This window comes from Beta vulgaris, chromosome 2 (assembly GCF_026745355.1).
Source record: "Beta vulgaris subsp. vulgaris cultivar EL10 chromosome 2, EL10.2, whole genome shotgun sequence".
Classification (NCBI taxonomy): Eukaryota; Viridiplantae; Streptophyta; class Magnoliopsida; order Caryophyllales; family Amaranthaceae; genus Beta; species Beta vulgaris.
In genome coordinates, this window is record NC_079203.1 from 52468168 (window position 1) to 52539432 (window position 71265).

Sequence of the window (71265 nt, forward strand, 5' to 3'; positions counted from 1 at the left end):
TTGTCTGTAGAGTATTATTTACTTATGTTATTATTTATTCCTACAAGTTATGTTTGTAGTATCATGCTTAGGATTATTTGTGTCTGATATGTAGTACTCAGCTTTGCTGATTACGTGCTTGTTTGTGTGTGTGATCATGGCTTTGCCTATTGATCCTGTGATGATCCTTCTGGTGAGCAGAGTCAGTATTGCATTGACATTACAGGTTCAGATGCATTGCATTGGGAATCTGGAATGGAGAGGCTTATACTTAGTATAGTTGAAGTTGTTTTCGTAGGGACATCTTTACTTAAGTTTGAGGTTTTTAGTTGGTGTGCTTTAGTTTCAAAACAGTTGTCATTTATTTCACAAGTTAATAGAAACGTTATCACACGGGCGATAATGCCTGGGTAATTCTCTAAATTTGTTATAAAAGTATTTTCTAGAAAGAGAGAATTATCGGGGTGTTACAAAACTAGGAGATCGAAACTAAATAATGATAATATATTAAAAAAGGTTGAACCAAACAAGAACAAATGAAATAAATGTTTGATTTCGTTTCTTAGAACCAAGAAATATTAACTCAAACTAATGCTCTAAACAAGTAACATCAAAATGTTACCAAATGACTTTCTTACTAGATACTCTAAACAAGTAACAAATGTTCCTCTTTGTAAATTGTACATATGTGATCATTCGAATGCCATATCATCATTAGTTATTATATATCTATATGATTCAGACTGAGTCATACAAATTGATGTGTGGGGTGAAAATATGATGAGTTATAATTATAATACATAATGAGAATCGGATGGACTAATAATAGAAATAATAAATATAATCATATATTCAACCGAGGTTCATTTTTTTTTTTCCCATTCTCGGCAGAGAAGTCCCTATCTTTGTCCAAGGATTTCAGTACCATTATTCTTACAAATCATATATTCCTACATGAACTAGTCATATACTCATATGGGATTAATAATTGAACCCCATTAATCCATTCACTTTATATTGACATTACTGCATTAATATGTTTTATCTGTGAAATATTATTCCCTAATTTTCTTTCCTGTTAAAACCTCTATTTGTTCCAAAATGTAATACTCATAATTATGCATTAGTAAAAATAATAATAAAAATTATCTTTTTAAAGATACAAATTCTGACAAGATTGAAGAGTAATAGTAGCTGATAATATATCATCATATGTATAAACTAACTACCAAATTTGCTCAAAATTTTATAAAGCTCGCCATATAAAATAGTATGTCTGACCGTGTGTATGTACTTTATGAAAGTAAAGGAATATATTCGCCAAAAATAAATGGAGTATATCAATATACTAATCAATGTGTATTTTAAAAATTAAACACCCCTAAAAAGATATACTTACAAAACACATGCAAAGTAGCAAACCCTACGTATCACTAAGAGTCGACACATACATATATCAATAACCATGCAATATCAATAACTCGATCGATTTGACTTATAGAGGCCTTGTTTGGTAACTTGTTCTTCTACTAATTTTATTAGCTTTTTCATATGACTAAACTAATAAACACAATGTTTCAAAAATGGCGATTGTCAACCAAGAATGAAATTGCTTGTTTGAGTAGCTTTTAAAAGTGATTGACAAAGAATTATCCAAAACTATGGTATATTGGTATTTCACTTAATCACAAGTACTAAACAACAACTACTTTAGCAAACTTATTCTACAAATAAACTACAAAAATTGTTGGTTAAACAAACTACCAAATAGTGGACTATCAAACAAGACCATGGAGCGTTTGTTTGGAGGAAAATGGGGGTTCCGGTACCAAAAAGAATGAGAGTTCTCGTTTTTTTTTTTGAATGTTTGTTTCGTAGGATGGGAAATGCGAGGTGACATTGGGCTATCTATTGTCATGAGTCACGATTGTATTTTTTTTTTATAGAGAAATTTTATTACGAAGGTCAAATGACATTTACAATAGATATTAAACAAGGTCAAATTAAATTCATCTTCGAAGAAATTATAATGAATCAGATCGAGCAATACAACGCAACCCCCTTGTATTTGCTGAATCAAACAACTATTGATGAGGAAGTATATCATTCTGACATAGTTTGGAAAGAGCATTCTTGATCGAGTCATGTTAACCGCATCCAAGATTTCAATACCTTTATGTAGAGACTAAAAAGACCCATAACAAACCAAGTAAGTGTTGGCCCAGTGGTGATGAGAACTGTCTTTTGTAGGACGGACCGACAGACCCGTGTTCGAATCCCCGCAACACCCTTGGGAAGGAATGGAACCTATCCGAACTTGGCCTCGATCCGGATGTAGCCCGAAGGGTGAATCGAGTATAAACACCAAAAAAAATCCATAATAAGATTTGAAGAAATCTCATAAAATAATACTAATTTATTTTATCATAGTCACGATTGTATTACCTAGGGAGACAAATGACAACATCGCCGTTAATGAAAGCAAAAAAAAAATATCTAGTAAGTGTAGCTTTGTTATTTGTTTACACTAGACATAAAACAACAACGCAATGACAACACTAGAACTATATCTCAAAATATCTAGTAAGTGTAGCTTTGTTATTTGTTTACACTAGACATAAAACAACAACGCAATGACAACACTAGAACTATATCTCCCAAAAAAATACACCGATTATTACTCAAGTCCCAATTATGTATAACAAAGACCACATAAAAGTCAATATTGTCTATCTTAAAAACAAATGGCAAAATTAAAAAAGAAAGGGCCGGGAATAGGGATTATAATTATATTGGTAATGAGAGGGGAAATAAAAAATAATTTTGAAGGGAAAAGAAAATTTCATTAGCTGAAAGCAAATCTATACCAATATTAAAGAAGAACAAAATACAATATGACGTGATCAAATAAAGTTCTTCTACACAATATATCATAGCTCTTGTTTGTTCGCTGAATCATGCAACCTTTTGTGAGAGTGTCTAGCATTCTGACATAGTTTTAAGAATAAATCTCTTTATTAAACTGTGTAACTAATAGCGTGCGAAAATCCAATACTGATTACAAATTTCTACCATAAACCATCAATGAACTGTATCTTTGTAATAAACGACAAAAACAAAATTAAATCCACAAGAGGATACTGATAAATCAAACTTCAAATTCTCACTAGCGAAGAGAAAGAACCCAATAATTGGACAAAAATTATCCAATAAAGAGAGAAAAGAGGATTCAGTCCTGTTTGGCAAAACTAGCGGTTCTAGTAGTTGTTAGATGTTGCATTAGTTGTAACTGTTAGTTGTTGCATTAGCGGTAGCTGTTAGCTGTTGCATTAGATGTAGCTGTTAGCTGTTGCATTTAGTTCTAGTTGTCGGGGAGCTGCTAGTTGTCTACTAGTAGCGGTTAGAGATTAGCGTTTAAAGTAATTGTTTAATTAGGAGTGTTTTGCAAAATAGTTGTTGAGATTGTAAAATACAATAAATGACATTAATTATATAGTGCTTATTCACTATCCGCTACCTATAAATATCAAACGTTATTCGTATTAACGTTCTACATCGGCTACCCGCTAATATAACAATACCTCATCAAACACTCACAATTTTCTTAAGTAGCATTTTGACCTTGTCCAATCGCTAATCGCTACCTAAAATGCTATTGCCAAACAGGGCTGAAAACTATATAAACAAGTGCATAAAAGTAGAAATTGGAGCTTACAAAAAATGGTGGTAGTTGAACAGTGTGATATTTCACACTACATAAATCCTTAACCCTTAGTCTTCTTAATAAGACTACATAATGTTCTTCTAATTTATGGCCAAGACCAGGTATACAAGTAGTGATTTCAAATTAATAGGTTAATCGTATTTTGACAAATTTGCATAAGATGGAGTGTGTTTTTTTTTTGTTGAGGTGATAATACCTAAAGAAAAATTAAAGTTTTTAGACGGATAATAATTTATGTTGTTTGTTTTACAAATTGCTTTAGAGAGTACAATTTAAAGATTTTACCTATGTACCAAAATATGTACCCAAAAAATGTGAAATTTTCCACTAACAAAGGCAGTAGTATATTGCTAGAAATGTTGGATTTCAATTCATAGGCATAGCATATAAAAGCTGAAAAGTGAAGCTAAGAACCATAAAAAACAGACAAAATAATAAAATACAGAGGAATTCTTAAATCTATCAATCCTACAAAAAACACCTTGATTTTCCTTCACACTCTACTCAAATCATATCAATCAAAAAACATTGACCCTTATTTTGACACTGATTGAGGAAAAAAGAATCCCCAACTCAACTTTTTTACCTTAAAATTTTTACAACTCTATTCAATCTGTAAAAAAATCCAGCAAAAATACTACTTCTACTTGCTCTGCTTTTCTACCAGTTACCAGTTTACCATTACTCTTGAATTCCAATCATAATCATACATTAACATTCAACCCCCCCATTGTCGCCGTCATCACAAATATCCTTTCTTTCTCTCTCCTCTCTTTCTCTCTCTAAAACTAAAAGCTGACTTCCCCCCTTCAACGTTCAAAAACCCCACATCATCAAAAGATTCCCCTTTTTTTTTCCCTGGATTGATTGAGCTCATCTTCTACAATCTTAACTATATCTGCTTCTTCCATTTTTACCTTCATTTTTTTCTGGGTTCTTCATTTTAAGCTCAGATTTTATCTGGGTCATCAATTTTTAGCTGAATTTTTTTGTGGGCAATTGTCAATTTTTTCTGGGTCATCTTAGTCAAGCTCAAATTTTTCTGGGTCATCGATTTTGAGCTCAAGTTTTTCTGGGTCATCGATTTTGAGCTCAAGTTTTTTCTGGGTCATCGATTTTGAGCTCAAAATTTTCTGGTTCATCGATTTTGAGCTCAAGTTTTTTCTGGGTCATCGATATTAAGCAGGATTTTTCTGGGTTGTCGGCAATTTTTTCCGGGTAATCGAATTCAAGCTCGAATTTTTCTGGGTAGTCCATAAATTTTTCTGGGTCATCGGAAAAATTTCTGGGTAATCGGAAAGTTTAATCCTTTTTAGATATGTTTGGGGGGAAGAAGTGAGTAACACAGAGGATAATCTGATGAGAGAGAGAGAAAATGGGGGGAGTGACATCATCAATTGCTGCTAAATTCGCGTTTTTTCCTCCAACTCCTCCGTCGTACACGGTGGTCACCGACGAAAATTCCGGCGATGAAAAATTGTTGATGCCGGAAGTTCCGAGGAGGGATGGTGTTGATATTGTGAAGCTTCGAAATCGGAGGGGAAACGACGTCGTTGCTGTGTATGTGAAGCATCCTAAAGCATCAGCTACTTTGCTGTATTCTCATGGCAATGCTGCTGATTTAGGTCAAATGTTTGAGCTTTTTGTGGAGCTCAGCAGTCGCCTTCGTGTTAATCTTATGGGGTAAATTAGTAATCTTTGATTTTGTTTTTATATTTATTGGTGTTTTTAGATGAAAGTATGTTTGCATTATAAGTATGAAATTTGATAATCTTAGGGTATATAAGATGATGATTGGACAGTTTATATTATAATTGGATGATGTTTAGAGTTTAGGGTTTTGGTTATTTTGGGTTATAAATGTATAATAGATGCTTTGATAGAGAAAAAGGTATTTGGAACTTGTGATTTTTACAATTTGGGGGTTTAGATTATTGTGTAGTGTATATTGAATTCGAAGTATGATATTTGATAATCTTAGGGTATATAAGATGATGATTGGACAGTTTTGTTATAATTGAATGATGTTTAGAGTTTAGGGTTTTGGTTATTTTGGGTTATAAATTTATAATAGATGCTTTGATAGAGAAAAAGGTATCTGGAACTTAATGTGTAGTGTATATTGAATTTGTTCCTTCAACAGAAAGTTTGAGGTGTGAAAAGGAAAGACAAGCTATGAACAGAAGTTGGGAACTAAATTGGTAAAGAAAGGATTAGGAGAGCTTAAGAATCTGAAACGAGATGATATAACTTTTGAAAACTAAATGTTCATTATACCGAGCCTTTTGAAGGAAATCGACTGCATATAGAAGGTCAATTGTGATTAGATAGAGGAAGGAACTACTTATGTGTGGTTTGAACCTGATGCATTATGTGTTAGAAGATTATGGGTGGACACAATGGTGGAGTTTAGCTTGTGGAGAGTACTTAATAATGCATAAATGGAAATGATTTTGTTTTCTGTTGGGTGCTATTATGGTAAAGATGCATTAAACTCTTCCAATTTGGATATTGATGATGGGATTCAATTTATAGATAGTGGTTATCATTTTCTTTTTGTTATCAGCCGAATCTGTAATTATATCTTGTTGTAGAAAATATTCTGCTTTGATTTATAAGTAGCTGGAATTAGAAATTGTAATCAAATCTTAGATAGCCAAACCAAGGAATGAGATCCTCTATCCTATTATATGTCTCATTATCCAGTGTCCCTCGTCTTTCCATTTTATCATCTAGCTGAAATTCACCATTTCAAATTGAAAATATTGATCATTCGAGGTGGCGATTTGGCAAAATAGAAGTAGTGGGACACAAGATGAAACATAGTGAAATAGACAAATAGTGGATCTTTATTGCGCATTTCCATGTATGTCTGTGTAAATTGGACTACTTAGGGTGCGTTCTTTTCAACTTAAAAAATTAAGTTTCAGGTCCAATAAGTTCAGATAATCGTATGTATGTTGTTAGCTCATAATGTGTATGTTGTGTGGTGTTCACAAACCTAGCATCAATTCACAAGTTTCTCTACTTCCTAATACTGTAATGTTTTCTTCTGAAAGTTTGCGTTTCTGATACCGGTTATGGTTTCTTTTAGGTATGATTACTCTGGATATGGACAGTCAACTGGAAAGGTAGTGCGTCATTTTTGTTGCTTGCTAGCAATGGAACATTCTATATTACTTCAGTGTATTACTAGTCAGTTGGATGATGTGTGTCCCTGTATTCTAGAGTCTTCTTTTGGGGCATTGCTTTGCACAAAATCTTCGTGTTAAATGTTAATGACTTCCACATACCAGGTCGCAATGACAGAAAAAGGCCTTTGTAATTAGCATAAACTAACATCCACCTCACCTAAGGGCCAAAAAGTACCTTATGCTATGTGTTTTCTCATATTGGTTGTGGTCCACTGAAATATCTATCTATCTACGTACCTGGACCTCGATTTATCTATCAATTATATAGCCCATCTTCCACTGAAATATGTGTATAGATATACATAAGTTACATTCAAAGACCTTGGGAAACTTGGAAGTTAGATTCTCTAATATTAAGTTGTCATATAGTGCTTACATACATTACACATAGCCTTCTTCAGGGGACAGGAATTTCATAACTTCTGAAGAACTGAATATTATGGTGTTTGCTATTTGAGTTTCAATATTGATTTGTATTCAAGTCTCAAAGACGAAGTAGATTGTCAAGTATACACTTTAAGCTAAAATGAACTTTAATGAATGTGTTACCATATATGGAGGTTCGTTTATGGTTTGGTAAGTAAAAAGTGCCTTATAGTTGCTAGTAGCTATAACTTCTGAATATTATGATGTTTGCTATTTGAGTTTCAGTATTGATTTGTATTCAAGTCTCAAAGACGAAGTAGATTGTCAAGTATACACTTTAAGCTAAAATGAACTTTAATGAATGTGTTACCATATATGGAGGTTCGTTTATGGTTTGGTAAGTAAAAAGTGCCTTATAGTTGCTAGTAGCTATCTGGTCATGTAAATTGAAATTACCAAATTAACACGAAGAACAATTTAGCTTCACATACCACTTTCTATAAAGTTCATAGTTTGAGTGTTCGTGTAAATTAATCATCATAATTAGCACATGTTTGTGGTCAACCTTCATAAAGTGGGTAATGGCTTGATTTGTTTAGGTTCTTGTCTTGTAAAGAATAGATCTATTATTCAACGTATGATGTTTCTCATGAAATAACTGTCATAACATCCATTTTTTTCCTTGGAACAGCCTAGTGAATCTAATACATACGCCGACATTGATGCAGCATATAAATGCCTCAAGGAGCAGTATGGGGTGAAAGATGAGCAATTAATATTGTATGGTCAGTCTGTCGGTAGTGGTCCTACGGTTGATCTAGCTGCACGTACCCCTAACCTGAGAGGGGTGGTTCTGCATAGCCCTATCCTCTCTGGAGTGAGGGTGCTCTATCCTGTCAAAAGGACATATTGGTTTGATATCTACAAGGTAAAAGGATGAAAGTTTTTTTTCTTTGTCTTTTTCTGAAACCAACATGATACAAGAAGTTAGATATTTTATCGTACGAAACCAATGGAGCTTACTTTTCTGCTTCATTTTGTCTCAGAATGTTGACAAAATTGCTCAGGTGAATTGCCCTGTCTTAGTGATCCATGTAAGTGCCATTTTTTTTCTTCTATATTTTGTCTTTTTATGTGCCTCTGAACTTCTTCAGTTTCTATCAATGAGAATTTGATGTCCTTTGCAAATTCATTTAGATACCCCAGTTAAAGAAGTGATTAGATATATGAGAGACTAAACGTTTCTAACCTGTTTTTTTAACAAAAGTTTTCTTGAGCAAATTTGTGGTCTTTGCATTGCAGTGCCCACTTTGTAGACATGTCCTGTCTAGCCGAATTGAACCACATGATTATAAAAAAAATATCTGCTCTAAAACATTTGTGGTCTCTGCAAGTCCCCTGTGGCACATTCGTCTGATAGTCAGAATTGAACTGCTTGATACGATTAGAGAAGAAACATATTTGACAAAGTCATTGCAATTCAAAATGCAATTGAGCAAATTCTTTGCTAGTGCTCCTGCCAAATATTCACAAGTTTTTTACTTGGTAGTCTTATGTGATAAGCTCAGTCTAAGGTGTAAGTTTGTTTAGTCAGATAATGCACTTAGAAATGCTGCTAACTGAACATTGTAATTTCATCGACTTCTATCAGGGGACATCCGATGAAGTTGTTGATTCTTCCCATGGAAAGCAGCTTTATGAGCTCTGTAAGGAAAAGTATGAACCTTTGTGGCTCAGTGGCGGTGGGCATTGTAATCTTGAGCTCTATCCCGAATACATCAGACATTTAAAGAAGTACGTATCATTTCTTAACAAATTGAAAGCAAGCTCCAATGGGACCAAAGATCCTACCGAAGAATCCTCATCAAACGGGTCCTCAAAAGAATCAACAGTTGAATTAAGTTCAGACAATCAAAGCAAGGCTTCAGACAATCAAAGCATAGTATCCACAACATCAAATTCAGACACATTTGAGTTGAAACCTGATCTTCCAGAAGTCTCTAGGAACAGCTTAGATAGCCGGCTCGAGAAATCCAAGAAGACTAGCAAGCCCGAGAAATCACGAATGAGCACTGATCAAGTTGACAGGTTTAGGCGAAAAAAGGGCTTATTATGGTGATGAAGAGTTTGAGCATCTATACTACATGACACTCTTAGCTTCACGAGAGGTGATTTTTATTTCTTACACCTGCTTCTGTAACAATATGTATGAACTCCAAAAGTATAAATTTGAGTGTATTATTAATTTTTGAGTTGTTTTGAGTCAATACCTCCGAACGGCAAATGCCATAACAGAGAACACCTACTTCCCCCTTCTATTCTCCCTGTACTTCATGTGTGTATAATTCAGAGTTTTAGCAAGTAATTTTTTTTATACTGAAGTTGCATGTTTTTCTATAAGCTTGTTATAGTGTGACTAGTTGATCGCAGGATGCACCAAGAATGGTACAACTACTTTTAATATTATACCCCATAACAGTAGCAATAACTTATTTTCAGTTCGATTTAGTTCCTAAATGATAATCATTACTATTAGTTATAATTTAATTTTATTTAGTTCAGTTCATTTCAATTCAGTTGTTTTATGCCGAAGAAAACAGACCCTTAATCTCAAAAGATGGGATTGGTTGCATGAACCCAAAGATATTATTTATGGTATGTAATAGACAAAAACACATCAAATTTACATGAAGGGAATCAATACAGAAAGCCCTGTTAAGAAGCCTAAAAAACAATAATGTTGGTTGTAATTCTTAGTATCTAAAAGAAATACTTCCTCCGTTTCACAATATAAGGCACGCACGAGGTTCGAGGTCGAACTTTGACCATTAATTACTCTCAATTTATGATGATAAAAAAAATTTAAAAAATAATATTATTATAGTATTTTCAAGACAAATCCAACGATATAATTTTTATAATTTTTATTTATCGTATTTGAAAAATATTTGTGGTCAAAGCAAATTTTCGTAAAGTGTGAATGCCTTATATTTTGTAACAGAGGGAGTAATACCTTATTATAAACAAACACTACAAGATTAAGAGTTCGATAAAATGAAAAAAGCTGCTTACCAGCTTACAGCTTACTTGAGCTCGGCAAGAGAAGCAAGAATTATGCATTCTTGCCAGACAATACTAAACATTTTCCAGGGAATGTTGATTAGTATTTTTGAAGTATGTATTCTACATCCAATGAAATTGTATTCAAAGAACAAAACATTATACTCTTTTAGTTTTAGCAGCATGGTATTATTGAAGGTATTAAAAATAGAATTTTGATTCCAAATACAATAAGAGTTTGGACAATTACCTTATATACGTCTTGTTAATTGTTAAACTAATAACTAAAAACTAGTAGCAGTTTTTTTTTTTTTTTTTCAGATGTTAACATTCATAACACCGGTGATTAGAGAAAATGTACAAGTATACACAACACTGAGATCTTCAAGGCACTCCAAATTGAAGAAAGAAACATGAACTTAGTGCAGATTATTCGTCGCATCATTGAAGAAGAAGAAGAATCTATCATATGATACAATTTCACATGTTTAAACTTGGATGGCTTCATCTGCTAAAAGAATGACTGAACCGTTTTTGCTGCGCCTGTTTATTAGATCATCCTGCAAAAGTATCCATTTAAATAACAAAGAAGCAGATATATCAAAGTTGATAAAAACATCAAGATTTGAAGTTAGAAGATGAGTTACCAGTTTGACCTTCAGATCTGCAATTTCCATATTCCTTTGATATGCAAAAAATCTAAGGGACTGACAGGAAAGAACACGAAACAGATATATCAGTCCTAAGTATGTTGGACCAAAAGAAATTCAGACTAAAATGCAAGTTTTCAGAGCTCTATATACTCACTCCAAGTCTTTGCATTTCAAGAGACCGTTTCAGTGCTTTCCTTTTATCAAGGAGATTTTCACCAAAATGTACAGGACGCTTGTAGTTTTTCCCACGGTAGATAATTATCGCATGGCCTTTCTTTAACTTCTCAATGCATACTAATATTCCATCACTCTCTCTTTCCAGTGTTTTAGCAGTGCAAAGAACCTGTAAAAATGTTTTCTGCATTGAGATAACTTTCACTACTTCTCTGTGCTTCCAGTGCTGGTGTAGGCCTTCTATCACTCCATCAAAGACCCCTCGCCTCCCTGAAAACAACAAAGATAAACCTTAGCTAGATATTACACATGCCATTGACTAAACAGGGGACAAATCCACAAAACATTTTCAAATATATAAGTAGAATCAAAATTCTGACCATGTATATGCACTAATATGTAGAGATTTGCAGTCATGTGGGATCCTGTTGATTTAAAATATCTACTTTGTACTAATACTTATTTTAATCAATAAGTTATTAAAGATATTAATGGTCAAAATAGTAATTCTATATTGAAGACTGTAAAAGCCGAATTTTTGCAATTAATATGCGATAGAGGGAGTAGCTGCATAGCAAAGGACATCAAGGTCATATCATTCCTCACCTAACTCTAGAACTCTGTTCATCTTCAAGCCTATTTTCCTGAAACACTCTCTTTCCTCCTCAGTTATCAATTCTTGATCAGGCTCTTGTTCAGAAGGATTCAAGGCTGAATTTAATTTCCATAGTTCTCGTTCTGCTTTCGCAATTTTGATTTTGAGCTGCAAATTCAACACAAATATTTTAAGATAAATTAACCAAAGGGAAAAGAAAGTGGAACCGAGATGACAAGTAGGACTCTTACGATGGCGAGCTTATGCTCCTGCCTTCCTAATTCCTTCTCTAGTTTTTCTTTCTCAGCTTCTAACTTTACTTCAGCCTCATCACGATTGATGTGTGCATTCCTGCAAATTGTTTTTATATTTTGAAATTCTGAAAATGTTCCAACAACACTTTTATCTGCTGATGTTTCATCATTAGTATTAAGAATCTCGGCTGCTTTAAGGCGTGCTTCTTCTTCATGGAGTTGCCATTGCTGGAGCTCTAAGTCTCTCTCAACTACCGCATCTGCAACATTGCATGGTAAAAAGTCCTTGCCTCTGTATAGAACGATGAAGAACTTGTTACGCAGTAAGAGAACTCCTCCTGTAAGCCGCTGCAGATAATAAACTATTATATAATTCTATCACATATATCCGAAGTATCACTCAGACTTCTACCCTTCATGGAGTAATGATTACAACATATTGGAATTGACATCACAAAAACAGAAGCCTCCAAATGAAGTTTCATAAAAGTTACAAAGCTATATAAGATGTTACTTAGAAATTCACGAGTCAAGTGAGCTAATGGGATTGGTTAGAGTCAAAACAACATAAAGCTGTCTCATTATGCATACTCGAACGAGGGACTCAAAAGTTCACATAGCTCTCTGTTCCCAAGACACCCCTTTTTTTTCCCTCTTGTTTACCAAAAACTCCCGGTCATGCCCAAAATCTCTTTATAACAGCTAGCTAATGGGAACACCTCTCACTCGATCAAGCATCTAAAAAGCTTTTGATTGCGCAAAGAGATGATAAATTATCAATGCAAAGAGCAAGCATCTAGCAAACAAAAGACCTATTGGAGCAGCTGCTGCATCTGGAACCTGAACAGACAAAAAAACTATCATACTTTTATGAGATAAAACTTGCCTTAAGCTCGGAGGCCATGAGTTCATTGTTGGTATTTGGAACACCCCATTTCACAGCAATTTTGGCAATTACACTCTTCTCCCACAATTTCAAGATAGCAGCAGCAAGGCCTTGAAGTTTAGAGTTCCTGCCTAAAGAACCAGAATGACAATGAAAACAGGTCATTACGAATGAGGTAAGAGCTGAAAATGCATAGCTCTATTTTTATCTTAGTTTCATCGAAAATCCAATAGTTCATAAATAAGCTAAATTATGCAAACAAGCATACTTCTTAATTCATCAAAATTGAGGCCATGTCAAGCCACGTGTCTCCTCGTGCTCTCTCTTACTGTTGGAACTACTTCTGTCTGCTTATCTTAATACACCACTATAGATATGCTGGTAAAAAAAGAGAGTTTATCAAGTTGTGATTGTGTTTATCTATTTACTCCCATTTAGTCCACTTAAGTGGGGGATCTAAAATACTAAATAAGACATTAGGCATTAGACATTAGGCATTAGGATGTTAGCCTCGGATCCACCAAAACCATACCAAGGACAAAGTGTACTGGCAATGGGCGAGCGACTTTCCTCAGGTATGTTAGGTCATCATCAGTCAATTGGGACCGAACACGAGGAGGACAAAGCCTAAATGGAGGCTTGAAACCAGGAACAACCTCCGGTAGCAGGTCTCCATCCACTGGCAAGGGCTTTGGATACCACCAGTCAATGAATCGAGGTCCCAAACCGTCCAATAATCTGTCACCTTCCCTCTCATACAGTGGCCTATCAGTTGGTTTAGTGCCCAGGTTCTTATCCATCAATAGCCCAAATGGTCGAGAATCGTTTTCTTGGACCATATTTCTGCGTTCATAGCCTTGTTTAGAAGAATATCTTTGTCCTCCAGCTACAGGTCCAACATAAGTCTTTCGAGAACATCTCCTTAAACGATAATCGGACCCTCTGTATGCAACAAGGCTGTCTTTCTTACTCCACACAACTAATCCTCCTGTTTTAAACTGAATAACAGAAACAATTACAAAATCAAACTCAATATACATTACATGGATCATAGAATCATAACCAGAACATCTGCCAATGTTACAATAATTTGTTGGCTCTGTTTGGCATTACTAGCTGAAAATAAACTGAAACTGATAAGTTAACTGAAACTGATAAGATAATGCTGAAACTGATAAGGTGCTGAAACTGATAAGGTAACTGATTAGTTTAATTGTTTGGCAAAATTAGTTGATTAAGTTGATAAATTATTTTAGCAAAATTAGTTGTTGTCAAAATTTTGGAAAGATTTTCCAAAATTTCAGTCACCTGATTGTGAAAAGCTAAATTTTTTAACTTATTATTTAAGTCATTTTAGCCACCTGAAATTTTATTTTAGGTGCTCCCCAAACACTGCTAATCATTTTAGCACCTAAAATATGTTAGCACCTTATCATTTAAGGTAGTTAAAATGCTTCCCCAAACAGAGCCGTTGTCCCAGAGAATATCATCAGTTATCTAGTAAATTAAACAACTAAAAACAAGTTATTGTAGTGTTCTATGAGTTGAAATAAGTACTATCAAGTAAAAAAAAATGCTCAGTTGAATAGAACACACCCTAAATAGAGTATGATCCTAAACAAAAATCACTCCACCAATTCTCCAATTAACAACCTACAAACTTGCTTACATAATCACAAACTAAAAAGAATCATCATTTGTCACATGATATTGGCAAGAAATTCAACATATGCATCTTATTATATTGAAGCAAACAAAAGAAATAATATCTTGAGTAAATTAGCAACAAACCTCAACAATTTCCCGTGCTCTATCCATATTTCTACACAAAGGCAGATCAAACTTAAGCATAACTAGCTCATTATTAGCCCAAATTGAATGAACCTCATCAACAACAGTTTGAGTAACACCAGCTTTCATCACCTTAACCCACTTCCTCATCTTTGAGGCTTCTTTCCTCAATCTCTTCAACAACTCCTCATCAAGACCCAATTCAGCAGCTGTCACCACTTTCTCTCTCTTCATCCGCCTAAAAACCAACTTTTCATCCTTCTCCCACGGCATTTTGCGCCCCAATCTTGACTCCCCACCATCACCCACCAAAAACCCACCTCCAAATTCATCCCAATTTTTTTGGGTATCACCCCAATTTTTCTGGGCACCAACCCAATTTTTCTGGGCACCAACCCAATTTTTCTGGGTATCAACCAAATCACTGCCAAGTTGAAGCCTTTCAATTTTCTGAACAATTTTACTTACCACTTTTTTACCCTTTCTTCCACTAATTTTCTCAGTAAGTGACCTATCAGATTTATGGGATTGAAAATTAGAGGTTTTATTTCTCGTTTCATTGGATTTGGAAAGGTCCAGAATTTCATCAGATGGAAGAAAAAGAGGAGCTTTCATCCATGGAGCAGTGGGCATTTTGACCTTATTATTATCTGAATTTGTAGCTTCATTACAATATTCACCATTTTCATCATCCTCAATTTTATCATTGTTTTTTGAAGAAAAGGAGTGATTTTGGAGGAAGAAGGAAGTGGCATTGGAGGAAAGAGAATTAAGGGGTTTTTGGGTTTTGAGTATATGGGGTTTAGATGTGGAGGGAAGATTAAATGAAGGAAATTTTTCAGAAAATGGGGTTGAAATTAATTGAAAGTTTGAAGGAGAAATGAAGAAGTTTGCAGTCATTGAGTTTGATGATGCTAAGATTGGTAGCAGAATTGAAATGAAAGGAGAAGAGAGGCTTTTTTTTCTTTTTACTTTGGTCTTTATTGGGCCTCTACACTCTTTGGTCATTATTGTTCTGATCCATAAAATTGAAACCCTCTATCCTAGTATTTTACACCTAAACAAGGCCCAACTCAAGGTATGAGTAGTTGGAAGATGATGTGGATGTAGCTAAGAATGTTAGTGGGTAATATAATACACCATACCCGAATCCCTAGATCTAGAGCCATTTTTTATCGGACATGGATCCTCAAATTTTGGATTTGATGTATCCGAGTAAGATCCGGATCCTAATATATAAAAACGAAACTGGACCAGGTACTAATTTATTACCTGGTCCCAATCGTTTGTTCGTTTTTTAATAGTTATTTTAAGATATATAACTAAATGGGTAAAACTTAACATTAAACTTTTATTGTTATTTATGCTTGGATTTGTTGTATTACAGTTGGATGTTTAATTACTTCAACATCGACAAATGAAGATGTTATATGGCGTTATTTTGTTCTTTGAAATATTTAATTATTGTGAATATTAAGGTTGTTTGAAGAAAATGCGTGAGGATATGTTTGGACCCTGACCCGTAGGTAGGGTTGATTAACAGGTCAGGTCGTATCGTGTTCAGGTATGGGTTAATAATAAACGAATTAAACATCTCCCAACCCAAATCGAACCCGTTTATTGAACAGGTTGAAAAACTCAACTTTGACCCGATCGGTTTATTAAACGGGTTGGCCATATAACCTATTTAACCCATTTACATATTTATTACTATTAATTTTTTATTAAAATTTATTATTAGTTTTCAACAATACATTCACATAAAATTATGATTAGTACTTTTAATTTAAAATTTTCACCAACTTTAACACAGTTCTTTAGAATATTTATATTTTAATGAGTCAAACAGGTGAAAGCAGGTTAACTTTTAGTTGAAAATGTCAACCTTAACCTAACTCATTTGATTAAATGGGTAACTCATGTCAACCCATTTACTTAAATGGGTCAAAAATCTCAACCCAAACCCGCTTATTTCAAGTCAGGTTCGAAAATGGGTTGGGTTAGTTTTACACAGCCCTACCCGTAGGATCTGTTGGATTTGGATCCTCAATTTTATCACCCAACATATCCGAGTCGGATCTAGATCCATGCCTGAAAATGGATTTGGATTTTGGAGGATTTGGTCTAGATCCTATCAGTTGAGATCTTAGAGCATGCCCATTGGTTGATCCAAAAGTTGGGATCATCAATTACTTTATTAATTTCTCACTCTTCCACCTCATTTATGATCCACAATTGATTTTAATGATCTCTTCACCCCCAATGGATGATCTATTTAATTTTAGATCTTCACCTTCTCTTTCCTACTTTTTACTATACCCCACCATATATTCTCTCTCCTCAATCTCCTTTCCATCCCATCTTTTTTATTTATTGTGGATTATTTAAGAATCAATTAATGATTATTGAATGTAAATAATTTTTATGTTTGTGATTAAAAACTATTAGTAAAAATTAATTTCGTTAATATTGTACATAATTAGATACGGTAATTAACTTAATCAGAAAAATATAATAATAATAAAATATTGCATTAAACAATAGAAATAACACATACATATAGAATTACATAACATAAAAAAAAAATTAAACAACGTTAACAATTACAAATAATCCTAGCCGTTAGATTAGAGAAATAAGAGCTTTTGGATGTCTGCTATGCAACAACAGTGGGACTCACTCCTTTTTTTTTTCTTCCTCTCCCCTTCCGCCATGTGGCAATGATCCACTCTCCCCTTGGATCGTTGCAATGCTCAGTCCATCACCTTCTCTCCTCTTTTTTTTTCTCTCTCCTATTTCTTTATTGCCATTTAATCTCTCTCTCCTCATGATCCAACTTTTGGATCTACCAATGGGCATGATCTAATGTCAACTAACTTAATTTGCACATTTTAGGAGGATGAAGGATAGTTAATTGAGCATCTCTCCAAGTTCCAACAGGTTTTGTGTGGGCGACGCATGGAATTAACAGTTGGAATAAGGTGTGAATGTTGTGGGAGAGTGTGGTGTCCATGCTCAACACGTGGCGAAGAACAAATTGAGTTGTTGCTGGTGGTAATGGTGGTATTTTGGCCTTAGCCATGGTGAAGACTGGAAAGGGAGCTTCAATTGTCTGGAATGGTGTAGCGGCGCATGTTGTGCAAAGATTTCGTGGTAGTTCGTAGTAGTGTAGTTGTGTGGTGATGGTATGGAGCAAAATGGGGGTTTGTGGCAGTGATGGTGGTGGGAGTGGAAGTAGGGTGTTATTGGGTGGTGGGGTGTGTTTAAGGGTTAGTTTTGGTTATTTTAATTAAAATTGATTAATTAGATTAGAGCAAAACACATGTTCAATTAATCATTTAACCTATCCTAATAGCCACTAACCTGTTTTAACTTTCAACTAGTTATTAGGCCCGGGCTATGCCCCGGGTAAGAAAAAATTTCATTTATTAATATAATACTTTGTGATAATAATAATAAATACAACTTAATTAGCCTAGTGTTTAAGACTTTAGTATATGTACTTGAGGTCTCGGGATCAAACCATATTCTACGCAATTTCTAAATTTTTTAATTGTACATAGATTATATGAACTAAAACTCCCTATGGGTAGTATTGTAGTGGTCAACACTGTACCATGCATACATAATTAATTTTAATGAACATGTAAATTTATTTATTTTTAAGGATGTAATGGAGATGTTTATTAGCATTAACTAATTGCAACACATATTTTTAATTTTGTGGAAACATGGATCACTAAGAGATGTTAGATGAGATGGTGATTCTTTGAAAACCCTTACATAAGGTCAGGGGTTCGAGCTCAGGCTTCAGCATATTTATTTTTTAAATAATGACCACTTGACTTTGTTGGTTAACTGACACGTGGCAAAATTCTGGTGGCGGGAGGAGAGTGCCACGTGGCGCATCGACGTTGTTACGCACGCCTTTTAATATATATGTATAGATAAGTCACGATTTAATATGAGGATTATGCTAAAAGATTATATTATAAAAAAATAATAACAAGGTGGGATTAATTTGAGCGAATAGCTCCTACTTGCTTCAAATTGTACGTTATGACAATATATCGTTCAAATTGTACGTTATGACTATAATTGAAGCAAGTAGGATTTCCTAGCTCAAACAAACCGGCAACTCAATATCTGCATCAGTTAATCATTCAATAAGCATGCAAATACTTCATAATGATGGCAACTCATTATGTTGGTATATTGACAGTCAGGTGCAACGATGAACCTACCAGTAAATATAGACTACCACCACTCCACCAGATGTATGATGTATATGGTAGCAATGATAATCTATTAATAAAGATGACTTATAAATTGGTATAATGGTTGTAATTATGACTTGAACTCAAAGTAATGTATGATGGTATGATGGATGTGGAGTGACATGAATGTAATCATTCTTAGAGAACTTGAGGAGCTCCCACTTAAACCACCCATGTAATTATGATTTATGGATGGTATTGATGCTACCCTCCGTTTATTTTAGGAAAAATTGTGAAATAGTACCTTTTATAGCACTGGCTTTGTGAACTAGTACCTTTATTGTTTTTTTTTGTCAACTAGTACCTTTAAGTTGTGAAATCTTTTATTTGCAGTACCTTTACTAAATTTTCCGAGCAAAACAGTCAACATTCCGACGTTGACTCCTGATTTCCCACCAAATTTTGCGCGTGAGTTACACATCTAATCTTTAAACCCCTCTCTCCCACTCGCCTAAAATATTACTCCCATTTAACTCAATCTTTTTCTCCAAAAACAGAAACCTTGACCACTATACTCAAAACTCTCCCATTCTTACCCTAAATTTCACCTTGTCAAAGAGAATTCAACTATTGGGAATTGAATTTCAGTTTCAGTCTTCTGCAATTTCAAAGGTATGTTAATTAATTCCTTTTCCTTTTATTTTCGGAAAATTAGGGCTAATTTTTTGTTTTTTTAATCTTATAGAAGAATGTCTTCTTCAAAGTCTGGATCTTCCTCAGCCAAACGTACTAGGAAGTGTGGATGTGGAGTCCCAGTTGCTGAAAAAAGATCATGGACTGTTGATAATCCAGGGAGGAAATTTATAGTATGCAAATTTTATGACAAGGAGAGTGGGCACAGGGGATGTGAGCTTTTTGATTGGGTGGACCAAGGTTCGACTGAATGGCAGAAGGACACCATCAATCAATTGGTGTTGGAGAAGCAAATTCTGAAATCTCAAAATACACTACTGAAGAGACAGAGAGGAGAGAGAATGTGATAAGAGAGAGAGAATTTACTGAAAATGAATAGAGGTTGGTGAGAAAGTAAAGATGGGAGATGAAAGAGTGAGAAATTGGGGGGAAAATGGAGTTAAAAGAGGAGAGTGAGAACACGCTCCTTCAGAAGCAAAAAAAGGCCAACTTTGGTGGGAAATTAGGAGTCAACGTCGGAATGTTGACCGTTTTGCCCGGAAAATTTAGTAAAGGTACTGCAAATAAAAGATTTCACAACTTAAAGGTACTAGTTGACAAAAAAAAACAATAAAGGTACTAGTTCACAAAACCAGTGCTATAAAAGGTACTATTTAACAATTTTTCCTTTATTTTATCATAAGAAATAACATCGAATGAAAATAAGATGAAACACTAACTTTAATCATATTCTTATAATCAACCACATAAAAAATAGCATTGACATAAATCTATACAAATATATTAAAAGGCGTGTGTGACAATGTATACACGTCACGTGGCACATCTGTTACTCCACTAGAATTGTCCAATGTGTACGTAAGTCGTGTCAATTAACAAAAGTAAAATTAGTTTACAACAAGATTTGAACCCGTGACCTATATACATGACAAAATAACCATCTCAATCAACTTTTAATAATGCTTTAAGTATCTGCATTATTATATTTGTACCTTTTAAAGGTTGAGTTTTTTTAATATATTTGAGTGAAAATGGGAAAAAAAACATAATAAGTCCGAAAACACAATACTAACCCGGGGCAACGCCTAGGCCCAAATACTAGTAATACAATACAAAAGTCGACCGGATCTAAGAAATATCAGACCAACATACAATCCATGAAATATACATCAACGAATTAATTGCTTAAATCAAATAATATGTGAGGTTTAAGGTAATTTTCGAAGCATAAGGGCATGAAGAAATTAAACTAAGGCTAAAATTACAAATTTCTAGTATTTAATCTTAATTAGTACTAACCCTAAAATGATGGCACTTCTCAATGGCCAAGAATAATTTACATTGATGCAATGGGGAGATGCACAATAAGGACTCAACCCCATATATGAATGAAGTTCTTTATATGGAAAATGTAGCAATATCGTTCCAACGTTAATAAACCTTCTTAGGCTCATCGCTATCGAGTGTAGGCTCTAAGAGGGTACCAAACATCCAATCCATTAACAACGTATAATGACCATAATTATGTCGATACGTGGTGTGGTGGATCGTATGGTAGCCGGCGCCCATTACCGGCCATACTTTGCCGTGGATGCAATCATGAATATTTGCCGTCCACAAGCCTTCCACAAAGATGAGGGCTATGTGAGTGGTAAAGTGGACAGGCACAACAAATAGTGAAATAAAATGGGGTACGGCCTGAAGAATGCCATCAAGGGGGTGGAATGCAAGACCTACAAATTAGCAAAACACCATAAATTGGATTAGACTCGCTTTCTTACAATAAGTAATAATGTGACGGGTTGTATACTCGTACTGATATGTTACAATAAGTAATAATGTGTTATTGTAAGTTCACTTCATAAAATACATTTATCACATATATCAAGCAATCATATATTACTAATCAAGAAAAGCATATACCATTTATATGGATGACAAAAACAGACCAAAACCTAGGATTTTCCCTCTCCCCCTAGTTATTGTTCGGAACAACTACTTTCGGATTGTAATATGTTTCTTAAAAAAAAACAGACCACAACGTGCAATTTTTTTGCTATGGTACAAAATGTGGTGCCATGAGAAATTGTACCACAGGTAAGTAGGTAACAACAAAGTTGTAAGTCACGCAAGACCTACCTTGCATTATTAGAATGAGGTGAAATGACAAATTTAATGCGGTTAAAAATTTCTTGATTAGATTTGTGTAGGGCTCACATTTTTCTTGTCTCATGTTTAGCTAACTAAATTTTAGTTTTATATACTTTTTGTAGCTTATAAAGCAATGCAATGATATCTATTCTAGGCTATGTTCCATTTTCACATAAGTGAATCAAGGTGATAATGAATAAGTTTTGTTTCTTTTGTGCTCTTTGTTGTATGCACTTATTAATTTTTTTTCTTAAGATAACATTTGCTATATGCTACTTGATGCTGAAATTTAACTGACTAAAACTAAAAATTATGTTAATGGAAATAAATTTTACTAAAACTATTACAATGTGATTAAAACATGCCCACTACAGAGAATTTCAGTAATAATCTTTATTCAACACTAGATTGTAGAATCATGATTTACTCTATATATTCAAACTAGTATTATGGTTATCCGATTTATTTTTTACTAATATGGAGTATGAAAAAAGTATTGTTGTGTGATGCATTTTTAGATTAGTCTTGATTCATAAGCATTTTATAAAGCTTAACTTTGATGCCGCATCTATACAAATATATTAAAAGGCGTTCTCAAGCAAGTATACGCGCCACATGGCACTCTCCCTTTAGTTGTTTCGTTCTATTTCATCAACATACATTAAAAAATTAGAAACATGTTTCGTACAAGATTCAACTACGTGACCTCAAGTTATTATAGTAAAGTTCTAACCAATGAACTTTCCAACATTAGATGATCCTTTTTGACATGAAAATTTTAATAACCAGGGACATTGCGCTGACCTAATAACTAGTTTCATAAACAAATGTAGGACGTTTGTAAATTTTTTTGGATTGCTATGATCAAATAGATGGGAGATGCACATATAAAAATGATAAATTTTTTTAGCATATTATAAGAAGTTAGGACACCCTTCGTTCGAGAAAAAAATGATAAGAACATACCTGCAAAAGGAGAGAGAGTATTTTGCTTGTTGTAGATGTGATGTGTTGCATGGAGATATTTGTATAAAGGTTTTATGTCATGTAATTCTCGGTGCATCCAATAAATTCCAAACTCCACAATCAAGAGGTAAACTAGTAGGTACGCAAAATAGGCTAGGAGACCCACATCACTTATGCGAGGAAAACATTTAGTCCAACCATTTTCAATCACATATTCTGAACATGTTGGAAGAAGGGTATACCATGGCATGGCCTTCATCGCGACGTATATTTGCATTACCATGGCGCCTTTTGTGGGAATACAGTCTATAAAGGTGGATTTAACATATGCCAAAACAACAAACAATAAATTAGTGTCAATGTCCAAAAACCATAGATATACCCAATAAATTAGAGGTGATCATGGGCCGGGTCAAGCCGCGTGTTAAAAAATATGCACATTGATCGGGTCGCGCCGGCCGGGTCGGGCCAACATATTGTTCCCAAAACCTGCTATTTCGGGCCAGGATTAGCGGGTTTTTCAGGTCAAAATCGGGCCGGGTCAAAAAATAGACTAAAAAGTCATTTTTGGCTTGCCCAAAGCGGAAAAAAAATCATGCTAGACCACATCGATCGCGGGCCAAAAAATCTGTCCAGAATAGGGTCGGGCCAAAATGATCAGATCTACAATAAATACTAGGTAAAAGCATAAACTCCTAAGCCTTTTAAAATGCAATTTTACAATTATATGAACACGACATTGGTTTTTATAAAAAAATTATTGATTTATCGCAGAATTTTTCGACTTTCAAGAACATGTATATAAAAGATAAACCTAATTAAAGGAAAATGGCTAAAAGTTTAAAGAAAAATTTGAGGCAAAATTAGAAGTTTGAACTTATATTAGAGGATTTGACTAGTCAATTTTCTAATTTAAGGGGTGTTTGGTTGAGAGAATTTTAGGGTAAAAAGAGGTTTGAGATAAATAGAGAGGTTTGACTAGTTGAAACCTCGAGTTGGAGTGATTGCTTGAGAGAGGATTGAAAGAGAGGTTTAATCTCAAAAAGCTAATTTTGAAAAAGCTACTAGTAGAAGCTTTTTGAAAGAGGGGTTTCTAAATACTAGTTGTTTAAAAACTAATTTATTCTAAAGTTCGTCAAATTTACTATCTTTACCAAAGAAAACACCACCAATAAAATATTTCAATATCCTTATTGGTCATTTCACCTAATAAAGCACCACGAAACACTTTCCTACAAACAACTTGCTGCCAAACTGGCAATTTCAATCAGCTAACCGCTAACCTCTAATTGCCAAATAGAACTTAAGTTGGTAAATAGAAGTTTCAATTAGCTGATTGGGCCCAAAAAAATATTTTTGAAAAAAATTGGGGGATGAGTTTATAATTATTGAAATGAGTAGGCCAATTACATTTTTGTCCAAAAATTATTGAAAATTACATTGTTAAACAATAAAAAGTATAATAATGGATTATGCACACTTTCTAATTGGTTATTTACACAATTATGCAGTGATCATCTATCAACTACTCACCAAACACCTTTACACAAACAACTAATATAACCAACTAATACAATCAACTAACCGTTATTTGCTAATTGCCTAATAGGGCCTAACCCTTGGTCACGAATAATACAATGTAAATCTGTTTAATATAGTAAGTTTTTTTTAAAGGGTTTAATATAGTAAGATAAATCCTGGGTATCCTAAAGATCTTATTTACACTAGCAATTAGCAAAAAATATCAAGGCAAAGAGAAGGTGTGTTTAAAAGTGGGTCACTATTTTTTGCTGAAATCTTTTGTTCCACTCTCTTGTATTATTGCATTCAATATTATTGGTTTACATTATTAGATTTAAACAAACTTCTTTTAAAAATAAGAAAAAGAATAGTTGACATCAACTAATAAAATTGTGTGGCACAAATAAGGCTATGCTCTTTTGGACTGAACTAAACTTAAATTATTTGAACTGAAGGAAACATAATTTGTCTGAACTGAACTAAACTTAATTAGTCCGAATTAAACTAACTTGAGCTGATTTGTGTTAAAACTGTGAGAAAAAACTAACTGAAATTAATTGAACTGAACTGAATTTCTCTGAACTGAACTAAATTTTCATTAATTCGATCCAAAAGAAAAAGTTGGATACAAAAATCTATTTTCTTGGGAGATAGTGTAAAATTATATAGGCCCAACGAGTGGATTAAGGCATTATGGAAAGGAAACAAACATTTCCATAGAGAATAATATATAAGTAGGAAGATACCTTTGGAAACAGCTTAGACTTAGGTTTTGTTTTTTTTTGGACGAATTAATGAAAATTTAGTTTAATTGAGTCGGATTTAGTTCAATTAGACAAATTTAATTAATTTTCTCTCACATTTTTAATTCTGTTCAATTCGGATTAAGTTTAGTTGAGTTTGGACAAAATAAGTTAAGTTCAAAATAACAGAGTCATAAATGAAAATAATAACTTTAGAAAACAGAAGGAGTATATACTTCATTTGACAAAAAAGTTGGTTTTTTTTCTAGATTTTAGTAAACTTCTTTCAATTAAAAAAAAAAAAACAATAATAGATCTTTTCCTTAAGACAAAATATTGTATGAAAAACAGTTAAAAGTAAAATTAGAACTTAGGACATTTATCATGATGATTTTGAGTTAGAGGTCATGAAGGTCCATTCAAGCTTGTTTTCGAGCAAATAATCAAAGTTGAAGAGTAATTGTTAGTTTGTTTTCTTAACCTACAAACATAATGTCCAATAAAATATATGCATACGTAAGTTTCAATAAAATCTTATTGTTCCTAGTGGTGGATCTAGGATTTTTATATAAGGTGGGGCGAACTTATTGATTAATTTCTTTGAAAACCACTTGCTCCACTATACCTATTTGCATTATTATCCCAAATAGGTTACTTATAATTATTTTGGATCATCGGGTGGGAGGTAGGCCACCCCCGACTGTCCCCATAAAACCTAGTTGTATAATTCTCAACAATAAGTTTTAATAATTTCTAAATAAATATAATTGAAATAAGTTCACCAACACTCGGAGAAAAGAACACATGACAGGTGACCTAAAAAGCTATAACAATCCGTGTCATGTACACAAACTTGAGCTCCTATATCTACAAGAGAAATTCCCTTTTTTATGTGATCCTGAACTAAGCTAAGTGTCCGATTTAAGTATTAACCATTTGTCTCACTTGACCAAAACATACAAGTGTTCCATATTAATGCTATCTAGGTTTTTTGCTATTTGCTAACCATGTAATCCCTCTGTTTCAAAATATAAGACACGTATGATGTTCGAGATCGAATTTTGACCGTTAATTACTTTAAATATATGTTGATAGAAAATTTTAAAAAATAAAGTTATTATAGTATTATTCAAGATGAATCCAATTATAATTTTTATTTGTCATACTATCATAGTAAATTATCGTAAAACATGAATGTTTTATATTTTGAAATGCGAGGAGTAGTCTTTTTAAGTAAACTTTGACACATTATGTACAATTGTACATGTCCTTTACTCAGATATATCTCCTGGTTGAACCAACTCTTGGAACTTGTAGCCAGAGAGGAGTAATTTTGTTTCTAGACGTGTCCACAATAAATCTCTCGCATGAGCTGTCCTTCATGTTGCAGGACAATACCAAAGCCATCAATGGCTTATTGTTTTTGCTGGACTAGTTTGATTTCTTTTGTTTCTATTTTGAGAGTCAAATTTTAAAATATTTAATCAAATATTCTCATTAATATATACAAGAAAATATATTCATGGCGGGTCTTGTTAGATTCATCTCAGCGTGTATATTCATAATATTAATTTTTAATTTTTTTACTAATGTGAAATAGAAGATATAATAGGTTAAAGGTACGTCTTGTAGACTGTACAAAAAGAAACATGAACTATATTATGGGACGGATGGAGTATTAAGGCTATGTTCAGTTCACCTGAAATTTTCTGATCTGAACTTATCTGATCTGATCTGAATTTTTTTTTCTGATATGATCTGAACTTATTTTTTCTGAACTGATCTGATTACAAGATCTTATCTTTTAGATTTCTCTCAATATATAAGAAAAATATAGTCATGTGGGATCTTGTTTGATTCGTCTCAATGAGTACTTTATTAATATTCAATTATTATAATTTTTACTAATATGTAATGAAAGATATTTAATAGTAAAAATAAGTTTTAAAACTGACAGATCTGATCTGAACTTATTTTTTCTGATCTGATCTGATCTGATTAGATCTGAAATAAGCAAAAATAAGGTGAACTGAACATAGCCTAAATTAGATCGTCTCTTTTAATAATTTGCTAAAACCCAAATTTCATATTAATTGTTTTACATTTCATCTGTTCTGTTGTAAATGAAACATATGAATTTAACAAGTGGATTTAAAAGAGGAGAGAAATAGAGAAAATTAAATACCAAACAAAATAAAGTTTTGTTTATTTTAAAACGGCCTACTATGATAAGTGTTTCGTTTATTTTATAATGAAGTACATATTTTTACGATCTCCAATATACATTAACTTATATTATGCATTTTGGTAAATTTGTCAAAAAAATTGATATTCTAAACTACTTCTCGGAAACGATGTTAAGTTTCATTTCTTGAACTTTAAGGTGTGGCCTGATTCAAATACTACATCCGTTTAATATTATTTGCAACGATTTGACACAAAATATAAACAAAAAATATCTAATCGTTGCAAATAATATTAAACAGAGGTAAATACATATTTCAAATCAACTTGACCTTTGGCCACACGAATCAGACTCGACCCATGATCCTCTCTAACTTTCTAATGAAATAACAATTTATCTTGTGGTCAAAATGTTGTGTGCTGAGTTGATATAGCTTGGTTTCATTCAATTAAAATATTCACCAAGAATACTTGCTTGTAAGTTGTAACTAAATTATCTAATCCCAGGCATCTTAAGTACGACTTTGTCATGGAATATATATAAAGCTCCACAAAATTATTTTTATATTCGTTAAACAAACCCAAAAGAATAACAAAAAGAACCTTTAACTCGCCCATAGAAACTTCTATAGTCCACATAAATTAATGATGCAATTAGCGAAAGTGCGAAACATATATACTCTCGAAACTGCCGAAACATATAAACCCTCGAAACCGCCGAAACGCACAAAACATAATATTATGACATATCTGGAACATTCAAGCATATACTTCCTCCGTTTCTTTTTACTTGCATCACTTTCCTTTTAAGGAAATGTCACAATACTTGCAACCAAGCCTAAAATAGAAACTACTTTATAATAAAATGACACATATACCCTTACTTAGCAAATTAATCCTAACAATTTATCACTCATAACCCACCCCCAACCTAAGTTCCTACTCTCTCTCCTCAACCCCCCCCCCAAACCGTGACAACTCCCATTCCCAACCACCAACATCACCACCACCCCTCACAAACACCACCACCATCATGCCTAATTTTCCGGCAACTACCCCCTCCTTTTTTCGACTCTCTATTTTTCGGCGGCTCAAGATGTCCGATAACTGTAAGCATTAATGGTGGAAATTCATCAAAGCTCCAGATCTGGAACTTTCATGGTGAAGTCCAGCCATGAAAGCTCCATGGATACCGATAATCTTTCTCTCCTCCCTCCTCTAGTCCTCTCCCACCATCACTGATGAATTTACATATTTTGGAAAACTTCGACCGTTCGACGGCAATATTGCAGCCTTAGATCGATGAAACATTTTTTTTTTCTAAATTTTTCCACGATCTATTTCGTTTTCTTGCAAGATCTACTGTGAAAATATGTTTTTCTCTCTTTCGCCTCTTTTTTTATTTGTATTTTGATGTTGATTTTATTGAAAAATATATTGTGGTGGTGGTTATTGTGGTGGTGGTTATTGTGGTTGGGATCGAGGGCGGTGGTCAGGTGGTGGTGGTGACTAGGTTGGGTGTGGGTGGCGGGTGTAGGTGAGGGTGAGGGTGGAATTCGTGGGGATAGGAAACGGGAAAGTAAGTCAAGGAAAAAAAATGTAATTATTGGTGGTGGTGACGGTGTTATGGTGGTGGTGGTGGTGGTGGTGGTGGTGACAACAGTGCTCCATTATTTCTGGTGATGGTAGTGGTGGTTTATTTATTGGTAGGGATGAGATTAAAGTTTGGGACAAGTAATTAACTTGATTAAGTAAGGGACCACATGTCCCTATTACTTTCTCTCTCCTGTTTCTTAAATACCGTGCAAACCCTTTGGTTGCAAGTATAAAGAAACGGAGGAAGTATGTATTTAATGATATAATATTATATAGACATGTCGTGACAATATTGATACCTTGTCTAACTTAACAACCAATCTTTCAAATTCAACCTAAAATTTTATTTTTTTTCCGATTGGATTATATCTAAATTTTTTAAATTTTAGATGGATAAGACAATCGCTGAATGACAATGTCGTGTTCGATAGCAATAACTAGAAAGCTTGTATGATCAAAGTTATTTCAGATAATATTTTGCAAGGGCTAAGTAAATAAAATAATATTTCCTCCGTTTCATGATATAATGTATTTTCTTTACATGGTTTCCTCCAAAACGTAATTTTGACCTTTGATATTTTCAATTCGGTATTAATAAAAAAATTTAAAAAGTTGATATTATAAAAGTACACGTTGAGACGAATTTAACAAGATCATAGGTTTTTTTTTTATATGATAATAAGAATATTTGGTCAAAGATTTTAAAATTTGACCAACCAAAAATGAAGTAGGCACTACAGTATGATACGGATGGAGTAATGTATAGTTTTGAAGACAAAACATACTTTTTCAAAAAGTTCATCATACACCCAGGTATATCGAGACATGGTACACGCAAGGTTATCCTTCTGCTCGTCGCTCTTTTGATATCATCCAAATGAGTAAAATGTACTAAAAAAAACAGAGTTTCAAATGAACAAAAATTACTCTTGGATATACCATGCACATGAATACATGATACATCCGAGTATATTATGAAAGAACTCATACTTTTAAATCCGTCCCAAAAAAATTTATTTTTACATTTGTCGGATACATTGTGACAAATCCAACAATCGGAGCAATTTTTTAGTAGCCGCAAAAAGGCTCCCGGAGCTGCTGGTCGCGGGGTTATCATTAGAGACCACATGGGTAATTTTATTTTTGCACTCACTACCGATTTCGAGCATTGCTTTGCCTTTAAAGCAGAGGTAATGCTAATCAAAAAAAAAAAAAAAAGCAGAGGTAATGACCCTCAACAGGGGTCTTGAATTGACTCGGGACCTACAAATTGAAAGGCTTGAAGTGCAGTTGGATAGTCTAACCTCTGTTCAATCACTCATGACCAAAAACGACTCTACTAGTGCTTGTGCTCATGATCAGCGGTACTGTCATGCAGTTGAAAATGAACCTAATTCACGTTTATCGTGAAGGTAATCGAGCGACTAATTGGTTAGCTAATCAAGCCGCTTCTCAGCTTAGTAGCTCTAATATTTTAGATAATATCCTTTTAGAAATTAGTAGAACTTTAGAATGAGGATGTTCGTGGTGTGGCTTTCTCACGCTTAGTTCCTCCTTAGATTTTGATTTTGTTCGTTTCGTATCTTCGTAAATCGTAAGTTACTTATTTCTCTTACGAATTAAAAAAAAGTATTCGTGTGTACATTACACAAACAATATATGGTTTCCGAAATCACGCTTCTACTTCTTAATTCTCCTCTAAAACTCGTTAAACCAACAATTACATTAACCTCACATAAATAAATAAAAAATCACGCTACCTTCCATTCCTTCCTTTCCACCCTTCACCCCACCTGCCCCCCACTCCACCAACCACAATATTTAAATAAAATACCCCTCTATATGAATAAAAAAACAGTCAAATCTAATATTTTCTCTGTCCTAAAAACGTTGCTACATTTTGACAGTTGGTACGGTTCACTTGGTAACTTTGACTGTCTTTTAATTGACATACATAAGGAAAAAAACATAGTCATGTTGGATCTTATTTAATTCGTCCCAATTTGTATTTTCCAAATATATAATTTTTATATTTTTTATATATATAACTCAAGATATTAGTATTTGAAATTATATCTCATAAACTGTGAAAAAACAAATATAGCAACATTTTTAAGATAGATGGAGTAGTAATAGGACCCAAAGTAAAAGGAAAAAAAAAACACCATTGTTGGAAATTACTGTTACCCCCGTACCAATAATACTTGTCATATTGTCAATTCTAATTATGGTATGATAGTGACTACTGACGATGATTCTATTCATAATTTGACCAAATATCTCCCCATTAAAAATTTAAAATAAAAAATATTAAATTTCTTATACTTCCTCCATTCTAAAATAAATATCAAACTTTTCATTTATTTCAGAACGGACGAACTAAAAAATATCCAACAAGACGATAAATAATAAAATTAACAAAATTTCAAACAAAACCCACTAATCAGTAATCACATATTCACATTGGTTTAAATTATGTTTAAGAAAAAAAATATGATGATGAAATAATTAACGGTTGAAAAGAATAAAAAAAAAGTACCTTTGGGTATATAAAGGTTGCGTTTCCAGTAATAAATGACAAAGCACCAAAGCAAGCCAGAAACCAAATACAAAAGAACTCCAGCGATGTAATTTCTAAGCCATGTTTGGATGAAATGAGAAAAATATTCCCCAGTTGCAGGTGGAAAGAAGCATCCTAAAACAATGTGGTTGTAAAAGCTAGTTTCTTGGACAAACAAGGCCTTATATTCTTCATTATATTCCCACATTTTTGTTTTTGTTAGATATATAGATAGATCTTTGTGAGAATAAAAATGGGTTATTTTTTCTCAGAAAATCACAAATCAGAAGAAATAAAAATGGGTGTTGTTTTATGTAGTATATAGATGTTTTTGAAGTAGTGATGTAGAAAGAAAAATGGGTGAATTAAGCTTTGAAGGTGGGGGGAGAATTTAGAGGAGAGAGAAAGTTTTAAAAAAAACGGATGTAGTGGTTTATGATGGTACTTTTACGACTGTCTAGATGATATATAGGGAGAAAAATAAAAGAGACTTTTTATTGAAAGGAAATAAATTTTTTGTGATTTTATTTGTTGAAAATTCTTCTTCGTACATGACGGCTTGAAAGATAGGAAATGAACTTATTAAGAATTTAGGATGATTAGCGGATATATCATATATGGTTAATATAGTAAGTTCAAATAGTGTTAAGTAATACGGAACTTTTTTTTTACGGGAAAGTAATACACAACTTACTAAAGATAAAGAAATATTGTAAGGCTTGTTCTCCCCAATTTTTTCTTCAGTTCAGTTCAATTGCAATCAGTTCAGCTTCAGCTATCATTTTTATTAGTTATATAATTTAGTTGGTTTCAGTTTAGTTCAATTCAGTTGATGCAATCAGTTCAGTTGTTTTATGTCGAAAATAACAAGCCCTAAATAAAAAAAAGTGGAAGACGTATCACGTATGTGTATATATAAAGAATCCCTAAAAAAATGTATATATAGAGAAAGATACACAAAAGCTAGGGTAATCTTTTCTTAAAACTAAGGCTTGTTCTTTTGGACTTATTTTCAGTTCAATTTAGTTTCTCTCTATAATTCACTTTCTCTCAGTTCGATTCAGTTCAGATAATTCAATTCATTTCAGTTTCTCTCAATCCTAAAGAAGGGAACCAAAATGCTAAATTATCTACAAAATTAAAATAAGCAAAATTTGATATATATAAGGGTCAAATTTTGATAAGTTTACATATATTGACCTATGGAAGCAGCATCTGCTGCACGATTGGCTTTCCAACATACATGGCGAGATGCAACTTAATTATTCAAATTGAGTCATCAGTTGCTTGATATCATACATATAGTCTTACTAACGAACTCTCCCGAGCGTTGAATAAGCACTAAATATATTTTCAGAAATACTATAAATCTTGGTATAAATTCCAAATCCACGCGTCAATCGTTATAAATAATGTTTAGATTCATTTAATATTTTCATTTTATATTTTAATATATATATATATATATTATGTTTTATGATTTTTTTTCTTATTATAAAAATTAATACTCCCTCCATTCCGAAAGATTTGAATTCTGTTTGGGACATCTAAGGTATAAGGATGAATTGTAAGTAAAATTTTATCTTCCCGTCATGGATGTACTTAACTTTTTTTTCTTCTAGAACTTAGTCTTTTTTCATCAAATTTCTCTATTTTTGCTAAACTATACCTATTTTTTGTTGAGCATAATTTCTTTTATACTCAATTCAACTTATTTGAGTAGCAAGACTATAACTTAGCTTAGGGGATAATTAAGTTCTATGGTTGTTTGCACAAGTCATGTGTCAATCAAGCTTATCCACAACAATTTGTTGTTGGATGATATATACAACTAAAATGTATACGTGTTATGTTATACTCCTACTACGATATTAATTGTTTAATTCATTTCGTTCGTTCACTTCTTTTTGTATTAATTGTTTTCAAAATAGAAGACCTTGAAATCGTTATTATATATCAATAGTAAATTATCTTATCTTTTTAGGAAAAGGATCAGTTGTGAACTCTCTATTACAGATTTTTTTTTCCTACATTCATTTTTCATTATTGTTGATATTAATCTATTTGGTCCTTCCATATACTACTATTTCTTAATTTGAAATTATTGAAATAAGCAATCAAAACTTCTTCATGTAACCTTCTCATATGCTATACGTACACGCTAAATAATCAATATTTTAATAGCAATTAAAATTATTATGTTTCCAAAGGATGAGCAATGAAGGTAAATTATAACTACGAGCCACACAAAACACCTAAATATAGGTTCTCAACCCCTCTCGCCAACTCTTTTAAGCTTTTGAGAAGAATCGAACTCACAATATTTATATAGAAGCTAATAGATTGGCTTTTCTCCCTTTCATTTTCTAGTTTTTCTATGTAAAGTATATGTTCCTTATTGATTTTACTTAGAGGCGGAAAAAAGTGACACTACCCGCTAACTTGATCAAATCCCGTACGAATTAACGGGTTTGGATTAAAGTTTTAAGTTCTTTTAAGTAAGTGGATTGACGTACGTGAACCCAGCATGATAACCAACTTAATTCCCGTGTTACTTTTATATAAATTGATGCTACTTGTAATAGTTTGAACTTTTTTTCTTAACTATATAAATTTTATTCTTTGGTTGTTTAATTTGGTTTGTTTCAGTAATATATTTAGCCAACAAAAAGGGGTTAAGAGATATAAGTGATATACACAACGTTGATTAGTTTAATTTATATATATGTGTGCGCTTGATAAACAAGTCAAATTCGAATTTAAGAGAGTTTAATCCATTTCATAGTGAACCCAATATAAATTTAACATGACCAGATCCATCTGACAGCTCTAATTCCGCAAAATTTTAATTTGTGTAAAAAATTCTAGGTGCAGTCCCTTTTCATTATACTTTTCTCATGTCACGGCCCTTTCTTCCCCTTTTATTCATTTGGGTGAATCACTGCCTAACGTTTTATGTACAGGTTTGAGCAAACACCGCACGTGCAACGAGCTTCTTAGCAATTCATCAATATTGGCTGAAACTTTTCAAAAGAAATCTTTGGAACAAGAAGGAATAACCAAGGACAAGGGAACACAAGAATTAAGCTAATTAAATTAACCAAAATGATGTAGTGATTAGTGAATGAGTACAGGGTTGTAGTAATTAGAATTTGAAAGAGGAATTGTCATTCATAATCTAGAAGTAAATTACCTTGAACATGTACTTGTTTATAAGTAGTTGAAATGATTTGACCAGTTGGTATGAATATTATAAATTTTTATATGCAACTCGTCATATTATTATTAGTTTTTTTTTTTTAAGGAATGTCACAATTGTAATCGTCTCATGTTATAATTTGAGGTTCGCTATGTTATAATTGTCGCTAAGATTCGTAAATGGTTAAATCTAGCTGAATCGTTGATCTTACCTACCATTAAAACAAAAATCTCTCAAATTAGTTTATATATGAAAGTGAAGATATTCCTTTTATTAGAACAGTCTATCTATAAAAATGGCTAATTTATCATTAGGTTTTAATGTTGTAATTTTGACTTTCAAACAATTTTCAGAAATGGGGTATTAACTATTGAAAAATTCAGTCACCTGAAATATATACTTTTCCACTGTCAATCCCATCTAGAACATGAGATAGAAAACTGAAGCAGGTTGACAACGTGGCATTCTGATTCTGATTTTCCAGCTCGCTGGATTTGACGTTTGACTCATCCAGTCAAGGGGAAGAAGATGGATATAAATAAATTCCATGAAAAAAAAAACTAGAAAGATTGTCCATCTAACTGCATGCAAAGTTTCAGGGGGTTTAATAGATTGCATCAGTCTGTTGCAATTTGGCTGTATTTACTTATCAATGGTGTCTCACGTGACCCTCTAATCTATGCCTCTGTTTATGTTATTGGACAAACCTATTATTACGACCTTCGTTTTCTATTATTTGAAATGATAAGACATTTTCCCTCTCTATTTTATGTTAAATTGTTGCACATAATAAAAAATGAATGTAGTATATTTTTCTAACACGTATACCATTTTTTTAAGGTTATGTTCTTTTCAACTTATTTTGGTTGAATTGAATTAAATTGAATTGAATTGAATTGAACTGGATGAAAATTCTGAGAGAAAACTAACGAGCTTAACTAAACTAAATTTAAATTAACTAAACTGAAAATAAGTCCAAAAAAATCGGACCTAAATCTTCGAAAATTATATTCTTTCCCATTGTTGAAAATCAATATTCATGTCTAATGATAGTACTTCATAAAGTTGTCGTGTACTCTTGCCAATTTACCCTAAAAAATAATAGCAAAAGTTTCTTAATATAATTAAAACATAAAACAAAAAAAAAATCTTAAATTGAGCAAAAAGACATGAAATTAACAAAAATATGTAAGTTGAGCAAAAAGTTTGATTTCAATTTTCAACTTAAGCATTCTTTTCAATGAATCCTACCTCCCTCTTTGTCTATATGATCTCTCCAATTTTGAACCTTTCACTTATGATAATGGATATTTGGAGTCGGCTATGTACCATATACTACCTTTGTATTGTTTTAGTTGCAACATTTGCTTTTGTGGCAATATTCATCAACCAACTTTGTTAAACTATCTCGCATCATTGTATAAGAAAAAACATAGTCAAGTGTGCTATTGTCATATTCGTCTCAATGCGATGATTTCAAATATTAAATTTTTATAATTTTTACTAACACACAACAAGAAATATTAACGTTCAAAAAAGTATCGACAAAATGTGAAAAAGCAAATGATATAACTAAAAAAATACAGAAATAGTATATTTTGAACTTCTCCAATCTACTTTATAAACTTCTGTTTTCTTTAATCATTTATTAAATTATGGATTTTTTCTTGACAACTAATTATTGGTTCCGATCCCACCAAATTAAGTAGACGTTTCTATCATACAAAGAAGTTCAAGTTAAATGTTGATCAATTTTAACGTGACCAATTTGGATCCCTGTATCTTAACTTCTACCACATCGTTGAATGGACAACCACTAAGGTACATTATATTGAGGGTAATAATCTTGGGAAAGATGCTTAGAAGCATCGCTATACATAAGATGCTACAGTCAATGTGTGTTGACACTTATTTACATGATAATTTTTTTTATTTTTTTTATTTTTTTTGACATCAAGAAAACGTACAATAATGACTAGAATAAATCAACAGGCAAAAAAGAAGTGCAACAGTATTTTGCCAAGTCATGTGCAGGGGCTAGCTACCCCCTGTCGACTTACCTTCTGCAGCCTACACCACTTAAGGTTGCTACCTAACTTTCTAATTTTCGTAATCAGGTGTAGGACGGAGATATCCCTAAGGTAGGGGGCTTCAAAAGTTGAAGTAGTTGCGTAGAGTCTGTTAAGATTAGGATTCGTTGTACTGATGATCGAGAATTCGCTCACGACAGGGCTAGGTGGCAAGCTTGTGCTTCAGTCTGGAGGGCAGAGCTAGCGAACATTATCCTACCTGGCCTGCACTGGGCTTGAACTAGGTGTCCGAGACCAAGATTTGGGGAGGCAACCCAAGCACAGGTGCCCCTGATATCTACAATTATATGAGAATATTTATAGTACACCTGGTGTACCATGCTCATGGTACACCCAAGACTATTTTCTCTAAATGAGCAAATGAGCAAAATGAACAAATGCGCAAATGAACAAACATTTCTACTCATTTAAGAAAATGAGCAAACACTTTTATTACAAAATGAGCAAATGTGTAAATAAGCAAACACTTTTATTACAAAATGAGCAAAATGAGCAAAATGAGCAAATGAGTAAATGAGCAAAATGTCCATATGAATAAACTTGGTGTCAAATGAGCACCTGAAGTTCTAATTTATTACAAAAATACTTGGGTGTACCATGAGTGAACTCACAATTATATATAGAGAAAAGGTTAAATATGAGCCTAAGTCGCGTCCACTATAAGAAGAGAGAGTTCACAAGATTAAGGTTGTTCCACCTTATAAGTTAAAATCATATGGCAATAAGAGAAGCAACCCCTTTGCTTTATAAAGTAAATACATATTTATTCTTGGATTTTTTAACTACAATAATGCAAATTTTTGTCTGTCATCTCGCAATAATACCAATTTTTGACTATTTTCTAATAATACAAATTTTACATCAAAATTCCTCTAGTAGGCCAAGTTGACTTGTAACTTGTAAAACGGGTAAAAGAAATTACAAAATGATCTTTCTTCTTTCTCCCTCCTCCCGCAACCCTCCACCCACCTAAACCACGTCCTGTTATCTCCTACAACAAGTTAATAACTGGTATTTCCCTACTGAAGGAATTTTGATCAAAAGTTTATATTATTAAAAAAATAATCAAAAGTTTGTATTATTACGAGAGAACGGGTAAAAGTTCGTATTATTCTTATCAAAAAATCCTTTATTCATTTATTAATAGGTGACACTACTTACATGCGTCACACAGTATACATCATAATTTCAACATAAGCACATAATATAACATAGTAGGTTAGTTGCAAAAATTCTTACCAAGCAAGACTTGGCTAAATGGTAAAGTTTGATCTCATGACTTCACGGACCTTCATGATCCTTCAAGATCATGGAATCAAATCCCACTAGGGATTCTTTAAACCAATTCATTAGGGTCATTTATCTTACCAACTTTTAAAAAAAATTTACAAAAATTCTTAAACTTCTAAGGGTCTGTTCTCCTCAGCTTATTTTCAGTTCAATTCAATCCAGTTCAGTTCACTTCAGATCAGTTCAGTTCAGATCAGTTCAGTTCAGACCAGTTCAGTTCAACTCTTGACAATACTTTTACTCTCACATATCACTATTCATTTCAGTTCAGTTCAGTTCAATTCAGCTGTTTTATGCCGAAGAGAACAGATCCTAAGTTATTGATAGAGATTGTAATAAACGTGGAATTTTAAAGAAACGGTAGTCCCGTCACCCGTGTAAGAGTTTTACGTGTGAATATTAACAGTAACACTATATTTTGTGATTTTGTCCAATCTCACAAGTCACAGGTCCCAACTCCCACGTACCTTTAGGCTTTAGCTGTGCATTGCTTCTCTCCACATAATAACCTTGATATTTATATATGATGATTACGAGTTACGACGACGAAAATATTAGCAATTGTGACAATTGTGTGTCAATTATGCCATGATACATCATACATGAACCATAGTCCATTTTTTTGAAACTAAATTAACTTGCATTACATTTGCGCGGAAATTAAATTATGTAAGTCGTGAATCATGAATGCATTGAAAATTAAAGCTCCATCTTGCTTGTAAGCCTCCACAATCTACATTGACCACTCCTTAATCCCTATCACCTCCTTTTAATATGAAAACTAGTTATTAGGTCCGGGTTAAGTCTCGGATAAGAAAAAATTTCATTTATTAATATAATACTTTATGATAATGACACTAAATACAACTTAGCTTAGTGGTGAAAATTTAAGTATATGTACTTAAGGTCTTGGGATCAAACCTTATACTATTCAATTTCTTAATTTTTTTTATTGTACATTCATTACATGAACTAAAACTCCCTAGGGAGAGCGCCACGTGGCGCAGTTTCTTGTTTTCGCACGCCTTTTAATATATTTGTATAGACTAGTTTTTAGGTCCGGGTTATGTCTCGAGTAAGGAAGAGCAGCAGGTGATGGCCTAGTGGTATTGACATCACCTTCGATCCCAGAGGTCAAGGGATCGAGTCTCACCCCTTGTAAGGAGGGATCCCCAATTTTCTTCCTTCCTTGCAAGGGAATTCATCTTACCTTTTTTTTTAAAAAAAATCTCGAGTAAGGAAAATTTTCATATCAATATTGTTTTTAAAAATAATAACACTAAATACAACCTAGTCTAATGGGTTAATCCTTAGTATATGAACTTGAGGGCAAGGGATTAAAACCTATATCATACAATTTTTTGTTTGATCTTATCTGATTTAATTTGATCTTATCTTATTTTTTAAAAAAATAAGTTAAACAAAATAGAGCCTTACTTTGAGTTTTTCACAAGTATTGCGTACAATTTAAGTATAACTTTCATTTGATTAATATATATAAGATAATATAACTAAAACATATTTCGATTTTCGAATCGAATTTTGTTATGCTTAGCTCTAAAAAATTTCAACTCGAAATCAAATAATTCGTGAACCAATTAATCTCATTAACACCCTTAAATCAAGTTTGACTTTTGACATTCAAACTCATCCACTGCCCACCAAATTTATATCCATGTCCGTCCAATTAGGCGTGTACTATATGTGATCCACCAAGTTATTCTCATGCCATCAAAATCCAAAATGGACCTCAGCAATCCTCTCAACCTCACTTTAACTAAATAAGGTCTAACAACTTTTTAATATACGGGCTGCTCTCCCCAACTTATTTTCAGTTAAGTTCAAATCAGTTCAGTTTGGATCAGTTCAGGCCAGTTCAGTTCAGCTGATCTTGACAATACTTTTACTCTCACATATCACTATTCATTTCAGTTCAGTTCAGTTCAATTCAGTTCAGTTCAGTTCAGGTGTTTTATGCCGAAGAGAACAGGCTTACCTAAAATGAAAATAATTAATTACTTACAATACTTTCTATTTTGGTTTTTTCTTTCTCTCTATCTTTCTCCAATATCATGGGCCCTCTTTTTTTTTTTCCTCTCTATCGCTCTCATATCCAAAAATTACATTGAAGTTGATGAAAAAAAAGTGTTGCGAGTAAAAAAAAAAACGGAGGAAGTATGAGTATTATACATTTGAATTCTATTTTTCCTTTTATTACTAAGGGCCCGTTCGTTATCGTTTTCTGTTTTCAGTTTTTTTTTTTTGAAAACCAAAAACCATAATATGAAAACCAGAAAAAGTAGTTTCTAGTTATTTTTAGTTGTCACTTTTTCAAAATTAACATGATTATTATCATTATGATCAAATTTAAGTTTATAATACTACTCATATCATATTATTCTAAAATCATAAAAACCAAAAACTAGAAACTAACATTAGGACGTTTGAAAAATAAGTCCTAATGAGTCACTCTTTGTCACCAATCTCTTTCGTGCCAAAATCCCCACAATGGGATGATAATCGAGAATTGAACATGTGTCACGGGAGTGGAAGGTAGAAATAGAATCGTAGAAGAGCTTATTACCTTTTCACTTATCATTTACTTCCTCCATTTCTTTTTACTCGCTACACTTCTCATTTCACCGACTCCTAGGCAATTTTTGGAGAAGAGAGAGGTAGAGAGTAAAAAGAAAAGGGACCCATGTGGGAGGAGAGAGATAGAGAGAGTTTATTGCCCAAAAAAGAAGTATAGCAAGTAATGTGAAACTTCCCATAATAAAAAGTGTAGCGAGTAAAAAGAAACGGAAGAAGTAGTTTATTGCTATATGGAGTAATCTCTCTAGTTGTTTCTTAGATTTTTTTATTTTTTTTTAAAAGGAGTTGTTTCTAGATCTTAACACAGCGACGAAGCTAAGTTATGGCCAAGGGTGGCCTTGGCCTCCCTTCACTGGATTTTTTTTTAGTTTGGGATTATAGTTGATCAATTTCATAATCAGCAATGTTGTACTTACTCTCGCGCCCCCAAATAGTTCGATTTTTCCTCCACGACGATAAGGGGCTAAAAAATCTACTATCACCTCTATTCTTATTTCAAAAATAGATAATTTTGTAACTAATTGTATAAAGACAGGCGCAAATATATTAATAGGAGATATTGTGCAAGTATCTATGGTACCGTATTGTATGAAGATTATGAATTAATATCCCCTGCACACCCTACGAAATTGTTAACCTTTGGCTTTGTCCTAACACTTATTAAATACATATGTTTCATATTATATGAAAATGAGGAGAGTTTAGTCCACATACAAGTTAGGAAGTTCCATCCTAATACCAATTGGTGATAGGAACAGTAACTCCTAATCTTATAAAGTGGTTTATTTTTTCCTCTTTCTCCAATGTGTGGGACACTCACAAATGGGCATTTCATGGGTTTCAACAGTATGTTAACAAACAAAAAAAGGGTATGGAATAATTAAGAAGAAAACAATCTCTATTTATTTCAAATCGACAAGCAATATAAAATCATATTGGTATTCAAAAATCAAAATAATAGTGCATCAACATATTAACAAGTGACATAATATGTAGTTTAGTATACAAATAAATGATAGTGTTACAAAATTTTAAGGATCAAAACCTAGAAGTTTAGGAGCAATTTGCAACAAAGGCTTTAATGTATCTCCTACAAATTTCCTAGCAAAAAGAAAACACATGGATGTTACATTACCATTATATGTACAATTTGTCAACCCAAATCTAATAAGATTAAGAAACTCTTGTGTTATGTCACTCTTTATAAATCTACCAGGATGAGATGCAACATGAGACCAATCAACCCAAGTAATGCCTCTATTCTTAGAAATTTGATCAGGAAATAATATATTTGCAAGAGTTGGAAGATAATGCTCATCATTGTAACATGGTGGATGACAATATTGTTCAAAAATTGAGTAATATTTTTGATCAGAAATCACAAGAATTGCAAGTTCACGATGAAGTTCAAACCATTGTGATCCTTTTCTCCAATCTTGTATAGTTATGTTAGGCAACATTTTGGGGTTGTAACGTCCACGTCCTTGTTTTCTTGGGTCATCAAATGAAGCAAGAAAACTTACCTTAGAATTCATTAAGTAGTTGTAAATTGTGGTGAAATTGAATAATGGGATGCATGATTCTGAGAGTAATATGAATCTTTGATTGGAATGATCTAAGAATGCGTTGGCTAAAAGTCGTTTTTCAGCATCTATCATTGACATGGTTCCCCATATTACTTCCTGCAAAAGGAAATTTGAAACATTAGGTTATATTTTTATTTTTATTAGGAAAGATAATTGATCCGAAAACCAATTCCTGCTAGGCTATTAGCCTGCAGGGCGCACCAGTTCAGAGGCTGGGTACAAGGCTAAACAGCCTAAAATTAAATGTCTAACATATTGTTGGGATGAGGATCCGAACCCTGGGCAATGCCCTAGAATTTGAGATGGTACTCCACTGATGACCTACCACCTCTCCCTCGAAACAATAGGATATATAGTATTTCTTTAGTTATTATCGTTTTATCTATATTATTTCTGCTTTTTTTTTAATAAGTTACAATGTTCTAATTTTTGTGCTATTAGTTTGGATAACCTTGACTATAATAGTTGATTGATATATAAAATAAAATTTAGTTTATCCTAATTCATATTTATAATATTTATATTTATAATCTGCTATTAGTAGGCTTATGGAAATTGGAAAACAATTGAAAATACAAAGATTACTAGACCTGGGCATGGACCGGTCGGGCCTGTTTACGGGCTCGATTCGCGGGATTGGGAAATGGCGAGCCGGGTCGGGCTCGAGACCGTGAGTGGCGGGCCGGGCCGGGCCTGAATTTTCCAGATTTTGTTCGCGGGCTCGTGCCTCCTGTGGGCTGACCCGTGTTTTATGTTGTTTTTTTTGGATTTTGATAGCTTTAGGCTAAAAAACAAAGGAAAGGAGCATTCGGCCCGCGGGCCATTTAGGCGGGCTCGTGCCGATGCGGGCCTGAAATAAAATTTCTAGACCGTGACAGGCCCGCAGCCCACGTAGCGAACAACGGACCGGACCGAGACCAAATCGTGTCGCCCCGGCCCGCGTGCTGGCCCGACCCATGCCCACCTCTAAAGATTACCCATTATTAAGGTCATTGGTCATTTGAGCCTATTAAAAGTCAATACTGCACAAAAAAAAATTATTCTAAATTAATAAAAAGTCGGACTTATTTTGAATAGGTAGGTTAAAGATTGACTTATTTTTGACAATTTATCTTTAATTTAATAAAAAAATTCACTTTTTTCCTTGTACCAAGAAAAAAGTGAGAAAAGGTAGAGAAAACAAATATAAAATATCCGCGGAAAAACGAGTACAAAAGTTAGAAAAAATAGTAGAAAGATTAAAAATAAAAGTAAGAACAGATAACATCTTTTTAATGGTCCAATCTATTACTCCCTTCGTTTTCTTTTGTTGTTCCTGTTTGGAATCGCGGGAGAAACCAGAGATTGCTAAACATCGTCCTAAAATTACTTAAAATCACCTCGGTCCCTCCGTCCCAAAATATAGTTATCGTTTCTATATTTAGTTCCACATTTTTTTTGTAATTTATGTGGAAAAACCTAGTCCCTATCATTTATTTGCTTCTTAAATTTTGCTTTTTTTGCTTTGTTTAGTCAACCCAAGTGTTATAATTAATGCTATTTCACATTTTCACCGATTATTCTCCATTCTCTCTCCTAAAATCATATTTGCTCATACAATATTTGTTTAAATAAACAAAAAATCTTTATTATCCCTTTTAGATTCTACATACTTAATTCCCGTGAAAAAAATAAAACCGAGAACTATATTTTTAGGACGGAGAGAGTATTAAAAAGACACCAAACACTCCTATAAAATAATATACTATGAAAAAACAAAGGGACATTTCAATTTGTTCGTATCTTGAATTCTTAATAATTAATTATCAAACGAATGAATTTAAAGTAGAAAATTTCAATACAACTTGATTTGTCTGGTACATTAAGGAAAGTGTAATAGCAACAGGCCAACAACAATGAGAGAAATCACCTCAAAAATAAAGAAAGATGCACTAAGAAATAGTTCCACGCACGAGTTCTATACTACAGGAATCACGGAATCTAGTAACCCTATCATCAGAAAATGGAGATTTCCTAGACCTTCTTAATTATGTATTTGTTTGATTCGATTGCTTATGTAGATTGTCGTATGACTTTTTATTAATGAATTAATTTTACTATTTAAAAAAAAAATTAGTAACCCTATCATCAGAAAATGGAGATTTCCTAGACCTTCTTAATTATTGTTTTTTTTTTGGTTTATTAATGAGTTAAGAGTAAAAAGTAAAAACTACCTATGGAGGTAAAATAGGCATCGGAAGGCCTCGCAGGGCCAACCCAAAGTCCATTTCGTGTGCCTACAGGTTTAGCAGGCACAACCCATGTACATTTGTGCCTTGTTGAATACTCTAAAAAAGCTAGCCCTAGCATCAGAATATGATCCTATTCGGCAATAGCTTTTTTAAAAAAAATTGGTAAGAAGAAATTTTCTGGACTGCCTTCGCATAGAGCCCCCACCCGAAGGCCCATTACAAGTCGGACACCCTCCAATCCCCCTCCCTCTTACAAGTTACATCCCAAGCAAATGCTTGGGGTAAGAATTGAACCCTAGATATCTCTAGAAAAGATGGGAAAGCTCACCACTTGAATCAATCCCAATTCCTCAATATTTTCTCATAATATGATTTAATTCTGCAATAACTTTTCAAGTAGTATTTCTAACAACTACTATCTCGTATTTTGTTCAAGTAGTATTTCTAACAACTACGTACTACCCAAAAAAAAAAAAAAAACTACGTACTATATCGTATTTTGTTCCACCCCTCTTTTTCTTTTTCTTTTTTTTTTAATTTTTGTAGTCAATTATTAGAGTAACTTAAATTTAGTTATGTGATAATCTCATACCCTTAAAAGATGTCGTCCTTTTTTCTTTTCATATTTGCCAATGTATGTTTTGTATTATTAAATATCTTTAATTACATATAAGTAAAAAAGTTTAATTTTTATAATGTATTTATTGAGACAAATCAAACAAGACTCACATGAGTGTGTATTATCTTATACTATTTTTGTTTTTTTAGATGCAACATTTGAATATTTTCATACACTAACCAAAAAGTCAAATGTTGCATAAAAAAAAAAAGTAGTATATTGAAAAAAAATTTAAAAAATTCTCTCAACTTTTAAATAGCGTCAAAATTTCAAATGAAAACATCTTTTTTCTGGGTTATCATTTAGTCTAATTTACACAATTACACTCTCAAATTGGAAAAAAAAAATGTTGTATTTGCTAGTCAAAGGACTGGGGACAAATGAGAATTTTGAAGCCATTTTAAAAGTTTGACTAGTTCATTCATTAATTATTGATTTTTGGTAGATAGAGGTTTGTAAAAGTGGATTGAGCCAAAGCTCTAATTCTCAAAATGTTCTCCCAACCAGTTTCTTTTTTAAGATAGTGTAAATCGTAAGGTCACCAAAATTTGCCAAAAATATATTATCCAACAAATTATGACAATGCCTTGTCGAGGTATCATAATTGTGTTTTGTGTCAAATGTCTAAATCCTAAACTTTGGCTAACCTCCAAAGTTCCATAAATGTATAACATGACAAACCTATTTCTATAACTTTCGTGAGATTTTAAACTTTCTTAGAGTAATAAAAACAAAATTATTGTCTCTATCTTTATTTAATCTACACAATCTATCAAATAATTTGGTGGTTGTCAATCCAAAACTTTCAATAATTTTAGAGTTATGTTATATATACAGTTTTTAAGATTGCATATAAGATCCAAATATACTATTTAAATGAAAATAAGTTGTGAATTTATGAAAAAATTATGCATCAATAGATGCAATAAATGATCAATCAATGCAATTTATTTCCATTTTTAACTTCTTATATACAAGTATACCACCCTTAAAATAACTTTTTCCCATAATTTAATACTTCCTCTGTTTCATTCTAAACTAGTTATTAGGCCCGGGCTATGCCCCGAGTAAGAAAAAATTTCATTTATTAACATAATACTTTATGATAATAACACTAAATACAACTTAGTCTAGTGGTTAGAACTTTAATATATGTACTTGAGGTCTCGGGATCAAATCTTATATTATGTAATTTCTTAATTTTTTTAGTGTACATGGATTACATGAACTAACACTCCCTAGGGAGAGCGCCACATGGCACATTTTCTTGTTTTCGTACGCCTTTTAATATATTTGTATAGATGCAATAAAGAAATATTTTATATCTCACAAAAAATACCCTTTTGTTTTATTTAGAACGAAACGGAGGAAGTAGGTCATGATAAATGTAGTAGTGAAGATTTGGCAAGAGTTCGAAGTAGTTACCTGACTAGGAATACGCCTTCCATAGAAGACAGAACTTTGAGGCAAGGAATCATTATAAGAAGGATGAGTATGCACATAGATGGAGTAAAAACCTTGATGACCCTTAAAGAATAATTCCCATAATGGGGCCAAAGGTAAGGGACCTTTTGTCAAGAACATGAAAGCCACTTTAGGCAAAATATCTAAAGGGTACCCTTCTATTTGAGGGACCATTGATGCTCTCCACAACAACTCCTTGTCACTCATATTATGCATAACGTTTGTATGATTTTTGTCATACAATCCCAAGTTGTACTCCTTCGGTAGTTGCTTGGACGTCACATTTATGGATGGTGGAGACGGCGACAACGGCGGTGGTGGAGGTCTAGATGGTGGCTCGGTCACTAGTGCTAAATATGGCGAGGTAGTGGTGAAAGATGGCCAAGAAGAAATAGAGGGGGGGAAACGTTGGACACCAAGGATGCCAATTGTTAGGCCAAGAGATAAGCCTAAGGCAAAAAAGAGACATCGATGTATTTTAGCCATAGTTTTTGATAAGAAATGTACTCACTATTATATGTATAATAAGGTTTATATCTTGATTACTAGGAAAAGTGCAAAGCATTAATTCAATGTTATAGGTACATTACTACATGGATTGGAGTGTAACAGGGATTAGCTTTATTAGATCTAGGATGAAATTCTTTTAATAAAATGATTTGTTTATTATGAGTTGAGTGTAAGTTAAGAGGAAATTGCATTTTGTGTATGTTGTTTCAGTGTTTCTACGAGATTGACCTAGGCACCTAGCCACCTAATTATGATTTGTGATGGTCATACTTATTTAAGTATTTTTTTTTTCTTTTTCCTTTTTTTGTTGTTCCTTTCTATTCCTTTTTTTTTATACTGTTTTCCTTTCTTTTCCTTTGTTTTTCCTGATATCCTCTGCTCCTCTCTTCCTTCTACTTCCGTCGATACTTCTTCTTTTACTACTCCCTCATAGCAGGCTAGCAACAACATCAACATGATTGGTGTTATTTATGACTTAAAATCTTGTGAATGGCATAAGGCTAACTTTGAATGCACGTGTCTCTCAATATATAAATGGGTTTGATGTAATTCAAATTGGAGGTGATAGCTTGTTCAAAGATCTTTCCAACGATAGGTCATATACCCAATTCTGCTGAGAAACGAGAAAGTTATGACTGTTTTACGAAAAACTGACGAAACTGTTTCGTCTCGGGCGGGCGGTGCGCCGGTTTGTGCGCTACACGTGTTTTTCGGTTTTTTTTCGTTTTTGAGTTATCTTTTTGGGTTTGTACAGGGTTCCTTATGATTATAAAAGGCTTCCTGATGTTCATTATTATTAACACAATGTTCATTATTATTAACACAACTTATGAAACATTGTTAACCTCTAGAATTTAGGACTCCTTGCATTATTCGTAGGTCAAATTTGACTAAACCACGTAAATCGTATTTTTTTGTTTGTTCATCTTTATTTTTTTCTCACCTTTATTATTTCATTGATTTTCTGTTCCGCACTAATCAAACTACAACACCCTTATTTCCTAACAATTGGTGTTTTCGAGATTAAGGGCAGGTTTTTGAGGGCTGGAGATGAAGATGATGATGGAGAATTCAAGGTGCAATGGAAGAGATATAAAGAGGAGTACTCGACGAGTTTTGGGGGTAAGGTGGGTTTTAGAGGGATGGGTTTTCATGTTTGGGGTGTGGTAATTTCATTATTTTTGAATTATAATATATGTAATTTGATTAAAATATACGCAATTTGGTTGGATAATTACTTGGGCGGGCTGGATTGGCCCGCACTGTTGGCCATCTTTAAGTGGGGGTGGGAAAGCAAAAAAATAAAAGGAAAATAAATATAAAAGTTGTAAAAGTCACATGTAACGGTTTTAACTTGATACACTAGGTTATCAAGTCACGAGGACCATTTTTGCCAAAGTCATGCATTAATTGGGTCCAACGAAAAATAATAAAAAGTTGAGACTAATTAAAGAAGATGTCGAATAATTGAGACTATTATTATCAACTTTTCCAAACAAAAAAAAAAACAATTTTCTACTAATAAAATGTACTCTTGGTCCAAATGATGAATATGATATACTATGTACCAAGTAAGTGTTGGCCCAGTGGTGATGGGGACTGGCTTTGGTAGGACGGACTCGTGTTCGAATCCCCGCAACACCCTTGGGAGAGGAATGGAACCTAACCACCCCGAACTTGGCCTCGATCCGGATGTAGTCCGAAGGGTGAACCGGGTGCAAACACCAAAAAATATACTATGTTGCAAAAGAAGCTAGTAATGTGGCCAAAAGAAGCTTATAATGTGGCATGTGGGTCAGTATTTAACTTCGGATGGTAGCTAACTAGCTAGATGTTAATTTGCCATTATATGCATCATGAACAAGGAAAGTTTTTCTGATTTTTATTTTGAAAAAACTCCACAATTTGTGGGTCAAGCTGAAGCGTATAGTGTAAATGATGAAAAACTAAAGTGACCATGGCTTCATTTGCAAGTTCATGAAACCACGGCAATCTGCATTAACCGACAAGACATCAACTAGGCGTGATCTGGCGTAAACCACCTCTCTTTCTAATTATGAAATTATAAAATAGACCAATTAAAAAGTTCTAATCTAAATCCCTCAAAAAAAAAACACATATAAATTTAAATTAGTTACTATAAAGAGAAATTGAAAAAAGCTCGTGTGATGATGAGAGTGATAGAGAAAACTTAATGTTAAAAGTAGTAGTATTGCAAATAATATGATATTGTTACAAAAAAGAAGATTTGCAAGTAAACTGATGGAGAAAGTATGATGTTCAATAGTTCAATGACTTCCAATGAGTGTAAATACATTAAAATAATCGGTTAATCCAAGCAGTTGATTAAGAGTTCAAGATACATACTTCGTCCAACTTAAAATAAACTCCCTCTTACATAGCTCGTGAGAATATTTAAATGGTAAAACTTCAATCTTTAGTTGTTATTTCGATCTTTAAGGATCTAACTTTGACTCAAAAATATTGTATGGCGTGAAATCTTCAAGTACCCTTATCCTTATGACCCCTTTACCAGATGACAATAAATGGGAAAACGAAAATAATGCTAATGAATTTTTTATAATTTTATAGATGTAATATCATATACTTCATATGTAACTATTCTAGATCTTTTCGATTCATTATTATCATAACAACATTGAAGTTCCGATGGTATTCTTATATTTTCTCAATATCCTAGATAATAATTGCGATTAGTATAGTTGCATCTACAATTAATTTTTGGAGTTGTTTGATGCGGTCCTAAAATTTCTTATTAACGCTCTAGATACATATTTTTATATTGTATTTGTATATTCTGTTTCTACCCTTTGCCTCACTTCCCCCTCCCCTTGGCCTTCTTCTTCCACCACCACTATGAATTGCACCACTAGTACACCACAACTACCAATTTTACGGCAAGCGTCACTTCCCCGACGAGCTTGAGATTTTCACGGACAACTCATAAATTGATTTTTTATTTTTTTTTAAATATGGTGAGACGTCCATGGTAAATGACTCACCATATTTTAAAAAATTATAGTTTTCCTTCTTGTGGGGTTTGTGTTGTGAATACGGTTAATGTTTTGTGGGATTCGTTGGGCTTGGTGGGGCGTGGTGGACTAGTGGTGATGGAGGCACAAGCATTTAGGTAAAGTTTCATAATCTACTGCTTTTAATATCATAATTGTGTGTTTCCGGAGGTGGTGGTGGACTGGTGGTGATGGTAGTGGAAGAAGAAGGAAAAGGGGAAGTGATGGGAAGGAAGGTAAAGGGAGAAAAAATGATATAAAATATAGTATAAAAATATGCATTTAGAGTATTGGTAGGAAATTTTAAAATGTCGAATAGCAAAACTTTTAATTTTTGTTTCTTTTGAAGGAGTTGCATCTACAATTTTACATCCATAGAAACATACAATACTTAATACTTGATTTTAAAAAAACTTTTATTTTTTGTCTTGTATCGTCTTCGTATCCGTCTCCGTACAACCTATAGTTATTTATCTTTATCGGTCCACAAACCACATGAGCTTATTTAGTTATATGGCTAGTTTTTGGCCCTAAATAATTCAGCCACAACTGAATGGGCTTCTAATCTATACAAACAACAAATTTGGTCCGAATTTGAGAAACAAAGCGAAAAAAGAAAAGAATGGACGAAGATCAGAGAAAAGAGGCAGAAATCTCTTCAAACCCATGTCTTCGCCCAAATTTCAAATCTTCAGCAATTTCCCAAGATCAGCTCGCCAAATTTCGAGTAATTTTCTAAAACCCTTGTTTTTAATTGCAATTTATACCACAGATTACTTATTTATCGCTTGAATTAAAGAATTTTGATTACTTGGGTTTGGACAAAACCCCAGAAAAAGGCTGATAACTCACCCTAATTTTAACAATCGAATTGTTATATTTAATTGCGAGAAAAGGGCTGATTTTGATTCTAACTTTAGTAAAACTGTTAAATTTTAGGTTAGAAATTCTGGGTATATATATATTTGGCACATTTTGTGAAGATTTTTTTTTTACCCTTTTTAATTTTGTTTGGGGGAGGGTATGTGTGTCATGGTGTTATGTAAGTATATATGTCAATTGGGATTATTATCATGTTTGAATACTAGTTTGGCATTAATTTCCTGAAGTGTAAAATTAATGAAGGATGTGAATTATTTTTTTGAGGGGAGAATTGATAAAGGATGTAATGGAATGGTGGAAGTCGAGTGTAACATAGTTCGCTATAAAATTCGCTTTTTTCTATTCGCGGTTCTCCCAAAATGGGCAAAAAATAGACGAACACAGACCATAATTCGCGTTTTGGATCGCAGTGCACGGTTAGATTAGTGAATTATGTTTCACCAGCTGGAACCAACACTTTCTTATGTAGGAAGTAAGAGCAAACACAACCTACATTATTGATCATGCTCGTCATGGAGGTAGAGGATTTGCTTTGGAAATTTTTATTAATATGAGTTGCTTGGTTAATTAAAGATTTAAAGTAATGTAGGCTATGTTTCGCAACGATATATGAAAATGGAGCTGAAATTGAGAAGTTTGTCGAAGAAGAATAGGTAGCACTAGCCAAGATCCACATCATCCAATTAGTACCCCCTGTTGCTATGACAAGTTCATATTCTTTCCCAATTTCTTCAACAATAGCAAAACAAACAGAGGAATCAGTGAAGATGGCAATGGATCAGAATAAGTTGTAGTTAAATCGTCGACTGATTTTGATGCTTTACTTTGAGCTGCATTCCAGTTTCAGCTTCTTTAGAAACCTTCTAAAATCATAATGTTTTGAATTTGATATTCTAAGTAGCCTGAAACGGGTTACCGAGCAGATTTATAATCACATGTGGAAGTTTCACTTACTTTATACAACTGTAGTTATGTAGTAAGGAGAAAAAAAACCTTATAACTTGAGCAATTTTGGTGTAATTCTGCAGTTTTTATGGACTTACAATATAATTTGCTGGTTTTCTTTTTCATTTTCTTTTATGCATTTAGTTTCTTTGCTGCTGTTGCTCACTTCAAGTATCCTGAAATTGTGCATCTTGTAGGAATTACATCGAAGACGCTTGCAAGTAAAAACAAAAACAAAGAACAAAAAGAAGTCCAAAGGTCCATGTATACTTTTTGTTCTTAGGATCATAAATTATGTTATGAGATTTTGGCATTACATCTTTCCCGCAGAAATGGGGTCTGAAAAAGATTTCAAATTGCAGATAAGAAAGATAAATTTTTAAGTGAAGAGGTTGATACACAAGGATGCATGAACGACACTGTAGATGGAAGATCGAAAGATTCATGCGCAGAAAACAGTTTAAAAGGCAAGGATAGTAATGCAGAATATCCATCAACCTGCCCTGTCAATTTCCATCCAGTGCTGAAGAAGAAGAAACTGCACTGGGGGTAATGATTTTATCTTCCCACTTATATGTAGCTCATGTGAAGCTTATTTCACCTCGTACTTCATATATCTATCTCTTCTATGAAATTTTCATATATAGTACAATATCTTGTAAACTTGATCTGTTTCATCGTTTTGGATGATAGGCTAGATACAAGAGAACGATGGGAAAGAAAAGCCAACATGTAGTATTTGCAGAATCAGTCGAATGCAAAAGGAACGATCTTCTTCGATGTGGCAGATTCATGGCATTTCAAATTCTAATGCTTAGATGCTTAGGCATTAACATTGTGTAGAGATTTTTTTGGATGAGTTATGAAGATAGAATAGAGGCTAGAGCATTAACTTCATTTTTCATCAGTGTGATCAGGCGTCGGTAGTTTCGACATAAGAAGATGGATAATTGGATATGTATTAAGGGAGGAAGGGGTTTGTACTTTGTACTTTGTAGTGAATGTGGTAGTTTGTACAGTTGTACTTGCTCGCAAGGTATTTGAATTTTTTCCTTGAATAATGCTAAAAAGGGGATTAATTCCCAAAATGTGCCAGAAAATTTTTTATTTCCCTGCGTACCGTCCACGTAGGACGGCACGCGAAAAAAAGTTTTTTTTTTTGTTTTAACGGAGATAAACCGCTACTCCGAGTAGCGGTTCATTCACATAAACCGCTACTCACAGTAGCGGTTTTAATGAATGAACCGCTACTCTGGGTAGCGGTTTTCTCCCTCGGGTAAACCGCTACTCCGAGTAGCGGTTCATTCATTAAAACCGCTACTCCGAGTAGCGGTTTTGTGCCCATTACACCCCACACTGCATTGTTTCCACATAACTGGCCAACTGCCAGAAAGCCAAAAAAATTCCAGCAATCCCAAACAAGCATCCAACCTCCAATTCCAGCAATTCCAAACAATTATCCAACCTCCAATTTCAACATTATCCAACCTGCAATTCCAAACAATTATCCAACCTCCAATTTCAACATTATCCAACCTGCAAATCCAGCACCAAATTCCATTCAACAACACCAAATATAAGCCACACATTGATCACTCATCACCAAGTTCATACACATTCAAATGTATGTAAAAAAAATTTAGTTACAAGTTAGAGTGAGAAAATAATGTTAACTAACTACATAAACAATAAATGAAACTTCTAAAACCCTCTCTTCTTCTTTTGTGAAGGTGTAGATGAGCTAGGTGTGGTTTCATGAGTCTCTGCAATGGCATCAAGAGAAGGGGGAGTAGTGTCAGAACGTCGTCGATAGGCCCTCTGAGTGACTGGAGGTGAAAGCAAAGCTGACGTGGTAGATATATGGGCAGCAGACGTAGAAGATGTAGAAGTCGATGTATATCCAGAAGAAGTAGGCACGCCCTGTACGATGTGGCCATGTCCAGCTCGGCCAACAGCATCAACACACAGTCCCCTCATAGTCTGCAATGTCTGCGCATACAAGTCACGCACCATATCTGGAGGCAATGACTCAGAAGCCTCTAGCACAAGTCACGCACCTATGCAACTTTTCCGAATAGGTTCTTGATGGCAGCATTCTTATACTTCGAATTCAAGTTCGAAGCAAGATGACGCACACAAAAGCGGTGATGTGCATATGGTTCCTCCGAACCACTACCAGGCTCATTCATAGCTGCAAGGATACCCCTATGAGGATCAGAGATGTGCATATGGTGCGGCGAGGTGAGGTGCGGCAAGCGGCGAGGTGCGAGTGTCGTCGGAAGAGAGAGAGGGAGAAGAGAGTTTGAGAGAAGTAATTTCGAAATCTGATAAAATTGGGGATTTTTGTAAACCGCTACTCGGAGTAGCGGTTTACAACGGGTCCAAGAATCTTGTAAACCGCTACTCGGAGTAGCGGTTCATTAAAGAAAACCGCTACTCAGAGTAGCGGTTTATTTTAAATATAACCGCTACTTTGAGTAGCGGTTTTTATGCATTAACCGCTACTCCTTGTAGCGGTTTTACTGCAGTTTTTTAAAAAAAAAATATTTTTCGCGTGCCGTCCTACGTGGACGGTACGCAGGGAAATAAAAAATTTTCTGGCACATTTTGGGAATTAATCCCCTTTTTGGCATTATTCAAGGAAAAAATTCCAAGGTATTTGGTCAATCAAATAGTAGTTTTGGTTTTCAGCTAATTTCTACCTGACCATCCACTGATTTTTCTGTAATTTGCTAAACTTTTAAGTACTTTTTATGTTCTTTTGCAATACTTTTTATCTCAAATTTGTTCCTTGTTTAAGTAATACTCGTGATATGACCCAGATCGTCTAAGACAAGAATATAAGTCCAGTTTCTTTTTTTTGGGTGGATCGAATCTCTTTCTTATTTTAGTTGTCGGTTTTTAACAAATTCACGCAAACCGTGCTAAAAGGTTGAAGTAGATATTTATAAAAAGAATTTTCAAACATTAAAATGTTTATCTAATACTACTATGTTAAAAAAAAAAGTATGCATGAACTTTCAAAAAATAGTATTCTCTCCATCACTTTTCTAAAATTTGAAGTACATAAGAAAAAAAAAATGAGAACTGAAGATGGTTGTCAGGTATAGGTACATGGGCATTTTAACTGCTGTATTCAATATAGCTTGTTTCTTAATTCATTTTGGTATATTACTAAGAACTAGAAAAAATAGAATTATCAGTAAGAATGAGAAACAATCTAATTAAATTTCAATTGCATTAATATATAACCATGGTTTATGTAAATACGAGTTAGTTCAGCACAGCAGAACTGCACAACTGAAACAACAAAATAGTCCCATATCGACAATGTAAGCAAGAATGTCTCGTCAAGGGGCTATAAAAAATGAGTGGTGAAACTGAAATAAGCATACCTTTCTCGGCCTTTTGGCTAAGATCAAGTGTAGTATCTGTTCTTATCAGTTTAATATCTGATACGTGGGCCAATGGCCCACAATGATATTAAATTTATTTTTTAAGGGGGAAGTTCCATCACAGTAGCTTGCTGCTGGGAATTTCGCGCGTCGCCCATGCGTTGCACTACTGCACGGGCCTGGCGCACCCCACTAATTCTAGTCATAACTTTTATTTTTTTATTACAAGTATTAATAATATTTTCTTTGTTATATATTAAAAAGAAAAAAGGATTCATGTGAAAGGAGAGAAAGGTTATTATTCAAAAAGGAAGTAGAAGTGTAACAAGTAATGTGAAATTCCACAATGGAAAGTATAGTGAGTATTACAAAATAGAGTAAGTATAAGGTATTAAACATAAACTTTTGATATGGTAGCCCCAATGGTTAGATGCTCCCAACTTGTTGGCCAGGTGTTCGATTTTCAGTTTCAATTTGGAGAGTTTGTGTGAATATTTGCTTTGAGTATAAATTCTTAGTTTCCGGTCTCTGGAAGTTTCTTTATAGGGTGGAATCCTTATTCTTACCCCCAATTCATAAAAATTGATCCTGTTTGAGCCAGTTAATTACCGAATCAAAAAATAATAAAAATAAACTTTTGATATGGCCACAAAAATTAAAAAATAATTAAAGTACCGGTGCCTCACACTGATGAGAGCGAGAGTTTTACATAATTACATCTAAACTTTACAAAAGTTGTGGATTTTACATCAAAAAGGTCACAAGATCATACGTTTTATGTAGAAATTATACATCATCATCAAGGGTAAAATCGGGTTTTAGTGGACACAATTGGATGATGGATCCTTCATTTTTGTCAATTAGATCATACTATAAAATTAATTAGGCCTATAAATTTTAAGATTTTTAGGACATGAGGGTTATGTTCTGTCGTATTAAATACGGTGTCAAAGCTGGGGTATGTAATTTCAGCTACAAAACAGTTTTGTTGAGTCTATAGAGCTAAACATGTACCAAGTCTTATTTGTGATCCTTTTTCTCAGATGAACAGGTGACATGAGATTGTCCAGCAAGTGCATGTCGAATACGGATTGAGTTAAAGAACCCTGGTTTTGTGATTTACTGAGAAGGTGAGACAAATTACTAACACTAAGAATTACAAAGGTTGATACCACAGCTGTTTATAGAAGCTTTAGATCACAGAGTTGAACATCAATCTGCTAATGAGCATCAAAACTAGCAAAAGACGCCTAAATTCGGGAATTATTAAAGACCATTCTCTCTTCAGATCAAAAACTGTTTAACTCCGACTTAAACAGTTGGGCTCAGAGCGAGCTCTATCTCCTCAAGTGATCGGCCTTTTGTTTCAACAACATTACCTGCTATATACAAGACGGCTAGTAGACACACTGATGCGAAGCCCAGATACACTGTACTGATTCCAAACTTGTTCACCACACTCAAGAAGTAGAGCCCAATTATGAAGTTTGACGCCTAACAAAAAGAAAAAAGAGAAAGCAATATTTAGGTGCGTAACTTATAAGTTTTATTAAGAAAAGCATACTTGACAACTTACCCAATGCATTCCCAGTGACAAAGCGACTGCTTTAGCTCGGATTCTGGATGCAAAGATCTCTGGAAGTAGAAGAGCAGGCACAGGACCAGCACCAAGTGAAAAAGAGAGGACATATCTGCAGGGAAATATGCATTATTTATCGTTATTTGGGAGAAAGATAGAGATGAACAATAAAAAGATCCAAAGCTAAAAGACTCACAGAACAGTTCCGACAACGGCAAGTGTGCCCGAGTATGGTGCTAAAACCTTCCATGTGAATGATAGAGAGAGTAACAACATTGAAGCAGCCTTCAGGAAGAAGATGTTGTCAGAAGATAGGGTAAATACTCTAATTTTTTCAATTACATTTTTCAGGAAAGTTGAAAATAGAGTTTCCAGAAGAGAGGGATTTTCTGAATAAAAAAGTCAGAATTTCCAGAAAATGTTAATATTTATCCAGTAAGAATGTAAAATACATGCAAAATGCCCTCAATTTCTTATTCGGTATCACAGGCACATGGCTTCATATGATTTGTTGAATGATTTCGATATACAGCCTTGATGATGCATCACAGTGCATAGTTGGATAAAATTGAAGGAAACCTTACCATTCCCGAGAAACTTGTCATCAGCAAGCTTTTTCTTCCTTGCTTGTCCATTAACGAAGAGGCGACAGCAGTGCCTACAAATAGGAACAGATGACTAAAGCAAAAACTTGAAATAAATGAAGAAAAAGGTAGCAAAATGTTTCATCACGACATACCAAAAACATTTGATGCTCCAACAAGGGCACTAGCAGCAACATCTGATGCAATTCCAGCACTACGGAATACAGACGTGGAGTAGTATACCACAGCATTAATTCCTGCCATTTGTTGGAACAGGAAAAGTGCAGCGCCAACACTTACCACTGCAGCAAGGATAATCATAGGTTATGAATACCTACAAAATTAATTTTGTAGGGACGACAATTCTCCAGAATTATCACCCAACTATTGGAAAGATTTCATTCAAAGCCTTCAAGGCTAGTTTTGTAAACAATAATATATGACAATAATGGTAATCAATTCAATACAATTTTTAAGGGAAGTCTGACGACATGGGGTTTACCTTAAAAATTTACACCGAATATAATTACCATTATCACTCTTAATCACCTCTTATTCTTCAGTTTGGATGTTAATTATAAATCTAAGAAAATATCATTGTTTTCCATTGCAGAAACAGATATACCTTCTCGGTAGCGTTTAAGCTTTATATCACCTCTTATTCTTCAGTGTGGTCATTAATCATAAACCTAAGATTATATCATTTATTTCCATTGCAAAAGCAGATATACCTTTTCGGTAACGTTTACTGAATAGATCAAACCAGCCAGCTTCTGGTTCAGAAGATCCTCCTTGAACAGATGTTCTCAAATCATTTATCACCTCAGGAACCCTTTCTTTTCCATAGAGAGCTGCTACAGCTTTTTGTGCTTCAGCAATTTTTCCTTGCTGCAAAAGTAATATATAAACTGAGCAAATTATGATACCATAAATCTAGCTAAGCCTTCCAATTGTCACCACCAATCAACACAGCATGGAGGAAACAGAAATTCTAAGAGAATACATCAGAGCACCTGAAAAAGCCACCTAGGGCTTTCTGGACAGAAGCCCATCCCAACAGCCAAGAGGACAGAGGGAATTGTTGCTATACCAAACATTGTCCTCCACCTGCGAAGAGAGGGAGACAGCAAAGTCATCTAATTGATAGAAACATTTTCAGACAGATTAAGCAAATTATATTAATTATAGTGCACATTGTAACTGGCCAACGAAGTCGATCACTGCCTTTAATTTCAGTTTACAGTAAAGCTTGGAAAAACTTTTTAGTAGAGCAGTCAAAGAAACATATAGCAATATACCAGACAGATATCAAGGTAGTACCATAACGGGTTCCCTGCTAGAGGCAATCCAGCCACCAAAGCAGCAAGAATACCAATGCATATAAAAAGTTGATTCACGGAACCAAGTGCACCTCGAATTTCAGTTGGTGAGATCTGCAAAACAAATATCATCTCAGTTCAGCTTTAGTGGCCCAACAAATTCAAAACAGGACAGCAAAAATTAGAGGTTATTACCTCAGAAATGTACAATGGGACTAAAGCGGATGAAATACCAATTCCAATACCACAAAGTAAACGACCAATCATCATTATCTGTACACTTTGTGCTGTGGCACTATGAAAGATTCAGGACAAAAATGTTACAAGAGAGTTGCTGGAAGCAAAATGTTCAAATCCCAAAGGATGACATACAAACCAGAGATAAGCTCCTATTGCAAGAGGAATTGCATCTAGCTGGAAAGTCCTTGTTCTTCCAAATTGATCAGCTAAAGATCCGCCAGTAAATGAACCAACAGTAGCTCCAGCAAGTAATATGCTCACAACCCATCCTGCAAGAAGCAACTTAATTAATCTATCAAGCAGAACAGAGATTACGACTCCATAAGTGATCTGAACCAGGGGAAAAGCTTATAATCATACGGTGCTAAAAATGATCTCAAACAGTCAACTATATTGCTAGTCGCTACCATCATATTTCCATTTTAGGACAACTTGCCTTGTAAAACAGCATTTCCAGCAATAGCCAGATCTGCAGAGAGGTAGTCCAGAGCTCCATTTACTACACTGCAAGAATAATGAAAATAAAGTTCATAAGTAGATATGTATGGGGAACAAAAAAACCACACCCAGAGGGCTGAGATATCCAGCAAAGTACTTGTTTCATCAATAATAATTCACAACACATCAATACCCTAAAGTAGGCCACCTGCTCACATATAGGAGCTAGGCCAATACCAATAGAGACCAAAGAAAATGTAAGTGTATTGATTGATTATGACATACCCAAGGTGATATCCGAACAAAATGGCTCCTAAACAAGCAACACCAACGTATGGCAAAACTGATGCAGAAGATTTGCCTTGATATTTTTCAGGAGTAGCATCTTCCAGATCTCCTCCTAAAATATATACAAAATGTGAATTATAAGAGACTAATCAGAATTAACAATTATATGTTATAGCATGGTCCCTGGAGCTAGATAAAGATTCCAAGAAGAACTTGAAACATTACACACTAAAGGATTTAAGTTAAACTTTTCATGAAGGTGGCAAATGGTAATTGATTAGCAAAGTGATATAAAAATAGTTTCACAGCCTGCCATAAACCAAATTAATGGCCAAAAACATATAGCAGACACTTAAAAAGAATAGATAGACTGTCTTCAACCCATCCATCAAGCTAGCACCTACTGATCTTGTTTAGATGAACAATTGATTCCAAAGCCTTGAAAACCGGCAATAATGTTTGGATAGCTCACGACATCCTTCAAATTTTTGTGTTAAATGGGTTAAGGGTGTGTTGTCTTCACATGAACTCCCCTTATTTGAACTTTATTAGCACTTAACTAATTTATTGGCTCTGAATTTGTCTAGTTTGAACTTATTAGAACTCCTGGTAGTTTTGATTTAAACTTGGGTAGTCTAAGTTACTCTCTTCACCCGCAATTCACTTATTTGAAGTATTTAGAACTTGTCTGAACTTATATCCTTTTTTGTCTTTGAAGTATCCGAACTTATTAGCCCTAGAATAAACTTATCTAAACGTATTGGCCCTAAAATTAACTAATCTGAATATATGTGTAGAGTTGTAAATTGAACTTGGACAATCCTTACAGCCTCTAGCTCACTTATGCGAACTTCGCAGACTTAACTTCTCTAAATGTATTAGTTATATTACCCCTGAAATTATCCAATCTTAACTTTTTCCCCTGAAATAAGTGAAAATAAGTTGGGGAGAAAATAGCCGAAGTTGGCATTAAGTTTCATGCTCAAGCAAGTGTCATGCGGTATCTCACTTGATTTGCTTCACGGCTTAAATGTACGCTATTGTTAATTTTTATGTTAATTATGCAATCAATGATACCTTCAGCCAGGACTACACACAAAAGGACAAGCAGCTACGCCCTCTAACACCAACAAAAATGATAGAGATAATCTCCTACTTGTACTCTACATTCAATAGGAACTGCTCCCTCCAGGCCATTATAGCTTATCATCGTCACCTTAGAGTCCTGGTTGATCCACTAGCATCGATATTGTTCCATACTTCAGCATAGTTTTTTTGCCTCATAGAAATATATTACTAGAATCAACTAGTATAGTTTTTTTATGTAGAAGATAGTTACTAATCAAGAAGATGAATGCAGCTAACTGCTTAGATATAAATATCCACATGCCAAGACCATACCCAAGTATTAGCCTATCCAACTACGCCATTTGTAATGATAAACCAAAGTTTCAGAGTATAGCATTGTAAAGGAAAATGTATATCTCAAACTACGAGCCGCTTCCATAATCCAAGAGAATACAAGCATCAAATCACCAATCACCAACAATGAAGCATGAAGCTAAAGCTTGGTCTATTTCGTTAAGCCAATCCCAAACCAAAAAAGAGTATACCTCCACCATCTAGTTGCAATCGATAAACGAATCGACATTCGACACCATCACCCAAAATGACCTATATATAGCACTAACCAATGCCATCCCCCAAAAATATCACCACCACACTATCTCCTAACATTGCAATTAAAGCTCATTTCCAATAAACCACCCCAAAAGAACCATTGATAATTACACTAACCCAAAACACTATTTCATCAAACAAATAACACTTACATAAATTATATATATGAAAAAAAGCATAGAGAAAAAACATAGGATATATAGTTGAAGAAGACAAACCAGAAGCAGCTTGAGCCCTAACTGATCTGTACTTGGTTGATGACATCAACACATGATCAAGTCCCAATCTTCCAAATCCAGCTCCCATAGAAACCGACCCACAACTCAATTTACAGGAATTACCCTTTAAATTATTGTCATTAACATTCACAAATCTCAAATTACTGCAAAGAACTGAGCTTGATCCCTTAAACCCACCAATACCCACTTTACGATTTCGAACTTCAATCCCTAAATTGCCTTTGACCATAAAAGTTGACGCTTGCATCTTTTCTCTCTTTTTTTAAAACCTAAAATCAATCCCAATAAAAGTCAATAAAAGGAATAGTTAATTAATTGCATGTAATGTAAAATACACTCACTGACTCAAAACTGACAAAAATAAGAATAAATATTGATCATTAAATGAAAAAAAAAAAAAAAGCATCTTGATGTCACATTGAAATTTCAATAACTGGGTAATTTCCAATAGATTGGACAAAATTAGCAAGAAATTCCATCACAGTAGAAAATGAAAAAGTTGGAATCTTGAAGGAAATGAAATTACCTAGTGGAATTAGAGATGAATTTGGAAAATTTTAATCTGTTTGTTGATTTGTCAGCGATCGTTCTCAAATGAAAATGCAACAAGGTCACGTTGTAAATTATAGTGGAGATTTTCAAGTGATATGTGGCAGAATAATTTGAGGGAAAGAGAGAGTGTGACAGTTGAAAGGAAGAAGACTAATCAGCTGAGTTGGAAAATTTTGTGTTTTTGTTTTTGATTGATGTTTTGGTGGTGGGGTAAAATAAGTGTTGAGATCCTCTAGAGTTTCAAAATAACTCTACACGGTAGAGTTCGTTAAATATCAGTCGTTGATTAAGAAATCAAAGGCTTGTATTTTCTTTCCCAAAATCCCCCCTATTTTCCCCGCGAATATCCTGCCCATATATTTTCCTTTCCTACTAATCATGAGCCCTTGATTTTATAATATATGGTCAGGATTCAACTCTACTTTGTAGAGTTTTCATAAAACTCTAGAGGATCCCGACCCGTAAAATAATGGGATAATTATGGCATGAATTTTGTGCTTGGAAAAGATAGGATTGGATTTTTAGGGGTCCATCCATCAGTCCAGGTGTATAATGACATACTATTGACATGATGATATCTATTTTTTAATGTATGTGTTTTTCCATGATCTCCTTTAACTTCACAATAAATTTGAATCGATGCATTTTTAAAATGGTCTCTTCTAACTTCATGACGAATTTTAAAAAGATGGTTGATCGATTTTTGAATAATTTTGAAATCGTGTATCATATAGCCTTGAATATTGCCTCTTTTAGAGCTAATTATTAATTTTTTCGGAGCGGGAGATTCTCCTTAACAGGGGTCTTCCCAAGGGCATCGAAATGTTTAGGGTTTGTTGTCGGATCTCAAAACTGTTTGTGAGTGTGAATTATAACATTGAAATTTTGACAATATTGGAGATATTTATGGACTTTTTCAAACTTGGGAAAAAAATTATCTCGAGATCTCTCCAAGGACCTTGGGACGATGTTCAGGTGGTTAAGACCTTCTTCCTATAATTGAAAGGCTTTTAGAACTTGATTTATAGATTTGTCATTCAAATCCAAACTAGTCTCGCAACTCTTTGTTTTTGGCCATATGTGTGTTATTAATTGGAGATATGCTATCAAATGCTCTTATATGTTTCCCGAACGAAGAATTTTGTCAAGTCCTCTGAAAAGTCCTAATATTGTGTATTATATACTTCAAATTTGGCCACTTCAAGGCTATTTTTGGACTTTTCGGGACCCAAAAACTTTTTTGATCGAGTACCTTCCAAAGCAACTCACGAAGCCTTAGGATGATTCTCGCGTGATTGGGAACATTTAAATCTACTTAAAATGACTTCTTAATCTTATATGTATTTTTGTTTAATCCCAAAATTATTCTAAAGCCTTCATTTTCCATCATATGTCTGTTGACATCAAAAATTTCACAAAAGAAATCTGCATATCTTCTTAAAACAGATTGTTTTCCCCTCTCAATATGTTAATAATGCAAGGCGCACACATTATTCAAGGGCTAACATTGTGTTATATATTCTTAATTCATATAGTTACAAATTTATAAACATAGTATTATGAAACATTTTTGAAGACAAATCTATTACTACACTGTCATGAAGTATTTTTTTTGGCATATTATAAGAGATTTATGTGGTCAAAACAAATTTTGTATAAGTGTTCATGCCTAATTTTTGAAATGAAAGAGTCTAAGGGATATCTTATGTTAATGCCCATTATATTAATTATAAAGTTTCATTATTATCCTTTACTACTTTAGAAGTTGATATCAACTGTAACACAATTTTTTTTCAACAAAATTTATATTGGATGATAAATTTTATTACCATTAATACTATTATGAAATTTTCTTACAAAATTAGATAAAATATCATCATCATTATCATCTTTCACCAGCAACTACAAAACATGTACATAGTCATAAGAGAAATTCTATTATATTCTTCTATTGATTTCTCATCATAAATTCTCTCCTTGATAGATAAAGTTTTTACTCATGACTACCGAATTAATAAATGTTAATTATTGCCAATTGCCAAAAGACATTGCAATATATTTTGGGCCCTTCACCCTTGGCACCAATTGTGAATATCTAATGAATATAAACCCATTGAAAAAAATAAGACCCTGTTGAGAAACAGTGGAATGAACAATTCCACTGTTCACATGTGTGAAGTCCACTGTTCACATATGTGCGAAGTCCATTTTTCCTGCGTGCATTTAATGCATGTCAGGTAATTTTCTCCCGTATTGAAAATTTTGCAATTGTGCACAGTAGAAACTTTGCCTATATATACCAGTGTAAGAAATCAGTTTTACAGATCAATGCAATACAATACTCTCTGATATATTTGCATAACTTCTCTCTCTATTTCTCACAACACGTTATCAGCACGAGTGTTCTACCGGAAATTTTTTTTAAGGTATCTTTAAAATTTTTACATCCATTTTGTTTTTAAGTTTAAATTTTTTTTCCAAGCCCAACCCTTTTACTACCCGAACATGGACCAACAAAGTAACGGGATTAACATTGTTTTACACAATGTCTCTGTCTCGGGTATTTATTTTTGGATAGAGCGAAACAATGTGCCATTCACTACCAACCCAGCAAGGGAACTGTAATACAGCCCCGACCCAGTAACCGTAACAACGGTACAAATACTCATACCAGAGAAAACCCACAAACCCCTGTTCCCAACACCAATAATAACCCTCCTATACAACCAGCTGAAAATCAACCTCCGCCCAGTAATAAAAGAGATAGAGATGAACAGGAAGAAACTAGTAGTAAACGTCACCATACTACTAACGCAGAAAACAAATAATTTTAACGCCACCTTCATGGAGGGCAAGGACATTTTATTTACGTTATTTTATTTTATCTGCTCTTAAACCGCCTATATGGACAGGTTAATTTTTTTTATTGCGCCCTATATGGACGGCCTAGTGAAATGATAGCATTATTATGTCTTATATGTGCAATAATGTCGTATGTATGCAGGGAACAAGCATTCAGAACATTATTATATATTATTGTCTCTAATCTTCTACTTTTTTTGCATTTATAGTTACATATATTATATTACCAATTTACTAGCATGCTCTAATATATATTTGTCAATATTAGAATTTTATTGCGTTGTATATTTTTTAACTGTATATGAACTGCACAGTTAGGGATAACCCTCTATAAAAGCGGATTACCATCCCCATTTTCACCACATATCCCTTATCTTCTTCCGATTTTTTTCTCTCTAAACCCACAAATTTTTTTCTTCTTCCTCAACCTTCCGGCCACCATGTTTAACGCCGACGACAACCGTCCTCCACCCTCATCTTCCTCTTTTGAAGAGGATTTTAGGAAAATAAAACTCTACTTATTTCTTATAGCCGGTTTCTTTTTCCTCCTCATGGCATTAATGATATACTCCTAATACATAAATAGGAGACAAAAAAAAAAATTTCCCCCGGAAGAATGGCGAAAAATGCACATGAATATCAATTTTTTTTGTCTTTAAGTGCATTTTAGGAAGTTTTTTTTGTTTATTCACTTGTTGTATTTGTTTCTATTTTTGGTATTTTCTTGTTTTTTTGCTTAGCTTCATTATTGTTGTACGCTATTTTTAGTTTTTTTTGTTTGTATTATTTATCTATAATAATAATGATATAAATCAGGGGGAGATAATATATATATGTGATTTATCATCATTACTAATTTCAAATATTTACCTATTTGTAGTCAAAAGAATGGGAGATCTAGTGAAAAGACAATTTAACATACTAGATCTATCTGGGCAAAAGTTTTTAGAATGGACGGTGGACGCCCAAATGAATTTAAAGGCCCAAGGACTGGAACATACAATTAAAGATGTGACAACCCAACAAGGGGATGCAACTACAACAGCCGCATCAGTTAAAATTGCGACTGTACAAGAAAAGGCAAAAGCCTTAGTCCTCCTAAGACATCATTTACATGAAAGTTTAAAAAGTGAATATCTACTTGTGGATGATCCAAAAGAACTATGGGATAGCCTAAATGAAAGATATGGGCATCACAAAAATGTGCTTCTCCCAAAGGCACATTATGACTGGACCAATCTGAGGTTCCAGGATTTTAAAACGGTCAGTGATTACAATTCAACATTGTTTAGAATTGTATCATTGTTAAGATATTGTGATCATCCCATCACAGAAGAGCAAATGATAAACAAAACGCTCTCCACTTTCCACGCCTCTAATATCATATTGGCAGAACAATACAGGTTCAGAGCTTTCAAAAAGTACTCTGAGCTAATCTCAGTACTACTTGTGGCTGAACAAAATAATGATCTTTTGCTGAAAAATCATAATCTTAGACCTACGGGGTCTTCAGCCACTCATGAGATAAATGCAATAGAAAGCTCTAATCCACCAGAAGCAAATGCTATACATAGTGGTGGACGCGGTAATTACAACGGTCGTGGGAGAGGACGTGGTAATTACCGTGGCCGAGGGCGTGGACGTGGAAGAGGCCGATTTTCCCCAAGAAATAATAATTTTAAACATTCTGATAAAAATTGGGGACAATCATCTGGAAATCAGAGGCAGACGTCCTATAAAGGAAATGATACTTGCCATAGATGTGGCATGACCGGGGCACTGGGGCCGCACATGTCGTACTGCCAAACATTTGGTAGATCTATATCAAGCTTCAATAAAAAACAAAGGAAAAAATGCTGAAGCAAACTTTGTTAATGAAGCCACTACATCCATGCCCAGCCTTGATGTTTCAGATTTTTTTATGGATGATGCTGAAGTTGAAAATAAGTTTGTTTAGATCACAATCGATTAATGTGCTTAGTTTATTTCAACTGCTTCAATATCCACTTTCATGTATTTGTTCCTTATTATTAATAAAAAATATTTTATACTAATCATCGTATTTATTATTTATGAAGATATGAATTCATCAGAAGTTGGAATAAAGAACAATGTCTCCTGGACAGTGGGACAACACACACCATATTGAAAAATAAAGAGTATTTTTCAAAACTTACAATATTCCAAGCAAATGTTAGTACAATTTCTGGGACAGCCAAGCTAATTGAAGGCTCTGGAAAAGCTTGCATTATATTTCCAAATGGGACAAAATTGATAATTAATGACGCATTATATTCGAGTAAATCTCGAAGGAACCTCATAAGTTTCAAAGATGTACGTCAGAATGGTTACCATTTGGAAACAATGACGTGAACAAAGAGGAATTCATATGCCTAACGGCAGAGAAAAACGGCAAGAAATACATCTATGAAAAATTGCCAGCAATTTCCTCGGGACTATATCGCATAGATATACGTCCGATTGAAATTAATATGATATCTAACCAGAAGTTAGATAATAGAAATCATTTACTCTATGGCATGACCGATTAGGCCATCCTGGCACAGGAATGATGCATAGAATCATTGAAAACTCAAATGGACACTCTATAAAGAATGTCAAAATTCCTCGGTCAAATGAATTAACATGCTCTGCATGCTCACTTGGCAAATTGATAATCAGCCATCTATAAATAAGATTGCCACTGAATCTCCAATGTTTTTAGAAAGAATTCAAGGAGATATTTGTGGGCCTATTCATCCTGCATGTGGACCATTTCGTTATTTCATGGTATTAATTGATGCCTCTACTCGATGGTCACATGTGAGCCTTCTGTCAAGCAGAAATGTTGCATTTGCAAAACTTTTGGCTCAAATAATTCGATTAAGAACTCAATTCCCAGATCATACAATAAAGAAAATAAGATTAGACAATGCTGGGGAATTTACATCCCAAACATTTAATGACTATTGCATGTCTATTGGGATTATTGTTGAGCACCCTGTACCTCATGTACATACACAAAATGGTCTTGCTGAATCATTAATCAAAAGACTACAATTAATTGCAAGACCATTAATAATGAGGTCAAAATTGCCATCTACTACTTGGGGTCATGCTATATTACATGCGGCAACATTGATAAGATTAAGGCCGACAGCCTATCACAAATTCTCACCATTACAATTAGTATCTGGTCGAGAACCGAATATCTCACATTTGAGAATTTTTGGGTGCGCTGTACATGTACCTATTGCTCCCCCCAACGTACTAAAATGGGTCCACAAAGAAGGATGGGAATATATGTTGGATTTGAATCTCCATCAATTATCAAATATTTAGAGCCAACAACTGGTGATCTATTTACGGCTCGATTTGCCGACTGTCATTTTAATGAGTCGGTATTCCCATCCTTAGGGGGAGAGAAAGTGGACCCACAAAATATAAAATCGGAAATTACATGGAACGCATCGCAAATGTCGTTTCTGGACCCGAGAACAAATTCATGTGAACAAGAAGTCAAGAAAATTGTTCATCTGCAAAGTATTGCAAACCAATTGCCAGATGCATTCACAGATTCTAAGAAAGTGACAAAGTCACATGTACCTGCTGCGAATGCTCCGGAACGGATTGAAATTCCTAATGACAATAAGGCAATTGAAAATGAGTCAATAGCACGTCGAAAACGTGGCAGACCACCCGGTTCTAAAGATTTAAAACCGAGAAAAATGAAAAGGCAAGGGGAGACAACGAACGAAATTAATATAAATCTCCCAACAGAGCATGATGAAAACAAAAATGAAGAGAAACGTGTTCCAGAAGAAAAGGAACATGAAAGCGTAGACAACAATGAAACTTCAATTAATTATGTTTCTACAAAGAGACAATGGAATCGAAAAGATGTTGTCTTGAATGAAATTTTTGCTTACTCGATAGGTTGAAATGACATACGATGAAAATGATGTAGAGCCAAATACAGTTGATGAATGTCGCCGTAGAAAAGATTGGCCAAAATGGAAAGAGGCAATTCAAGCAGAATTGAGATCACTTGAAAAACGTGAAGTATTCGGTCAAATAACCCAAATACCAAAAGGTGTAAAACCAGTTGGGTACAAATGGGTATTCGTGAGAAAACGAAATGAGAAAAATGAGGTTACTAGATATAAGGCAAGATTAGTAGCCCAAGGCTTTCGCAAATGCCAGGGATTGATTATGATGAGACATATTCTCCAGTAGTCGATGCAACTACACTAAGATTTCTGGTAAGTTTATCAGTTTCGAAAGGATTGCAAATGAGATTGATGGATGTAGTGACCGCATATTTGTATGGCTCACTTGACACAGATATTTATATGAAAGTTCCTGAAGGACTAAAACTACCAGAAAATTGCATGCCCAAAGAGATGTTCTCAATAAAATTGAGAAAATCACTCTATGGGTTAAAACAATCTGGAAGAATGTGGTATAATCGTCTTAGTGAATACCTATTGAAAGAAGGATTCAAAAATAATCAAATCAGTCCCTGTGTTTTCATTAAGCGATCTAAATCAGGATTCGCGATCATTGCTGTATATGTCGATGATTTGAACATTATCGGAACTCCTAGAGAACTTGAAGCGACTGCAAAATACTTGATGAAAGAATTTGAGATGAAAGATCTCGGGAAGACAAAATTTTGCCTTGGCCTGCAAATGGAACATCTAAGAAATGGGATTTTTGTCCATCAATCAAACTATACAGAAAAAATCCTGAAACGTTTTTTCATGGACAAAGCCCACCCAATAAGTTCTCCAATGGTAGTGCGTTCCCTGAATGAGAAAGATGATCCATTCAGACCACGAGAAGAGAACGAGGAGATTCTTGGTCCTGAAGTACCATATCTAAGTGCAATTGGTGCTTTAATGTACTTGGCTAACAATACTCGACCTGACATAGCTTTTTCAGTAAACTTGTTAGCTAGATACAGCAATGCACCAACCAAGAGACATTGGAATGGAGTCAGACACTTATTACGTTATCTTCGAGGAACACAAGATCTCGGATTATTCTATCAGTCAAGACCCAATGCGTCACTCATTGGATATGCAGATGCTGGCTACCTCTCAGACCCACAAAAGGCTAAGTCTCAATCCGGATATGTATTCACTTATGGAGGTACTGCAATATCTTGGAAATCTACAAAGCAGACTTTGACGGCCACATCATCAAATCATGCGAATTAATTGCTCTTTATGAAGCTGGAAGGGAATGTGTATGGCTAAGGTCAATGATCAAGAATATCCAAGAAGAATGCGGGATGGAAACAATAACAACAAATCCAACTATCATCTACGAAGACAATACTGCATGCATCACCCAAGTAAGCGAAGGGTACATCAAAGGAGACAGAACTAAACATTTATCACCAAAGCTCTTCTTCACTCATGACCTCCAAAAGGAAGGGACGATCAACATTCGACAAATCCAATCATGTGAGAATCTTGCAGATTTATTCACCAAATCCCTTCCGGCGAAGAAATTTGAAGAATTAGTCCGAAAAATTGGAATGCGTCATCTTCATGATATATGCTAGATTCAGGGGGAGTATTATATGCGCTGCACTCTTTTTCCCTTCGATCAGGTTTTTATCCCACTGGGTTTTTCCTGACAAGGTTTTTAATGAGGCAGTTGATTTTAAGCATATAAGGATACATAATAGTTGTACTCTTTCCCTAGTTATGGATTTTTCCCACGGATTTTTCCTAACAAAGATTCTTAATGAGCAACGTCTATTATGACTTATAAGTGGACATTCAAGGGGGAGTGTTGAGAAACAGTGGAATGAACAATTCCACTGTTACATGTGTGAAGTCCACTGTTCACATATGTGCGAAGTCCATTTTTCCTGCGTGCATTTAATGCATGTCAGGTAATTTTCTCCCGTTTGAAAATTTTGCAATTGTGCACAGTAGAAACTTTGCCTATATATACCAGTGTAAGAAATCAGTTTTACAGATCAATGCAATACAATACTCTCTGATATATTTGCATAACTTCTCTCTCTATTTCTCACAACAGACCCAACAATGTATAAAGCACATAATTTTTCTTCCCTTATTTCATAAACTTCTACACTCAACTCAACCCAATTTCTCCTTCCTTTCTCCCCTTCATCCTTCCCTAAAAATGTTGAGTGCAATTTCAGCACCAAATATTTTGATACCATATCCAAAAACAACCCATTTCAGAGCAAGTCGGGTTGCTCCGACTAGATTCCGGGTTTCAGCTGTTGCTTCTTCACCCGACCCGAAAGAAACGAACTTGGAGTACACACCTTGGCTTATTGTTGGTCTGGGTAAC

At 34.0% G+C, this 71265-nt stretch overlaps 7 protein-coding genes and 1 non-coding gene across 11 annotated transcripts in view; 4 read left to right on the top strand and 4 right to left on the bottom strand.

Moving 5' to 3' along the window:
• Positions 1 to 4396: 4396 nt before the first annotated feature.
• On the top strand, positions 4397 to 9644 carry LOC104906268 (uncharacterized). The gene is made up of 5 exons (XM_010695006.4): positions 4397 to 5386; positions 6798 to 6834; positions 7955 to 8191; positions 8310 to 8357; positions 8915 to 9644. The coding sequence occupies exons 1-5, from the start codon at positions 5079 to 5081 to the stop codon at positions 9380 to 9382; spliced, it is 1098 nt and encodes a 365-aa protein (XP_010693308.1). The 5' UTR covers positions 4397 to 5078; the 3' UTR covers positions 9383 to 9644.
• Positions 9645 to 10490: 846 nt separating this feature from the next.
• LOC104906264 (chloroplastic group IIA intron splicing facilitator CRS1, chloroplastic) lies at positions 10491 to 15632 on the bottom strand. The gene is made up of 8 exons (XM_010695002.4): positions 14677 to 15632; positions 13418 to 13883; positions 12886 to 13016; positions 11997 to 12347; positions 11757 to 11913; positions 11131 to 11420; positions 10971 to 11030; positions 10491 to 10883 (listed from the first exon to the last, which is right to left on the bottom strand). Exons 1-8 carry the CDS (start codon positions 15574 to 15576, stop codon positions 10812 to 10814), a joined length of 2427 nt encoding a protein of 808 aa, XP_010693304.1. The 5' UTR covers positions 15577 to 15632; the 3' UTR covers positions 10491 to 10811.
• Positions 15633 to 20744: 5112 nt separating this feature from the next.
• LOC104906256 (delta(7)-sterol-C5(6)-desaturase) lies at positions 20745 to 31871 on the bottom strand. Its single transcript, XM_010694995.4, has 3 exons — positions 31287 to 31871; positions 22704 to 23009; positions 20745 to 21319 (listed from the first exon to the last, which is right to left on the bottom strand). The coding sequence occupies exons 1-3, from the start codon at positions 31513 to 31515 to the stop codon at positions 21018 to 21020; spliced, it is 837 nt and encodes a 278-aa protein (XP_010693297.1). The 5' UTR covers positions 31516 to 31871; the 3' UTR covers positions 20745 to 21017.
• A 9540-nt stretch (positions 31872 to 41411) lies between these two features.
• Positions 41412 to 46867, bottom strand: LOC104906249 (glycosyltransferase BC10). Its single transcript, XM_048639471.2, has 2 exons — positions 46343 to 46867; positions 41412 to 42163 (listed from the first exon to the last, which is right to left on the bottom strand). Exons 1-2 carry the CDS (start codon positions 46865 to 46867, stop codon positions 41513 to 41515), a joined length of 1176 nt encoding a protein of 391 aa, XP_048495428.1. The 3' UTR covers positions 41412 to 41512.
• A 3596-nt stretch (positions 46868 to 50463) lies between these two features.
• LOC104906239 (uncharacterized) lies at positions 50464 to 52804 on the top strand. Of its 4 annotated transcripts, none has more exons than XM_057392779.1 (5): positions 50464 to 50650; positions 51216 to 51323; positions 51948 to 52014; positions 52113 to 52299; positions 52444 to 52804. In XM_057392779.1, exons 2-5 carry the CDS (start codon positions 51309 to 51311, stop codon positions 52484 to 52486), a joined length of 312 nt encoding a protein of 103 aa, XP_057248762.1. In that variant the 5' UTR covers positions 50464 to 50650; positions 51216 to 51308; the 3' UTR covers positions 52487 to 52804. The 4 variants fall into 4 exon arrangements, with proteins under 4 accessions (XP_057248762.1, XP_057248761.1, XP_010693285.2 ...); XM_010694983.4 differs by having other exon boundaries at positions 50467 to 50650; positions 51948 to 52008; XM_057392778.1 differs by lacking the exon at positions 51216 to 51323 and having other exon boundaries at positions 50466 to 50650.
• A 2337-nt stretch (positions 52805 to 55141) lies between these two features.
• Positions 55142 to 55338, top strand: LOC125495314 (U2 spliceosomal RNA). The gene has a single exon (XR_007271955.1). It is a non-coding gene; the product is annotated as a U2 spliceosomal RNA (small nuclear RNA).
• Positions 55339 to 56236: 898 nt separating this feature from the next.
• On the bottom strand, positions 56237 to 62260 carry LOC104906234 (plastidic glucose transporter 4). Its single transcript, XM_010694969.4, has 14 exons — positions 62039 to 62260; positions 61492 to 61781; positions 59591 to 59705; positions 59304 to 59371; positions 59004 to 59136; positions 58823 to 58922; positions 58629 to 58741; positions 58322 to 58415; positions 58040 to 58196; positions 57464 to 57610; positions 57309 to 57382; positions 56921 to 57009; positions 56722 to 56836; positions 56237 to 56639 (listed from the first exon to the last, which is right to left on the bottom strand). Exons 2-14 carry the CDS (start codon positions 61757 to 61759, stop codon positions 56457 to 56459), a joined length of 1656 nt encoding a protein of 551 aa, XP_010693271.2. The 5' UTR covers positions 61760 to 61781; positions 62039 to 62260; the 3' UTR covers positions 56237 to 56456.
• Positions 62261 to 71013: 8753 nt separating this feature from the next.
• LOC104906229 (chloroplastic group IIB intron splicing facilitator CRS2-B, chloroplastic) overlaps positions 71014 to 71265 on the top strand; it is a 5331-nt gene continuing 5079 nt past the window's right edge. The window contains exon 1 of the mRNA XM_010694963.4: positions 71014 to 71265. This exon is cut by the window's right edge and continues 33 nt beyond it. Within this exon, the coding sequence (XP_010693265.2) occupies positions 71092 to 71265 (174 nt within the window). The 5' untranslated portion in view covers positions 71014 to 71091.

What these genes read in the sequence shown, in the direction of transcription:
- LOC104906264 (XM_010695002.4), bottom strand. Translation starts at nt 15,576, where the DNA reads ATGACTGCAAACTTCTTCATTTCTCCTTCAAACTTTCAATTAATTTCA. An exon ending in AGGAGCATAAGCTCGCCATC is followed by an intron (nt 11,914 to 11,996) that starts GTAAGAGTCCTA and finishes TTGAATTTGCAG; the next exon opens with CTCAAAATCAAAATTGCGAA. An exon ending in GAACAGAGTTCTAGAGTTAG is followed by an intron (nt 11,421 to 11,756) that starts GTGAGGAATGAT and finishes TGTTGTTTTCAG; the next exon opens with GGAGGCGAGGGGTCTTTGAT.
- LOC104906249 (XM_048639471.2), bottom strand. Translation starts at nt 46,867, where the DNA reads ATGGCTAAAATACATCGATGTCTCTTTTTTGCCTTAGGCTTATCTCTT. An exon ending in GAAGGCGTATTCCTAGTCAG is followed by an intron (nt 42,164 to 46,342) that starts GTAACTACTTCG and finishes TTCCTTTTGCAG; the next exon opens with GAAGTAATATGGGGAACCAT.
- LOC104906256 (XM_010694995.4), bottom strand. Translation starts at nt 31,515, where the DNA reads ATGTGGGAATATAATGAAGAATATAAGGCCTTGTTTGTCCAAGAAACT. An exon ending in CAACCTTTATATACCCAAAG is followed by an intron (nt 23,010 to 31,286) that starts GTACTTTTTTTT and finishes CCACCTTTATAG; the next exon opens with ACTGTATTCCCACAAAAGGC. An exon ending in TACTCTCTCTCCTTTTGCAG is followed by an intron (nt 21,320 to 22,703) that starts GTATGTTCTTAT and finishes GCTAATTTGTAG; the next exon opens with GTCTTGCATTCCACCCCCTT.
- LOC104906239 (XM_057392778.1), top strand. Translation starts at nt 50,546, where the DNA reads ATGGACGAAGATCAGAGAAAAGAGGCAGAAATCTCTTCAAACCCATGT. An exon ending in ATCAGCTCGCCAAATTTCGA is followed by an intron (nt 50,651 to 51,947) that starts GTAATTTTCTAA and finishes TGCATCTTGTAG; the next exon opens with GAATTACATCGAAGACGCTT. An exon ending in AAAGAAGTCCAAAGGTCCAT is followed by an intron (nt 52,015 to 52,112) that starts GTATACTTTTTG and finishes TTCAAATTGCAG; the next exon opens with ATAAGAAAGATAAATTTTTA.
- LOC104906234 (XM_010694969.4), bottom strand. Translation starts at nt 61,759, where the DNA reads ATGCAAGCGTCAACTTTTATGGTCAAAGGCAATTTAGGGATTGAAGTT. An exon ending in TTGTTCGGATATCACCTTGG is followed by an intron (nt 59,372 to 59,590) that starts GTATGTCATAAT and finishes TTATTCTTGCAG; the next exon opens with TGTAGTAAATGGAGCTCTGG. An exon ending in CTAGCAGGGAACCCGTTATG is followed by an intron (nt 58,416 to 58,628) that starts GTACTACCTTGA and finishes CTCTCTTCGCAG; the next exon opens with GTGGAGGACAATGTTTGGTA.
- LOC104906268 (XM_010695006.4), top strand. Translation starts at nt 5,079, where the DNA reads ATGGGGGGAGTGACATCATCAATTGCTGCTAAATTCGCGTTTTTTCCT. An exon ending in ATGGACAGTCAACTGGAAAG is followed by an intron (nt 6,835 to 7,954) that starts GTAGTGCGTCAT and finishes TCCTTGGAACAG; the next exon opens with CCTAGTGAATCTAATACATA. An exon ending in GCCCTGTCTTAGTGATCCAT is followed by an intron (nt 8,358 to 8,914) that starts GTAAGTGCCATT and finishes GACTTCTATCAG; the next exon opens with GGGACATCCGATGAAGTTGT.